The 72,089-nt window shown below is 40.3% G+C and overlaps 2 protein-coding genes, 2 long non-coding RNA genes and 1 pseudogene across 5 annotated transcripts; 1 reads left to right on the top strand and 4 right to left on the bottom strand.

Annotated features, from left to right (window-relative positions):
* Positions 1-15,984: 15,984 nt before the first annotated feature.
* LOC146890544 (beta-defensin 2-like) lies at positions 15,985-22,449 on the bottom strand. Its single transcript, XM_085680568.2, has 2 exons — positions 22,315-22,449; positions 15,985-16,174 (listed from the first exon to the last, which is right to left on the bottom strand). The coding sequence occupies exons 1-2, from the start codon at positions 22,373-22,375 to the stop codon at positions 16,020-16,022; spliced, it is 216 nt and encodes a 71-aa protein (XP_085536694.1). The 5' UTR covers positions 22,376-22,449; the 3' UTR covers positions 15,985-16,019.
* Positions 22,450-27,315: 4,866 nt separating this feature from the next.
* On the bottom strand, positions 27,316-34,045 carry LOC125414293 (beta-defensin 50-like). Its single transcript, XM_048456145.2, has 2 exons — positions 33,988-34,045; positions 27,316-27,493 (listed from the first exon to the last, which is right to left on the bottom strand). Exons 1-2 carry the CDS (start codon positions 34,043-34,045, stop codon positions 27,330-27,332), a joined length of 222 nt encoding a protein of 73 aa, XP_048312102.1. The 3' UTR covers positions 27,316-27,329.
* A 7,351-nt stretch (positions 34,046-41,396) lies between these two features.
* LOC146890546 (uncharacterized) lies at positions 41,397-54,758 on the top strand. Of its 2 annotated transcripts, XR_014998618.2 has the most exons (4): positions 41,439-41,508; positions 42,054-42,148; positions 50,326-50,395; positions 54,504-54,758. It is a non-coding gene; the product is annotated as an uncharacterized LOC146890546 (long non-coding RNA). The 2 variants fall into 2 exon arrangements; XR_014998617.2 differs by lacking the exon at positions 42,054-42,148 and having other exon boundaries at positions 41,397-41,508.
* LOC146890547 (small ribosomal subunit protein bS22, mitochondrial pseudogene) lies at positions 45,101-47,804 on the bottom strand (annotated as a pseudogene).
* Positions 54,759-63,266: 8,508 nt separating the features above from the next.
* LOC146890548 (uncharacterized) lies at positions 63,267-69,545 on the bottom strand. Its single transcript, XR_014998619.1, has 2 exons — positions 69,413-69,545; positions 63,267-63,516 (listed from the first exon to the last, which is right to left on the bottom strand). It is a non-coding gene; the product is annotated as an uncharacterized LOC146890548 (long non-coding RNA).
* Between the last annotated feature and the right edge of the window lie 2,544 nt (positions 69,546-72,089).

Here is a 72,089-nt window from a genome sequence, read left to right as displayed (position 1 = left end):
GGAGGTCTTTCCATTTTCTGGTGTCCTGCTCAATTTCTTTCTTCAAAGACTTAAAGTTCTTGTAAAATAGGTCTTTCACTTCCTTGGTTAGAGTTACTCAAAGATATTTTATGCTATTTGTGGCTATCGTGAAAGGTGATGTTTCTCTGATTTCCCTCTCTGCTTTTTTATCCTTTGTGTATAGGAGGGCAACCGATTTTTTGGAGTTGATCTTGTATCCTGCCACATTACTAAAGGTGTTTATCAGCTGTAGGAGTTCTTTGGTAGAGTTTTTGGGGTCGCTTATGTACACTATCATATCGTCTGCAAATAACGAAAGTTTAACTTCATCCTTTCCAATTTGAATCTGCTTGATCCCCTTATGTTGTCTTATTGCTATTGCTAGAACTTCAAGCACTATATTGAAGAGGTATGGAGAGAGTGGCCAGCCTTGTCGTGTTCCTGATTTTAGTGAAATGGCTTTGAGTTTCTCTCCATTCAATTTGATGTTATCTGTCGGCTTGCTGTATATTGCTTTTATTATATTTAGGTATGATCCTTGTATCCCCGGTCTCTCCAACACCTTTATCATAAATGGGTGTTGAATTTTGTCAAATGCTTTTTCAGCATCCAATGAAATGATCATGTGGTTTTTTTTCTTTCAGTTTATTTATATGATGGATTACATTGATTTGCGTATGTTGAACCAGCCCTGCATCTCTGGGATGAAGCCCACCTGATCATAATGGATGATTTTTCTAATGTGTTCTTGGATTCAGTTTGCCAGGATTTTGTTGAGAATTTTTGCATCGATGTTCAGGAGTGAGATTGGCCTGTAATTCTCTTTCTTGGTTTTTTCTTTGTATGATTTTGGTATTAGGGTAACTGTAGCTTCATAGAAAGAGTTTGGCAATGACTCTTCTGTTTCTATATCGTGAAATACATTGAGGAGTGTAGGTATTAGCTCTTCCTGGAAGTTCTGGTAGAATTCTGCATTGAAACCATCTGGTCCTGGGCTTTTTTTGGTAGGGAGTTTTTTGATAATAGCTTCTAATTCTTCACGACTGACAGGTCTATTTAGATTGTTCACCTGGTCTTGGTTCAACTTTGGTATATGGTACTTATCTAAAAAAAATGTCCATTTCTTTTATATTTTCCAATTTTGTGGCGTACAGGCTTTTGTAGTAAGATCTAATGATTCTCTGAATTTCCTCTGTGTCTGTGGCTATGTCCCCCTTTTCATTTCTGATCTTATTAATTTGCATGTTCTCTCTCTGCTGTTTGATTAGTTTGGATAGGGGTTTGTCAATCTTTTTCTTTTTGAAAGTAATTTTATTAAATTATAAAAGTTTCCATTTCCGCCCCTCCTCCCAACACCCTCCCACTCCCCCCACTCCCTCTCCTCCTCCCTCTTCGTCCCTAAGGGCAGTCACGGTTTCCTGCCCTGTGGGAAGTTCAAGTTCCTCCCCCTTCTCTCCAGGTCCAGGAAGGTGAGTATCCAAACAGACTGGATCCCAAAAATATGCAGAGGAAACAAGCCCCAGTGTCATTGTCAATGGCTTTTCAGAAAGACCTCTGTCCAGCCACATTCAGAGAATCCGGCCACATTCAGAGAATCTGGTTGGACACGTCCTCGTTCAGTCCCAGTCCAAATGGCCTTGGTAAGCTCTCATTAGATCCGTCCCCTTGTATCTGTGGGTGATAGCATCCTCGCAGTCCTTATTTCCTTTTTCATTTTCTTCGTCCTTCTGCTCCTCATATGGACCTTGGGGGGCTCAGTCCGGTGCTCCAATGTGGGTCTCCGTCTGTATAGCCATCCATCGCCAGATGAACGATCTATGGTGATAAGCAAAATATTCATCAGTATGGTTATGGGCCAAGGCCAGTTCAGGCACCCTCTCCTCTGTCCAGAGAACAGTCTGGGGATCTCTCCTTGGACCTGGGATCCCATATATAATCAAGTCTCCTGTAAACCCTAATATGACTCCCTTAGTTGAAATATATTCTTTTCTGATCCCATATTCGTCCTTCCTCCCTCCCCCCCATCCCGGTCCACCGAGCTTTCCCCATTCCTCCCCTACTCCCTTCTCTCTAACCGTCTCCCCTTCCAACAACCCTCCCCCCCCCCCCATGCACCCGAGGTTACCTGGGACTCTTGTCTATTTCCTACCTCCTGGCAGAAAGCTAAATAATCTTCATCAGGTTCATCTTCTTATTTAGCTTCTCTAGGATCTCGAATAATAGGCTCAAAGACCTTTAACTATGGTTAGAATCCACTTATGAGTGAATACATACCGTGTTCCTCTTTTTGGGTCTGGGTTACCTCACTCAGTAAAACGTTTTCTATTTCCATCCATGTGCATGCAAAATTCAAGATGTCATTGTTTTTTACCGCTGAGTAAAACTCTAATGTGTATATGTTCCACACCTTTTTTAACCATTCTTCTATTGAGGGGCACCTAGGCTGCTTCCAGTTTCTGGCTATTACAAATAGTGCTGCTATGAACATAGTTGAACAAATGCTTTTGTAGTATGTTAGGGAATCTCTAGGGTATATTCCCAAGAGTGGAATTGCTGGGTCCTGAGGGAGGTTGACTCCCAGTTTCCTGAGAAACTGCCACACTGATTTCCACAGTGGCTGCACAAGTTTGCATTCCCACCAACAATGGATGAGTGTTCCCCTCATTCCACATCCTCTCCAGCATAGGCTATCAGTGGTGTTTTTGAGTTTGGCTATTCTGACAGGTGTAAGATGATATCTCAAAGTTGTTTTGATTTGCATTTCCCTGATCGCTAAGGAGGTTGAGCATGACCTTAAGTGCCTTTTGGCCATTCGAAGTTCATCTGTTGTGAATTCTCTGTTCAGATCAGTACCCCATTTTTTAATTGGGTTAATTAGGGTTTTAGTGTCTAGTTTCTTGAGTTCTTTGTATATTTTGGAGATCAGACCTTTGTCTGATGAGGGGATTGTGAAGATCTTCTCCCAGTCCGAAGGTAGCCTTTTTGTCTTACTGACAGTGTCCTTTGCTTTACAGAAGCTTCTCAGTTTCAGTAGGTCCCATTTATTCATTGTTTCTCTTATTGTCTGCGCTCCTGGGGTTCTGCTTAGGAAGTGGTCTCCTGTGCCTATATCTTGTAGACTACTTCCCACTTTCCTCTTCTATCAGGTTCAAAGTGGTTGGATTAATGTTGATGTCTTTAATCCATTTGGACCTGAGTTTTGTGCATGGTGATAGATATGGATCTATTTTCATTCTTCTACAGGTTGACATCCAGTAATGCCAGCACCATTTGTTAAAGATGCTATCCTTCTTCCATTGTATACCTTTAGCTCCCTTGTCAAAAATCAGGTGTGCATAAGTTTGTGGGTTAATATCCGGGTCTTCTATTCGGTTCCATAGGTCGACTTCTCTGTTGTTATGCCAATACCAAGCTGTTTTCAACACTGTTGCTCTGTAATAGAGTTTGAAGTCAGGGATGGTCATGCCTCCAGAAGTTCCTTTATTGTATAAGATTGTTTTGGCTATCCTGGGTTTTTTGTTTTGCCATATAAACTTGATTATTGTTCTCTCAAGGTCTGTGAAGAAGTTTGGTGGAATTTTGATGGGAATTGCATTGAATCTATAGATTGCTTTTGTAGAATTGCCATTTTTACTATGTTGATTCTCCCAATCCAAGAGCAGGGGAGGTCTTTCCATTTTCTGGTATCCCTGCTCAATTTCTTTCTTCAAGGACTTAAAGTTCTTGTCAAATAGGTCTTTCACTTCCTTGGTTAGAGTAACCCCAAGATATTTTATGCTATTTGTGGCTATCATGAAAGGTGATGTTTCTCTGATTTCCCCTCTCTGCTTCTTTGTCCTTTGTGTATAGGAGGGCAACCGATTTTTTGGAGTTGATCTTGTATCCTGCCACATTACTAAAGGTGTTTATCAACTGTAGGAGTTCTTTGGTAGAGTTTTTGGGGTCGCTTATGTACACTATCATATCGTCTGCAAATAACGAAAGTTTAAACTTCATCCTTTCCAATTTGAATCTGCTTGATCCCCTTATGTTGTCTTATGCTATTGCTAGAACTTCAAGCACTATATTGAAGAGGTATGGAGAGAGTGAACAGCCTTGTCGTGTTCCTGATTTTAGTGGAATGACTTTGAGTTTCTCTCCATTCAATTTGATGTTAGCTGTCGGCTTGCTATATATTGCTTTTATTATATTCAGGTATGATCCTCGTAAACCCATCTCTCCAACACCCTTATCATAAAGGGGTGTTGAATTTTGTCAAATGCTTTTTCAGCATCCAATGAAATGATCATATGGTTTTTTTCTTTCAGTTTATTTATATGATGGATTACATTGATAGATTTGCGTATGTTGAACCAGCCCTGCATCTCTGGGATGAAGCCCACTTGATCATAATGGATGATTTTTCTAATGAATTTCTTGGATTTGGTTTGCCAGTATTTTATTGAGTATTTTTGCGTCAATGTTCTTGAGTGAGATTGGCCTGTAATTCTCTTTCTTGGTTGTGTCTTTGTGTGGTTTTGGTATCAGAGTAACCGTAGCTTCATAAAAAGAGTTTGGCAATGATTCTTCTGCTTCTATATTGTGAAATACATTAAGGAGTATAGGTATTAGCTCTTCCTGGAAGTTCTGGTAGAATTCTGCATTGAAACCATCTGGTCCAGGACTCTTTTTGGTAGGGAGATTTTTGATAACAGCTTCTAATTCTTCACGACTGACAGGTCTATTTAGATTGTTCACCTGGTCTTGGTTAAACTTTGGTATATGGTACTTATCTAAAAAAATGTCCATTTCTTTTACATTTTCCAACTTTGTGGCATATAAATTTTCGTAGTAAGATCTAATGATTCTCTGAATTTCCTCTGTGTCTGTGGTTATGTCCCCCTTTTCATTTCTGATCTTATTAATTTGCATGTTCTCTCTCTGCCGTTTGATTAATTTGGATAGGGTTTGTCAATCTTGTTGATTTTCTCCAAGAACCAGCTTTTTTGATTCATTGATTCTTTGGATTGTTTTCTGTGTTTCCATTTTGTTGATTTCAGCCCCTCAGTTTGATTATTTCCAATCTTCTACTCCTCCTGGGTGAATCAGCTTCTTTTTTTTTCTAGAGTTTTCAAGTGTGCTGTTAAGTCTCCAATATGTGCTTTCTCTGTTTTCTTTAATGGGTACTTAGTGCTATGAGCTTTCTCTTAGCACTGCTTTCATAGTGTCCCCATAGGTTTGAGTATGTTGTGTTTTTATTTTCATTAAATTCAAGGAAGACTTTAATTTCTTTCTTTCTTTCTTCCTTGACCCAGGGGTGATTTAATAGTTGACAGTTCAACTTCCATGTGTTTGTTGGCTTCCTGGGGGTAGCATTGTTGTTGAATTCTAACTTTAATCCATGGTGATCTGACAAGACACAGGTGGTTACTAATATTTTTTTTTGTATCTGTGAAAGTTTGCTTTGTTACCGAGTATGTGGTCAATATTTGAGAAGGTTCCATGGGCTGCAGAGAAGAAGATATATTCTTTCCTATTTGGGTGGAATGTTCTATAGATATATGTTAAGTCCATTTGATTCAATACCTCCAATAATTCTCTTATTTCTCTGTTAGGTTTCTGTCTGATTGACCTGTCCATTGGTGAGAGAGGTGTGTTGAAGTCTCCTACTATTAGTGTGTGGTTTGATGACTGCCTTGAGTTCTAGAAGTGTTTCTTTTACATACGTGGGTACCTTTATATTAGGGGAATAGATATTCAGGATTGAGACTTCCTCCTGATGAATTGTTCCTGTTATGAGTATGAAATGTCCATCTCCATCTCTTCTGATAGATTTTAGTTTGAAGTCAATTTTGTTAGATATTAGAATGGCCACACCCGCTTGTTTCTTAGGTCCGTTTGCTTGGAAAACCTTTTCCCAGCCCTTTACTCTGAGTAGATGTCTGTCTTTGTGGTTGAGGCGTGTTTCTTGTAAACAGCAGAATGTTGGATCCTGTTTTCGTATCCAATCTCTAAGTCTGTGCCTTTTTATAGGTGAATTGAGTCCATTGATATTAAGTGATATTAATGACCAGTGGTTGTTGACCTCCGGTTATTTATTTTATTTATTTTTTGGGTAGTAAAGAGTGTATGTGTTTCCCTTCTTTGAGTTGTGCTTGTGAAGGGTCGCTAGATGTCTGAGTTATTGTAGGCGGTGTTGGGAATGTTTAATTCCTTGGGTTGTGATTTTCCTTCTAATACTTTCTGTAAGGCTGGATTTGTAGCTACGTATTGTTTAAATTTGTTTTTATCCTGGAATATTTTGTTTTCTCCATTGATAGTGAATGATAGCTTGGCTGGGTATAGTAGTCTGGGCTTGCATCCATGGTCTCTTAGTTTCTGCAGTACCTCTATCCAGGACCTTCTTGCTTTCATGGTTTCCATAGAGAAGTCTGGTGTAAGTCTGATAGGTTTACCTTTATAAGTTATTTGATCTTTTTTGCAGCTCTTAATATTCTTTCTTTAATCTGAATGTTTTGTGTTTTGATTATTATATGGCGAGGGGATTTTTTTTTTGATCCAGTCTATTCGGTGTTCTGTATGCTTCTTGATCCTTCATAGGGACATCGTTTCTTTAGGTTGGGGGAAAATTTTCTTCTATAATTCTGTTGAATATATTTTCTGGACCTTTGATCTGCAATTCTTCTCCTTCTTCTACCCCTATTATTCTTAGATTTAGTTTTTTTTATTGTGTCCCACATTTCCTGAATGTTTTGTGATGAGAATTTGTTGGATTTGCTGTTTTCTTTGGTCAGAGCGTTTATTTTCTCTATGGTGTCTTCAGAGTCTGAGATTCTTTCTTCTATCTCTTGTATTCTGTTAGTTATGCTTGTTTCTGAAGTCTCTGTTCATTTACCTAGATTTTCCATAGCCAGCCGGCCCCTCAGTTTGTGTTTTCTTCATTGCCTACATTTCAGTTTTCAAATCTTGAACTATTTCCATTACCTGTTTGATTGTTTTTTCTTGGTTTCCCAGAATTTCATTTACGGATTTACTCATTTCTTCAAACTTTTTGTTATAATTCTCTTCTTTTTCTTTACTCATTTCCTCAATCTTTTTGTTATACTTAGCTTGCATTTCTTTACGGCAGATTTTCACGTCCTGTTTAAGTTCCTCTATTATTTTCATAAGATCCGCTTAGAGTTGATTTCTTCTATTTCTTCTGAGTAGGGTGTTCAATTCTAGTTTCGTGATCCCTGGATTCTGGTGATCTCATGTTGCCTTTCAGGTTGTTGGAGGAATTCTTGCATTGGCGCCTGCCCATCTCCTCCTCTCTGGATGAAACTCCTCAGCACTCTCTGGATACAACTCCTCAGCACTCTCTGGGTAGAACTCCTCAGCACTGCAGCAGGGCTAGCTGGTGTTTCCAGGACCCAGGAAACAAAAGGGTGGCAGCAGTGATGGCAGGGAGGCGGGACGCATCCCGTGGAACACCGAAGACCCTGCTGTAGAAGCTGAGTGGGGAGGGGCGGTGCTCTCTTCCAGGACAGACGGCTCTGGCAAGCACCCACTCACCTCTCTGGATAGAACTCCTTAGTACTGCAGCAGCGATAGCTGGTGTTTCCAAGGACCCAGGAGACCAAAGGGCGGCGGCAGTGGGGGCAGGGAGGAGTCCCGTGGAACACCGAAGACCCTGCCACAGAAGCTGAGGGGGGAGGGGCTGTGCTCATCATGCCATTTTCATGCAGACTTTTTGATTGATCTTTTCCCTCTTCCCTCCCTTCATGCCCTTTCACCATTAATGCATCCCTTTCCACTTTCATTGTTTAATTTTGATCAATCTTCCTTCTTTAAAGCTTTTTAACCCTCTCATCATCTTCTTTATAGTTCTCCAGCCTATATCGAAACATGTAGCTCTACATATATGGAAGAATACTTCTACAGCTGTAGGTTTCTACCTGAATTCTCTGAAAAATCTTTATCCTTCTCCATGCCTTTCCTCTACGCTGCCCTAACTAATTAAACCCTTCCTTTTCCATTATTCTCTTTTAATAATTTACAGATGAGTTTTCTATATTGTCTGAAAATTTTTGGAATTAGCCATATTTGATGAATTCATAGATGCCAATGACTCTAGAGTAGAATGTTGTAGCTCTAGAGGTATCAGAACTTTGACCAATGTTAATCCCTTAAGGAGGCAAGTCTGTGGTGACCAAATATCTCATTTTTTTAAAATATTTATTTATTTATTATGTATACAATACTCTGTGTGTATGTCTGTAGACCAGAAGAGGGCACCAGACCTCATTACAGATGGTTGTGAGCCACCATGTGGTTGCCGAGAATTGAACTCAGGACCTTTGGAAGAGCAGGCAATGCTCTTAACCACTGAGCCATCTCTCCAGCCCCCAAATATCTCATATTTGGAATGCTTTTCAAACTGATAAAAGTCGCAATACTGGAAGGTTACTACTAGTACCACTTGGCAAAATAGAGGCCTAAATGTAGGACTTCAGGAAACCCATTTTCCAGTTGATTGTCCGTGTTACTGAATGGAAACCTTCAACGATAGAGAGACTCACCTCCAGAAGCCTAAGGCTCAGACTCGGGGCATAAAGTTAGAAGGCGGGAGAGAAATGGGGGTAAATGTGATCATATTTCATTATACACATGTGTTCAATTCTAAAATATAAAGAAAAATTGAAAAAAATTTTCTAAAAAGAAAAGTGACAACCAGAATAGCGTATGCGATATTTTAATATAAATTCATGGTATAGGATTAGTAAGCCAGACTCATTGTCTCCACTGTCTTTGGTATGACAGGTGAGATTCACTATCCCAATTGTCTTTTATACTATCACTGGATATAATCATGCAGCTGCAACATATTCTGAGATATTCCTATATTCCTCCTGTTTAATTGAAAGTATACATTCTATGGCCACCATCCTCTTATTCCTACATGCTCCTTCACCATTAAGCCATTTTTAATTTTTAATTTAATTTATTGTTTCCTGAGTGTGACATTTTCACCCCTTCCTGTGGTTGTGTGTATTTTCTGGCAGATTTTGTTTAGGTTCATGTACTCCAGAACCATCATCAACTTGCTGCTGGCAGAAATCTATTCTTTCTAATGTTGGAATGCTATTCTGTTGTGTATATATTTCCCGTTTTCCTTGTTCCTTATCCAATCAAGCTACACTGATGCTGATAGCACAATTTGATTATTGTGAATAATGATCTAGTGAATGAGTGCAGATATAATTTGGGCAAATTTTCTCTCAATTCTTTGGGTACAAAGCTTGATCCGTCAGGTCAAGGCAACTACAGTTTTCTGCCCTGGAACTCATTCTGTAGAACAAACACATAATAGCTAATGTTTGTATAATAACAGTAGTGATGTCACCGCCTGTAGCAGCGGGGAGGTGGTCATCCACCTGTGCATCTTCATCCTCTCTCACTCTACTTTTCTGATGGTGCTCATTTTAATAAGAGTGAAGTGGCCAACTTTCTGTACCATGTTTTGTTCAAGCTCCTGGGAGGCCTGACCCTTTCTAAATGGAGATGGAGGAGTTGATGAGGAAGTGGTTAAATGTGAGTTTGGGGGGAAGGGCTGGGAGGAGAAGAGGGAGGGGTAACTGTGTTCAGTATGTGAAATAAATAAAAAGTTAAATAAAATTTTAAAAAAAGAAAATGAAAAATCTATGAGATTAGAGTAAGAATGAGGTGGTACCTCATTTGGGTTTTAATTTCTCTAGTGATTAGTGATGCTGAGCATTGTTTCACTGACATTGTCATTTTCATATCTGTCTATGAATAAATATGCTAAGGCTCTCAACAGTGTTTGAATTGATGTCAGTCCTGTGTTCCTATTGCCTTGTCTTATTTCCTACTATAATGTGGGATGGTGCACACTTATTGGATATTTGATTTTCTCACACCTCAACTATTTCACGGTGTTCTTCTTACATTGTTATTGCCATTTCTCATGCAAAACCTTATTTTAGTTTGATTTACCCTCATTTGCTTATTGATGCTCTAAACACTTCTCCTGTTTGGATCATAGTCACAGAACTGTCTTCCTGAGCAATGTTGTAGAGATTTCATACCATAGTTCATTCTAGTTTTATTGTCTGAGGTTTCACAATCTATTATTTGTTGATTTAATATAGCATATAAGGTAACAGACAGAAACCTGAAACCTAGGATTCCATCCCAGGAATATCTGAATTAAAGAGTAGAATTGATAGTGAGGGTATTGACCAGGAAACAAGGGCTTTTTGTTGTTATATTTGGGGTAGGTGGAGTTATTCTGTATCTACCTTACAAAGACCCTAGGTGAGTTTACAAAGGCTTGCTTAAGGTACCTTGCTTTGTGCCTTCAGAAAGACCTGCCTTTTACATGGCCCTTTCTGAACCTGGAAACTTTGATCACCTAAATTTATTCCCCAAGAATCACTCTCTAACCGCTTCTGAGGAAATCTACCTTTCTTTGGCTAAGGAAATGGCGATGGCTCCTTCTAGTTAAAGGCCTTGCTTGTATTAATTTTTTCTTAGTTTGTGCTTCTGCATATGTAGTGGGCCTCGATTTCCAAATAGTATGTCAAGATGGATCACACAGTGTTACTCATAAGGTTGCACATTGTTTTCCAAAATACTATTTTCATTTCCTGATTTATAGAAGTTAACTTGGATATAATGTGTGAGAACTCATATTAAGGGCAAAAGATGTTGCAAACTGTCCCCTCAAATTTGGATGAGGTTAAATTTAATAATATAGTTTTATCTAGCAGAGATTTTTACATCTATTGCTGTACCACAGTGATGTAGAAAGAACTCAAATTCTATGTGTAGTTGCTGGGATGATGCTGTAAGTCTAAAGTGCTCACTATTAAAAAAGTAGCAGCCTCTGTTTCTCTCTCCATTTTAGCACACAGAATTCTTCTTATTCTCTGCTCACCAACTCCTAAATACATAGCCTCTTCAGAGTCTTGTGAGAAATACGTTAGTATATTAAAGGTGCAACGCTATTCTTATCTTTGAAGACTGTCACAGTAGTCTTTCTGTTGACCATAACTTGGTGTGGGAATGGTGGCCACTGGACTCAGACACCTGGATGCAATGAATGTAATTGGATGTGATGGTGGCACGTGCCTGCGGCAACGTGGCAACCATCCAGATAACAGGGAGGTGGGAGGATGGTTTGGGTGGTTGGATGTGAACAAGTCCTGAAGACATAAAGTATTTTTAGGTAGAAGTGACTCCATGTCCCGGTTCCCTCTTCTTGACACCTGAGATGACTTTCTACTCGAAGAAAGGTGGTCTTCAATAGTACATTTCTTCAAAAATCAAGTGGAATCATCTATGCTTAAAAATGGCCGTATTTCCCCTTGAACAGTCATGAGTTTTAGATTTACCTGTCCTTCACTACAAGTGCCTTGATGTAACCCATATTTTCTTAACTCAATACAAATTTTCAGAAGGCTCATTTTGTTGTGAAGAAGATACACCTCAATGGATGTTTTCCTTTATTAAAGCAATGGTTACACATTGTTCATGTGACCCTTGGTCTTTTTAATCATTAATTTGCTTTTGCAGCAGTAGCCCCTTCCTTCAAAACAGGTGCCAACTTGAGTATAAAAATATGTTGGACAGTTTAGGATGAGACACCTTCCTTTGTTCTTGATACATTCTTCCGCGTCTACAAGAAAAGAACAGGAAAACCTTAGACTGGAGACGCAGCTTCAGTGGTTTTTAACTTGTTTGACAAAGGTCTGAGAGTTCTACACAAAGTGCACAGAGAATTTTATCAGTTAAAGAAAAACTTCCATAACTGATGTCCAGGACTTCTGATAAAATCAGACCCTTCTTGATATCATTTTCCAGGGAGAACCCCAGGGCTCAATAGCCACATAGCTTGTGGTTATTTCATTAGAATGAGAACTTGGAGAGAATTCCTTTCTGTTCATTTGGAGACAGGACCACAGTCTATAAGACTTACTAACCCTGGAGTTTATTATGCAACTCTGGCTGTCTTTGAATCACAGAAGCGCTCTTTCCCTACCTTCTTAGATGCTGGAATTAAGCAAGTACCATGATCGCTAGCTGTAGAGCATTTTTATCAGTGCTAACAACCCAGTGGGCCAGTGGTGCTATGGAGGTAGGAGAAAATGGGGTGGCATCTTGTTTTTGCCATCCCAGAAGATTCACAGCCTAAGTCACTCAGTTGCTCATACTAAATCTATTTTATTGAGTCGGGTCTCTATCCTTTCTCAACACTATATGGGTTCTGGCCTCTGTTGCTTCTGACCGTTTTAAGGGTAATGACATCAATCTACTTTCAACCACACATATGACCATACTCAGTCTGATTCTCAGTAGGTAAACAGCGCCAGATTTTGTATACTTTTATGGCTCTGTCTATGGAGGCATGATTCTAAGAAGATGCTTTGTGTATTCCAATTTCCCTGGTAAAATACTAGCATTTGATTGTTACTAGGAAGAGCATTAGAAACAAAGTGTTGAAAGCACGTTGATAGAGGTCCACACGGCTTTTTCTTGTTTATTTTTCTCAATGAGATCATCAATGCAATTATACATCTATATATTTCTTCTCTTTATTCTTGGTCAGTTTTGTGGCTGTTTTAAATTGTCAGCTTGGCAGAATGTGCAGTCACTTGGGAGATGGGCCTCTGGTATGCCTGTGAAAGTTGATCATGATTCATTCACTGATGTGGGAAGGGCCATTTAGCTGTGGAGGGGACTATTCCTTGGGCAGGCATCATTGGATTTATAAAATGGAGAACCTGAGGAAGGATATACTCATTCATCACTCTCTGATTTTGGACTGTAGATTGCAGTAGTTTCCTTTTCAATTGTTTTGACAAAATAGTCTGACAGAAACAGTTTATGGGAGAAAGGGTTTGGCTCATGATTACATGTTATAATCCATCATTGCAAGGAACTTTATAGCAGTTAGTAGTGACCTTCACAATCAGAAGTAGACACACACACACACACACACACACACACACACACACACCCAGAGAGAGACAGAGACAGAGAGAATACATTCATGGCAGTGCTCAGTTCACCTTCTGTACTATTTTACAATGTTTGTCCTAGACCCAGAAGAAAGTGACATTTTCAATGGAAGGAGTTTTCACCACAGTTTACTCAAAAAGGCAATCACCTCCAGACATGTGCACAGGAAAATGTCATCTAGACCCTCTCCCAGCACTCGGGAGGCAGAGGTAGGAGGATCTTTGTGAGTTTGAGGCCAGCCTGGTCTACCAGAGCTAGTAGTTCCAGGACAGGCTCTAAAGCTACATAGATACCCTGTCTTGAACAACAGAACAAAGCAAAAAAAAACCAACATATTCCCCACAAGGTAAGCATATTGAAATCATGTCTCATGAAAGGCAGTAAAGGAGTGGCTACCTGTCTCCAGGCAGGAATCTGTCCTCTCAGTGAGATAGACCTTCCTACAGGTAAGAAAGAAAGCTTTCTACAAAGACTATGTCCTAGATGACCATGACAAAAGGGGGTGAAAGATCTTGGGAAAATTCTATTACTAGCTCTTCATTCATACCTAGGGCACAGGGATGACCCTGATTACTGTTGGCTGTGGGCTGTTGACCCCAGGAATGTTCTTCTGTCGATTGTTTCTCAGACCCAGACACACTGACCACCTGTTCTTAGACCCCACGTTCCCAGGTCTGATGAGGGCGTTTGCAGGCCTTGGTACTTACCTATGTAGGTCTGGCAGAAGCACAGGCAGAACATCAGCAACAGAAGGCAGAAGATCTTCATGGTCGCTGCACACTGAGCTGCTTAAAGACAAGCCCAGAGCTGGAAAGCTGCGCTCAAAGACGAACCCAGAGTACAGAGTGCAGAGTGTATTAGTTGGGAGTCAGGTTTATATGACCTCGAAGATGAATCATGAGGAGGGGCAGCAAGCTAGAGATAAGCATCACATCATTATCCGGAGGCATCTCAAATCATAAGGTCATCTGTCTCTGTTTGCGTGGTCCTAGATTTTGCTCTTATCCTGGCGATGTTGTTTTCCTCTTGTCTAATCAGGGCTCATGAATTCTACATAGGAAACTTACACATCTAAAAAAAATATGTTTACTTCCAAGGTTCATTTAAAAAAACTTATACTAATTTCACATTGGTTAGTTTCATTCATAGTCTGTACCCATTTGTTTCATAGTACAGGGCATGTATAGAAGGTAGAGGGAGTTATTTTCCCTAGACTTTCATGTTATTGTAATTTAAATGGCACCATTTAAAAAATTACTGCGTATATAGAACAGACTTTTAGAATAAAGTAATGATGAAAATGTGTATCAAGAATTTGCCAAAAATAACAGTCAACTGGACCCTTATCAGAGCCAACTAAATGGAGCCTGGGTACCATCTGCCTTACTCTCTGCCCTTGTCTTATGGTCTCACTGACACACAGATGTCTACTCATTGAACTATTGTCTGTGGCTGTTCAGTCTTGGGGAACAGCACTGGGCAGTTGTCCCAGACATTTAAGTTACTAGCAAAATGAAAAGACTTAACTATTACATTACTTTGTTTTGATTCTTTTATAAATCACTTTTTATCACCTCAGGTGTCAAGTTGTTGATATTGACCAATGTCACCTGTGATTACATGTGACTTTAAGGCTTGTAATCCTATTGGTTCCTGAGTAGGAATGTCCTCAACAACCTCCTTCCTCACTGTGGATCCTAACATGACCAGCTACATTCTATTATTGGCTCCTTTCTGTCTTGTACTGTAAAATATTGTTATCTTCTCTCACCTTTGGCTTGTATGAAAAACAAGGTCATTTTTTTATGATAGAGTATTTCACATTCTGTATTGAACTGATTTGCTTAGGAACTGTTTCCTAGTCTCTCTCCCTTCTGTTATCTGTAGGTAAGCAGTAAGATCTGGAAATTAAACTATGTTCCATGCCATCTGTGCACAAGAGTGTTTTGTAACATGTCTCTGAGTCCTTCTTTGTCTCTCACAAGAGGAGATATGGAAGCATCTGTGCATCTCTCTCAGTAAGACCTGATGTGCAGTGTGCAGTTCCTCACTGTATGCTGTGCCCATCTCTTCTTTCTTTCTTTCTTTCTTTCTTTCTTTCTTTCTTTCTTTCTTTCTCTCTCTCTCTCTTTCTTTATTTCTTCATTTTATAAAGAAAATAAACTATCTTGTTTTCATTATACATACCAATCCAAGTTTCCACTCTCTCCTCGTTGTGAATATAATTCATTACCATTGCTTAGTAAAGAAGCTGCTTTGGCCTATGGCAAGACAGAATATAGGTAGATGGAGAAATCTAAACTTAGTGCAGGGAGAAAGAAGGCAGAGTCATGTAGCTGCTGAAGGAGAATGATGCCAGAACCTGACTGGTAGGCCATAGCCTCATGATGATATACAGATTAATAGAAATGGGTTAATTTAAGATGTAAGAGCTAGCTAGAAATATACCTGAGTGATCAGCCAGTGTTGTAATTAATAAAGTTTTCATGTGATTATTTGGGTCTGGGTAGCCAGGAAATGAAGATGCAGCTCTGATTACAAATAGCGCTCAAACTTTCTGCAACATACATCCACATAAAGCCTAAGAAAGCTTTAAAAAAAGCACTTTTACACCCACAAAGATGGGAGTCAATTCTAGGTTCTTGGTAGCCACACTTTTTCACACAGGCTCTGTTTGCTGGCAGTGAGCAGAGGCGTGACTTCTTTAAGAAACAATTTCCTGTTTTGTTCTAAAGAGATGCTGTTAAATAGATGGTATCGGGAGTTAATGGGAATGTTTGAGGACCAGGAAATGAAGCAGTATCACAGAAATCCAGTGTTTTTTTTTCATTTCTCATGGCTGTGCCAATATCCTAAGAAGTTAAGAGAGAAAGACATAAGGACAATGGACAAGCAGTGCAAATTATTAAGAGAAAGTCTCCAGGTTATGCTATGAAGTAGGTAGGCTTAAAAAGTGTTTCCTTTATTAAAACATCAATTATACATCTGTCACTTGACATCTGCCTTCTTCCTTCCAATCATTCTTTGTTCTTGCAACAGTAGGGTCTGTCTGGTGTACAGGCGCCCACGATGGAGGCAGAAGGAGCACACTTGGAACGGAGACAGTGTCCTCCTTTTTGGTGGCATAGGTAATCTTCTCTTCTTCCTTCCAAGCCTGTTAGAACTCCAACAGCTGCAAGGAGAAAGCCGGTATCTGTTAGATTCCTGGCCACAGTGACAAATTCTTGAGAACATTTGGCGAATGCAAGCTAGATGACTTGTCTGAGTTGGTTGATAATTTTCTCTTCCAAGCAATCGTCCTGAAATTGGTAATAAAATCACACCAATGCGGAGGTCACTTGCCAAGGATGAGCAGCAGGGTTCTGAGTGTAGCTTTTAATTTTGATGTTGAGACCCAAGTTTTCCCCCCAATACCATTATTATCCCATCTTACTGTTATCCCCCAGATGCAATACCTTCTACTTTCCAATGCTGCAAGCATTACTGATCCATGAACTTATCCTGAAATGTCCCATTTCTCTCTTTTTATTAGACTGATTGATTTTTCTGACTCCAGTCCAAGTTTCCAGATTCTTCCACCACCAATTCCACTGAAACCTATAATCCTTATTTTTATATTGATATCATGGTTACCCTGTGAAAATCTCACAAGTTTCTGAAATTGGTATTTATTCTGCCTTCTGTGGAATATTACAGAATACATGATAAGCATACTAGATTATTCTTTAGCAGTAGCTAGCTCAGGACAAAATTATTCTGTGGTACCCCTGGTAAGTAGCCATCAGGCCACAGCTTTACCCACATCTTCTGGTAATGTGTAGGCTGACTCAAGTTCTCTAAAAATCCATGCTCAGAAGCCACAATCCCCTGGTAGCCCAGAGTGTTATAGCTCTTTGGAGACATAAAATTTGCAATTAATTAACAGTAAATGAAGTATTTAGATTGGCATGACTTTGATTTGATTGACAGGAAACATACACAAATATTTTCAAAGTATTTTTTTGTGTGTATCACTAGCCAAAGGCAAAAGAGTCTTTGTTGCTTCAAGTCTGTTCTTTATGTATTTGCTGAGTTCAATATGGTAGCCCCAAACTTAATGCACCCTTTAAAAATATGAAATTTCACTAGTCGCAGTGCCAATGCTCAATATCTATATTTTTCTTGTGGATCACACATAGAACAAGACATGTGTAGAAACTCTCTGATATCACAGAAATTTAAGTACACTGTGCTGGCATGGAGATAGAAAGGGAAAGAAAGGAAATTGGCTTCCTATATCTCATCCATCATTTGGAGAAACATCTTGACAGATAACAGAAGCATTATTTTCTGATCTCTAGCTCACATCCTACCTCTATATCATCGTCATTCTTACTCATATCGTCCATAATTGTTGTAACTTGCAATAGTGTCAATGAAATGCTGATATCAGGTAGGTTCATAGTCAACCAGACTCTGCAAAAGTCCACTTCTACCTCTTATTTCCTGTCATGGAAGAAGTTCAGTGCTGAGAAGAATCTTACAGAATGCTTATTGCACCTCCAGCTTCATGATGGAATGATTCTAAATGCTTATCTTTAATTGGGAAGGTAACCTAAATACGAACAAGTATTTAGAATCCTTGGGTATCTACATAGCCTTTTACAAATATGTATGTTTTATGCAATATCTATTTTTTATCCCTTTTATTTCTTGGTACTGAGTAAGTAGAGGAGCTTCTACTATAGGCAAGGTAGAAATGTCTGCAACAGGTGATATTAATGAAATTTCAACCAAAGAAACAATGTGTCAACAAAAAGAATTGGATCTTAGGGAAGATAAGTGTAGTAGACAAATTTTTAGTCACATTAATTAAAAGAAATAGCAATGAGAAGCCAATCAAATTAGAGATAAAAGATGCAAAAGATGCCACCAGAGGTTGTTGCAGAATACTTGCCACAAATTATAAAATTTAGAAAAAAATGAATAAATTCATAAAATTTTGATTTGTCAAAACTGAATTGAAAGGATATAAGCAGCCTAAATAGATTGCTAATACAATAATCAATGATATTGAAGCAGTAGATTTCCAACAAAGAGAAGCCCAATAGTAGAGTGCCATTGAATCATTTCATGAGGTATTTAAAGAGCAGACACCAATAGCTCTCAAACTAGCTTATAAAATAGCTTATAAAATAGGAAAAGAATACTTCCAAGTTAATTCTCCATAATAATTTTCTTCTGATATAAAATCAAGTAGGAATGTATCTTAATTACTTTTCTATTGCTGTGATAAAATACCATAACCAAGACAACTTTTAGAAAGAAAGGGTTTTTGACTTATACTTCCAGATGGATGAGAGACCATTATTATCAGACAAGAAAGCGTGGCATCAAGTAGACTTGGCGGCAGAAGCACCTGGGAGCTCACATCTCAAGCCACAAGGAGGAAGCAGGGAGAGCCAACTAGGGTTAGGATTAGGATTTGAAACCTCAAAGCTTGCCTCTAGTAATACACTTCCTCTAGCAAGATCATACCTTCTAAACCTTCCCAAATGGTTACCAACTGGGGGACTAAGTATCCACATGCCCAAGAATATGGAGGGCATCTCATTCAAACCACCACAGGGCAGAACAACCACAGAAAAAAGCTATATGCAACTCCTTGGTGAGTATAAATTACAATTTCCTAAATGAATTAAACAAACATTAAAAAGTTCCTTTGTGATTATGAAGTTGTTTTCATTCTAGGACCCAAGAGTGGTTCAATATATGCAGAATAACAAAAACAATATAGCACATAAATATAACTGAGAGAAAAATTACATAACCATGTCAGTAGATGCAAGAAATGACTTTGATAAAATTTAACACACATTGATGATTAAAAAAAAAGCCCTGAGTGACTAGAAATAGAAGGGGTGTGTCATTATAGTATGGTTTATGTGTGGGAAGTCAGCAGCCAACATTATACTGAATGGAGAAGCATTGAAAGTAATATCTTTAGTATTAGTAAGGGGACAATTGTATTCGTTCACACCACTCTTAGTCAATAGAGTGCTTGGGCTCTTAGCAACAGGGAAGAGAGAGAAATAAGAAAGGAAAGAAATGATCCTTATTTGCAGATGACATGATCCCATACTTGAAAGACTTGAGTCGATTGGAAGACTCTTACATATAATACACATAGTCAGAGAAATAGTAGGCTATATAATCAACAGATTTTTTTCTTTTTACTTTCTTATACACCAATAAAGAGCTTGTCAAGAAAGAAATCAGGAAAGGAAGCTCACTCAGCCTCTAAAATATGTCTAAACTCATACACTTAATCCAAGATGTTACAGACCACTACAGTGAGAGTTCTAAAGCAATGAAAGAGACAGTTGAAGACACTGGAAGTTAGGATGATCTCCCATGTTTGGAGATCAGCAGATTTATTCATGTTTACATGGCCACAACACTGAGAATGATCTACAGAGTCAAGGCAGTCCCCATCAAAATTCTAATGACAGTCTTCATAGGAGGAGAAGAAACACAATCCTTACATTCATATGACAGCGGGGGAGCCCAGGTCATCAGATCTCCCCAGTTCTCATACCCCAAGGCTGCTCATTTTCCCTTCATGTTGACTAATAAATTTGAATTGTTCTAGCCATCCAAGGAATACATTGCTTTACCTAACTTGCTGACAGGGAAACTGAGGCATAGAGAGAGTGAATAAATTGCCCATTATTCCATCACAACCAAGTTAAATTCAGCCACATTCCAAAATTCATGTTTCTGCTGTATCATCTCCCAGAAAGATTATCTTTATCTTTGATGACTTTCATTCTATTTATAACCAATAGAGTTGGAAAATAAAACAGTTTCAGATTAAGGAGGCAATAGTCTCACAGACATTTCTAGGTATTGTTAAAGTTTATTAAAAATATTGAGAAAGTTTGACTCTTCCCCACCTGGATGCACACTGGCCAGGGGTATACTTGCTTAGTGATGTTGAGGTAGAATAGTTTCTGTTGGGCATGTCCTGGTTCTCTGGAGCAGAGGCAGTTAGATTGACAGCCAAAATGCTTGTCATGGCAACAAGAGAATCAAACAGATGGAGGTGTGTGCTAATGGAAATGGGGCTGTGACATACCATAGCAGAAGATCAGTAATATCATGGGACTCTCACATGTGATGTCACCCAATACTCCTCCTCCCTGCGCCCAGCTCCAGGAGCTGGTGAGGACATGCTAGACTATATATGATATAGAAGGCTAAGTGAATGTGGAACTCCATGAAAGAGCTTCTGTGAGGTGGTCACCCATGATTGGCTGGCACTCCCCCCACCCCATTGCAGGTAAGCAAAATAAACTTATTGTTTCTTCAATTTGGAGTTGTGTTGAATTCTTTCTTCAGATTGTCATTGGTTGCCTAGCTGGTGTGAAGAGATGTTTGTTGACTTTTCTCCAAGAAAAATAACAGAAAAGACCAAATCAATGAATTGTGGACATAAAAGAAGAATTCTAGGTCAAAGATAGACATTATTTCAATGAAATCAGAGTAGAAAATTTCTCATTTTCAGAGAAAGAGACATTCACCTGGGTACATGAGGCCCACAGAATACCAAGTAGTCGGGACTGGAAAAGAAACTCCCCATGACATATAGCTAAATCACTAAAAATGCAGACTAAGGCAAGTGTTTTAAAAGCTGCTGCAAAGAAAAACTAAGTCACAAAAGAAGTGTAATAGTGTCACAGGTAATGAAGGCCGTATGAAGTATGCTACGCACTGTGTCCCTGGTGGGCTGCAGTGTAGTCTCTGGTGTGAATCATGGCTTCTCATTTAACTGGGAGGTTTGATTGTACAGTCTACCTTATGTCTAATATGATGCCGGTTGTTCCTCTGAATAGGTAATTTATGTGCTTATATTTACACTTATTCCTTAGAAGAATGTTTTTCCCCTTTAAATTTAGAACAGGTGCCAGGGCTCAGAAATTCAACAAGTTTTCCTTATCCACCCACAATCAGCTCACATTCTGCTGAGTTTTTGAAATCTGTGGTTTTGCACATCAAGTTCTAGGAAGGTGTTTAAAGGCGTTGGCCTTTAAACAATGTATAAAAGGAGATCTTCAGATTAATGGGATCAATTTCTTTTTTACCAGCGACTTTAACTGAAGACAAATGGTTTCTTTTACTACTTAGCTGTAAGCTTTAGGGAGGCAGCTTATAGCTGTATTCAGAGAGACACGCTGTCCTCTCTCTTCTGTGCTGGCCTCCATTCCCAACCAATGACGCCGGCGAGGCTATGGAACTGATTATACAGCCAGAAATGTAGCAGGAAATACTGACTAAGGGCTCCAGTGGAGGAAAAGAAGAGTAGAGGGTGGACTGTGAGCACAGGCACAGGGCAGGGAGGAGCGTGCTTTTTTCATCAGAAAGAACACTGCACAAGGAAGAACTGACAAGGACGTTCAGGTCATGGAGGCCAAACATAACCTGGCACAGGATAAAGGAAAAAATGAATAAAAAGACCAGTGTAGAACTATGCTAAAATGTGGATGGTTTTAGCTTTCTTTATCAAATATCCGTGAAACTGAAATTTCCCGAGTAGCTTTGTGAGATGGAGGGGCTCAGAGGGAGAGATTCTGGGAGCGAATGCACGTACATGAGGCTGAGTCTTAAGTCAATGGCCACATCTCTCGGCTAAAGAGAGCGAGCCGTGAGGAAAGGGTACTGATCCTTCCCAGAGATTTACAGCTATGGTTTCTGGAACCTTCGTTGTGCAGATGAGGAAAAGCAGGGCCAGACACTTGTGACTTGATCTGGATCAACAGAAGTGACAGATTGGGAAACTACGTCTTTAATTTCTCTTGCTGGAACCCACTTTCTCCTGAGCCGGTGGCTTTGGCTCAGGGTGTGTGAAGATCTTCTGCAGCTGGCTGAGAAGCATCCGTGCAGGAATGGACACATTCCCCAGGGCATAATCTGGGTATGTGTTCCAGGAAACTGAGTACCACCTGTGGCTTCCTGACTGCTTGAACATTTGGGGGACTTTCCAGTCCCCGTTTTATCTGGCATAGTTGGTGGGGAGGTGGCAACTTGGCTGAGTCGGGGCACCTGGGGAACACCTTTCAGTGGCTTTGATGAGTGTCTAAATTCTTGTCTGTGGGTCAGAAGCTGCCTCTGTGTGGATGAGGTGGAATCTCTTCCTTACAGGGCACTTCCTCCACGTCCTGCCTAGGACTGGGGTCTGCCTATGACTTGGTCTGAATTCCTGCCAGGATCACTTCCCTGCGGTCAGGTTTTCTGCCTCCATGATGCTTGTCCTGGGCAGGTCGGCAGGCTTACCTGGGGTGGTATAGGAGAAGAGGAAGTAGCATGCCAGCAGCAGTAAGCAGAGAGTCTTCATGGTGGACAGAAAGTTCTCAGACTGCTGAGAGGACCCGCCACTCCTGGGAGGCTGAGAGTCTCAGGATCCTCAGGAGGGTGGATGGCAGCGGTATTTGTAAGGAGCCTACACTGTGCACAATCTCACAGATGAGCCCCGGTAAAGCTCCATTAACTAGACCTCCTGCTGTGTGTCCCCAGGCATTGCCAATGCTGTTCTTAAGTGTTCAGGTTTAGCTCTGCATGGATCTTGTTTTCTTTGTGGAAGGCCCCAATTGTGTCTCAGGCCTGGGTTTCTGAGCTTTTCGGGTTAGAGAATCTAAATGTTCTCTGGCAGCATAGCCCATGCTAGTCTGTCTCTGGCCAAAATGACTCCTAGAGCCTTTGAGAGGAGGCCTGGCAGCCTCCCGTTCCTACAGGGTAGTTTAGACATCACCCCTCCCTGGACAGGGGCTAAGATGGCTGAGGGATGAAAGTTCTCTCTGCTGCAGCTGTCTCCCCTCTTTAAAGAATTTTCTCCTTCACTGTTCCCCGACCCCTCAAACTGGGCAAGCGTTGCAAGGTATTCTCTATACTCTTAAAGAAACGCTGCTCCCCGAAGGCAGTCAGTGTGAGGGCTCAGTGAACATTCTGTAAGCTTATCTTTGGGGACTAAAGATGAAGTTGACTAAGTGCCTTCCGGGACCGCCCTGGGAGCTTCTACAGGTGACAGCTATAGGAGGTCAGCCAGCCTCCATGATTTGGCTAGCATCTGCTCTGCAGAGTGGGGACATGCTGGTTAGTTCATAGTGATGCTCATGGAGCGGGTAGGATGTAGGGGGAAGGCTTAGAGGTCTCGAAGACACACAATTCCTGTCAGAAGGCTGACGGCTGGTGGACTCGAAAGGAACTTTAGCCTCACATCTTCTTTCTCGTGTTCGTTGTCGATATCCTAAGGACAATTAGGGAGACAATTACATGGATCTTAGAGAATTAGGCTCTCTGGTTGATTATGCAAAATTTTCTATGTATTAGTTATGTAACTTTAAGTAATAATATTTAAGCTTTCTGTACTCTAGTGTTCTTTTCCTTTAAAATAGAGATAATGCTAAGTATTTACTCAATCGTTGTGAAATATAGATTCTGAAGTTTTAAAACCTCAGAATATCAGTAAAATATTTTTTACTGAAAATTTTCTTTCAGTTTAGAAAATATTTATTTCTTTATGTATAGTAACATTTTCATCAAGAATTCTTAGATATTGCAGTACTGGTCCCCCCCCCCCCACCTCCCCCATCTTTCTCTACTTTGTTTCATCAGAGAATTTCTTGAGTGTGTGAAGAATCTGTTTTATCTTCTTTTCCTTCACCTCTTACTTCTTAGACTTTATCCACTTACATTTTCTTCCACATTTATTTACTTATTCACCTCACTTGCCAGTAATTCTTAAACATCAGACATCTTTCTTGTTGCCGATGTTCACTGCAAACATCTCAGCCCTGGTTTCCAATGCATCGCTCTGTGGCAGAGTGCTCCACAGGGGCACGTTGTCCTTGACTTTCCGTAGCTTTTGCGTGCACGTTTGCGGTTAGTGATGGAGATCCAAGCTCTGTTCTGTGCAAGCAGAGTGTCCTTTCGGGTGGTTTCAGTGGAAGATGCTTCTCTGATAAGCTTTTCTTTAATGGCTAAAGCCAACTGGGTTTATTAAGGTGTGGAGGTCACAGGTGATAAATTGTCTTTTTAATGTGCTGTGAACAGGATGCCCAGGAGAATGTGTAACTGGCGATGTGGCAACCCAGATAGTTTGATATTTAAGGTTATTTATTAACTTGGCTGAGTGACAGTGTTAGGACTTGGCTCAAGGAAGATTCTGGATGCTTATGTTTTCTAGATGAAACTCCTTTTTTATTTGTTTGTGTAATGGTCAGTTGGGTGTGATTACGTGAAACACGTAGCAGAGCTACTTTGAGACTTCTTGGGAAACTGAGAGATAAGGGAGTGTCTTAGTTAGGGTTTTATTGCTGTGAAGAGACACCATGACCATTTCAACTCTTACAAAGAATACATTTAGCTGGGGTTGTTCATTTACAGTTTCAGAGATTCAGTTTATTAGCATTATGATGGGAAGCAGGCAGGCATGGTGCTGGCTATATCTTGATATGCAGGTCACAGGAAGCTGAGTGACGCACTTAGTGGAATCTGGAGCAGAAAAAAACCTCAAAGCCTGCCCCCACAAGGACACACTTCCACCAACAAGGCCATACCCTCTCCAACCAAGACACACCTCCTAATAGTGCCATTCCCTATGAGATTATGGGGGCCAAGTTCATTCAAATTACAACAGGGGGGTGTTAGGAATATTTCTTAATATTAGCTGACGACGCAAAAATTCCCAGTCAAGCCAAATCTAAACAAGCCAAATTAAGAAACATCCAGGTTTAATGGGAGTTCTGTGCTCTCGGGTGGCCCAGAGGGGGAAATCCGGAAGCTGCAGAAACGTGACACCCGGAAGAAGAAAGGGAGACCACGTGTTCTTCTTTTGGGGGATCACTTAAGTACCCTGGGGAGGGGTCAGGACTTGGCCTGCTGGGATTTGAAGTCCAGACCAGGCCTGGGGGCTGGGACCTGCGCTCCCAACCTAACAGGGGGCGTGGGCTTTAGTTTAAATGGGTTGGTTTAGATAAATTCTGGGCTTTTATTTTTGTCTCGAGTAAGCCCCTAGTTGCTTGACAACTGTCCTTGCGATGACCAAGGAGGAAGAGCATTGTTTGTTGAAGTGTGCAAACTCAAAAGAGGAGGAAACTTGGGGCTATCTAGTTTGCACACCACGCTGTAGTTTGCACACCACGCTATCGTTTGCACACCATGCCACAGGGATTCTTCTAGGGGACTCTGCAGTGACTGACTGTGGATGGAGTCATAGACTTTCATCCCCCTGTATATATTTTCCTGTTTTACTTTGAAGAGTGTCCAAACATCATAACACACAGCAAACAAAGCACATGTAGTTGAATCTATAAGTTGACAGACACTGAACAAAGCAGAATGCTTTCCGTATTAGTGTGGGTAATAGTCAGGTGAAGGAGTCGATAGAATAAAAGCCAACTTCTTTAAAGAGAAAGTGTTAGTCTTCTGCCGCCACTTTAAGAACTAACCACGCCCACCCAACCACTTCTGACCTCCCCCTTCGTCATCTTTCTCTCTCTCTTGTGTGGTTCTCTCCTGTCGTGTGCACACGTTTTTCTCTGTCTCTCTGTCTTTATATTTGTCTATCTCTGTCTCTCTGTTTTTCTATTTCTTTTTAAGTAATAAATGTTTACCCTTATGTTTATTTACTATGTCTTGTGAGCCTTTTATCCGCCGTAACCGCCCGCCTGACTCCCCAGGCCGTTGCAGGGACTCCACGAGCCGTCTGGGACATCCTATCATCATATTCTTTTTAAAAGAACAAAAGAAAGGATTTGGTAATAGCTTGTCTCAAAAGTACACTTTGTGACTCACAGTACACGTTTCCTGACTTCCACTCAGGTGTCCTCCATCCGAGTCAATGTCACCCTTACTATTGCCCCATGACACTATTTATTATTATTATTATTATTATTATTATTATTATTATTATTATTATTTGGTTTTTCGAGTCAGAGTTTCTCTGTGTAGTTTTGAAGCCCGTCTTGGCACTTGCTCTGTAAGCAGGCTGGCCTCAAACTCAGAGAGATCCTCCTGCCTCTGCCTCCCAAGTGCTAGGATTAAAGGTGAGTGCCCTGCTGACACTATTGTTTTATAATAATAAATTTATAATTTTTATAATTGTTTATTGATTATTGGGAGTTTCACATCATACACCCTAATCCTACTCCCCAGTCCAATCATATCCACCCCTCAATCCTGTAGTATCTCCCCAAAAGAAACCCCTCAAAATAATTAAAAACAAAGCAAAACAAACAAAAAACCTCACTTCGCTCCTCCATCTCTCCTGCCTCTTCAACATCTCTTCATTTGTCCTAGTGGCATTAGGAGCTGCAGTGTGTCACATAGTCCCTTTTGTCCAATCAGCCCCACCCACAAATGTCCATTGCAATGAATCATTGATCTATCTGGTTCAAGACCTCTGGCCTCTGGCACACATCATCCCCGGACCTTTTCTGAAACTCCTGTCAGGTATCCTGCTGTTGTCCTGAGTCATGGAGATCTTGCGGCTTTCATTCTGCAGGACTAGTTCCTTCATGAGCTCCAGCAGGTCATAGATGGGGTAGATGTTAGGGTAGGCCAACCCAAGGCCCGGATTTGGGCTTGGATGGTGACAGAATTGGACGCTGAGACTAGTCCCTTCAGGTGAGGGACAGAGCCAGCTCTTCTACGGGAGTGTTGAGGGGTGGGACCATCTCTTCAGAGTTGGGGCAGCTCTCCCATGAGGTGTGGAGCCAGCTATCCTGCCATAGTGTACAGCGAGGGGCAGGGTCAGCTATCTCATGGCCAGGGAAGGGCTGGGCAGGCTCAGCGCGGATCCTCACCAAGGATTTCAACATGTATGATTTCCATGACCTTCCCTATACCACCACCTGGTGGCAACACAGGCCATGGACATCAGCACAGACTCCAGCTGCAGCAGAACTATGTAATCAGACGTGGTTACACTCAGGTGACTGACCAGTCTCTGGGTAACCTCACAGTCCTCACTGGTAACAGGAACGATGAACATCAACTCAGACACTGGCTGCTGGAGGTCCACAGACCCAGCCTTGCCCTAGGCAGCAGCTTGGGCTGGATGTCAAAGGTAACACTATTTAAGGCCTGGCCATCTTTCCTCTGTCTGAGAAGGTTGAATGCACTGGCTCTTGTTTGTTCCCAAGACTCATACTCCATCCCCACATTTATTACTCTATTTCAAATGAAGACACAGGACTCGCTTTAATTTCAAAAAAGCACATTTTTTTCCCCAAAGGGAGTTTCACTTTATTGAAATAATGGCAAAATATCCTTCACATGGCTTCAGTGTTCTATATATTAGTCTGATTTACAGGTATCATGCAGCATGCAGATCCTTCATTATTACAGATGCCATCCACTTTGCCATAGAATGGGCATTTCTCACCGAAAACGGCTGCTAACTTTGGTATACACTTGAACCTGATATGGATTGTATCAGAGTGACTGCCAACACCTGCAAGAAGAGAACACAGAGACTAGGACACTTTATCTCTAGCTGCACTGACTTCAGTACTTTAGTTGAAGATGGGAGACACTGCTCTGCAAAGCACGTGGGAGAGAATTTTCCCTCCCAAGATAACCAATCTTGGAGGCAACTACGGAAAGCAGACGTGTGAACAGCTCACATATCAGGCAGGGCCCCAAAGTTCATAGCATGTTTTTTTTTTTTTTTTTTTTTTTTTTTCCTACTGAGAGTCCTTGAGATCTGCAGGGAGCTCAGATGATGCCCCCCCCTCCCCGATCCCATTAAACTTTCTCTACCACACTGTAGAGTGATAGTCTTCAGTTTGGAAATGCTGTAGCAGAATCCAGGTCTGTGAGCACGTCTTGACCAATCTCCTGATGTCTCTCTTTAGTGATACTGGCCCACATCACTTGAACATCAGCTTACCAACATCTCTAGCCCTACTTCTACTGGAACTTGACATCCCTTCCTGTCATGATGAAATTATGGTTACCCTACGATGGCATTATGTTTGGCTACAGTTGTAATTTATTATGGCTTCTGCTCTGTGCCATGGAGTCTTGCAGCGGAAAGCTATGCTAATGATTTTCTATGTTCTTGGTGAGTGACCACCACGTCCTTGCTTCATGACTCATGGCTATTTGAATATGAGAGAGATGCCCCTCACCCATGGTCTCCTGCATGTGAAAGCTTGGTCCTTATGATAGCTCTGTTTGGGGAGTTTTATGTGCCACCTACTTGCTAGAGAAAGTGTGTCACTGGTGGCGGACTTTGAGATGTTAAGGATTCACCATTCACCCAGTTCTTCATGATTTTGGTAAATCATATGACTTCTTAGCATCCTACTGTCTCCTCCATATCTGCTGCTTGTGGTGATGGCTCCCTGACAGGACAGACTCTTATCTGGAACCATAAGCTAAAAGGAACTCCTTCTATAGATGTCTTGGTCATTAGGAAAGTAACTAACGCACTAGATTTATAGCTTATGTACCCGAAGAGTCTTGTGTTGAAGCCCAGTGCCTCAGAATGTGGCAGTAATTAAGAGTTTATTACAGTTTAATATGTCATCGTGGGAAGAAATGTAGGCTGGCTGGTGCCCTTAATGAAATAGGGAGACACAGCTGCAACGTAGAAAGTTGAGTGTGGATACAGGGAGAGGCCTCATCCTCAAAGCCAATCAGCAGTTAACATTGTAACTCCAATCCTCAAACTTTCCACTTTCTAGGACTATGAAAAAAGTGAGTATCTACCATTGAAGACCCTTAGTCTGTGACATTTTGTGATAGGAACCTGAACAGACAAAGATGACTGACCATCTCTACACTGGGAGGCAGTGCGTCTTAACACTGTGTGGTTGTGTTTCGGAAGATGTTTTCATATGAATTAAAATTGCTCACCCTGCAACTTCTACACTAGGTCTCATTTTTAGTTCTTTCCAGTGATTCTTGTCATTATCTAAGAAAGCAACATGATTTTTTAATAATTTAACCCTAAAATATCTATTTATTTTATGTCTTTATTTCTAGGGCCTTCTTTCCTGTGTGTAATAAGTCATGATCAGGATTAATTGTTGGATTCCAAAGTTGACTCCTAGGAACAAATTCAGAGCACCTTTCTGGTATCTCAGTATCCAAGAATAAAAGATGCTTCAGTTGTCTTCTTTGTACTCTTGGTCTGTTCTTCCCAGTACGGGAGCCATTTGATGAATATAACTATTTGAGTTTAGATTAATTTAAATTATACCAGCAATACTGTCAGTTCTCAATGTCCAAATGTTTGGACTTGTGGTTGCTAGGTGACATTGAGCATATATAGAATACACCCATAATAGCCAAGAAGCTTGCCTTGGACTGTACCTCCGTAGAGATGGAAGAGGATGAACAGATGTTCTGATAACCCCAACCCAGCCTCTGCTTAGAGAAACACCTTAGGTGAAGCCACTTGGCTGCAAATACAACACCCATTTAACTGATTGCCAGCTCATAACCATTGTCTATATCACTCTGATTCCTGCTCATGCTGTCCATGAGGCCCTAATATTGGCAATAGACTCAATATGATGTCAAATCTACCTTCAAGGTTCTGTTCTTGCTCTCCTCCTAGTTATAGGAATTTCTCAGTACTATAAATTCTGGATCTTATAATGCTAATGTGTCATTGGCATATCAGTTTGACTTCTCTTGCAAGCAAAGTACTGGGATTGCTATCCATGTGTTTGGATTGCATTGTAATTTTTAGAGGAAATCCCAAGTAATTAACAGTTTTCTGTAATAGTCGCATGAATTTGTACATCCAATGGCTCATCACGTTTTCAATTTTCACATCTTAGCAACATTGCCCCCTTTCATTCTGTTAAAAGGCATTCTCATGAGCATGAAGGGATACCTCATTGTGTTTCCAATGAACAATTCCCTAATAATAATTGATGGTGGGCATTTTTTCTATAGATATTTTGTCCATCTGCGTGCATTCATTTAAGAGCTTCTGTCAGGCCCCTAGCTCATTTTCATTGAAGTTCGTTGTGTCCTTGCATTGAGTTATTTCAGATCCTTGAAGACTGCATTTTAAATTCACTATTAGGAGAATGATCTCCAGCCATTTTCTCCCAAAGAGTGGGTTGTCTTTTTACCTTGTTGATTTGTTTGCTGTATAGACATTTTATTGTTTTGTAATCCTGTTTGCCTGTTCTTGTTTGTAATTTGGATCTGGCGTAAGTGAAGCTGCTATGTTGAACTACTTTAGTAAGGATGAAAAATGCCCATCTGAAAATGCACACATTATCACTTAAAGATGGAACTTAAAGTGTAAGATGGAAGAGAGGTAATACCACATAGAATGCAGATTAATTTAAATGAGTTAATTTAAGTTATAAGAACTAATTGAGTTAAGTCTAAGCTAAAGGCCAAGCTTTCACAACGACAGATTCTTGGATATTCCATTGGTAGACAGTCATTGTTGGACTAGCTGGACCACAGCCTATAAGGCTTTCTAATAAATATACAAATATACTATAAGATATGTTCCTCTGGAGAACCCTGACTAATACAATGACAGTAGTGCATTCCTCTCTGTGGTCTATGACCTTTCTGTTCATCGACTCTAAACTAGGTTTACAAGATGAAGCTTGAATTCTAGCCTAATGAATGGGCCTTAGGTTTAATTAGGCAACTATTGTTTACTCCAAAGATTTTAGTACTATTGGGAATATCTTTCTAGGGATGTCATTATTGTGGTTCATTAAATTTAAAGCTAAGTATGACTATTTTTATCCCTTGGAAGCATGGATAGCACCTTCTGGGTCTATTACAGATAGTAATCGGAGGCTATTCACTCAGCAATTTGGGAACGTTGATGTGATTAATTTTGCCTGGGTTTAGAAGGGCAATGGGTACAATGACCTGGGGTAACACATCTGGCAGGTTTACATACATGTGCAATTATGACTGGTCCTAGGCTTAAGGTGGTGTTGTGGGTAAGTCTTTGATGATTCACCCAGGTTTCACAGTCATAAAAGTATGTGTGTGTGTGTGTGTGTGTGTGTGTGTGTGTGTGTGTGTGTGACTCTAGCTGGGCCTGACCATGGAGAAATGGCCTAAACTGATATTTCAGTAGTAAGAATGAAGAAGCTTAATATACATATGTACCTCTGAATTGCTTAAGTGACTATGGAGGCATAGAATATCACCATCAACACAGAAGTTTCAAGTGGGCAATGCTGTTATGTAGACAAAAGAAAAAGAAGAGAAAATTTGCTTTTGTCATCCTACCCCCTATGAAGAAAGCAACCTAGGCCAAGGTCACTCACTTGCTCATACAAGGCAGTCTTTCAATGTCCATTTCCCATTCTTGCTCTAGGTCATAGTCATTCCTATCAAGCTGTCCCTGACCACCCTCATAAGTATTATATGTTAATAGCCTCAATATAATATTGATCTCAGATAGCACCATAGTCAACTAGACTACCAAGACATTTCAGTACCAGTTTTTGTGTCCATCATCAGCATCTCTGATCTTTGCAAGGATGTTGGGAAAATGATAGGTGAAAACTGAAAAGCTTCTGTAAAGCAAAGGACACTTTCAATAAGACAAAATGGCCAACGGAATGGAAAAAGAGCTTCACCAGCCCCACTAGCAAACACACACTGATGAAAATGAAAAATTGAAGGTCAAAATATTAAGCAAATGGACGTTGGATCAACCATTCTAATAGCTGACAAAGTTGACTTCAAGCCAGAAATTAATGTATTAACAAGAAATAATAGTTCTAAGTATATATTTATTGTCCACCAGAGATTCTGATTTAACAAAGCAAACATTACTGGACATAGAAGGATATGAAGGTCTAAATAAAATAGCAGCAGGTAACTTCCACCACTCCTCTCAGAGTAAAGTCAACAAAAAGCCTTCAGAGTTTAGCTGCATCATAGACAGGCAGTAGACATCTACAGAAAATTACCTCTAGTGCTGCAGGATTCTCATGCTTCTCATTGAGTTTTCTTGAAAAGCTATTTTCATACTATAACAGCAAGTCTATGAATTAGACTACTCTAAATGGTAGCAAGAAAACCTGTAAAACCTATATGAACACGCTAAAATAGAATAATATATTCTTAGTGACATCTGAACAAATAGAGGATGAAATTTAAAAATTTTTGAATCAGTTGATTACATAAACAAAACATAACAGAATCTTTGGAATAGAGCTAAGACAGTCCTGAGCAGATTTCATATGAGTAGTTGCATTAAGAAGAAGACAAATATAAAACAAACAATTGAATGATGCACTTTAACATCTTAGAAAAATGAGAATGAGCCAAACAGGAAGTCAGCAGAAAATTATGAGCATTGAAGCAAATTTAAGATTTACTGAGTAAAAGACTAAAGAGAAATACAGAAAAAGGGATAAAACATAATTTTTATTCTTCTTAAAGATAATCAATGTTTACGTATTCTCAGGCAATAGAATCAAAAGAGTGAATTTTATCTCCCAATCTAATAAAATTAGAGATAGAAAAGGCGATATTACAATAGATTAGTGAATATGTTGTAAACTTTCTTTTCCAAAAAAAGTAAATGGAATCTTGCAAGAAATGGATACACACACACACACACACACACACAGACACACAGACACACAGACACACACACACACACACACACACACACACACATGTCTACCAAAAGTTAAATTATGATAATATAAATTTTAAGGATCAATTTATAGATGCAACAAGTTGAAATTATGTTAAACAGTCTTCCACTGGGGCAGTGTGTATTCTCATCTAAGTCCTACCAGACCTTTAAAGGAGAGCTAATATAGTATATAGTGCTCCTCAAATTATTTCATAAAATAAAAGGGCAAAGAACACTATCAAATTCCTTATTTGAAATCAGCATTATCCTGATATTAAAATCCAATCAGAACAGAGCAAAAGAGAAAACTAGAGCCCAATTCATTTGACGAATGTAGCTATCTTGATACCCGTGTACCTGGATACCAGCCACATCTTTAGGAGTGATAAGAACACGTGGCTATTCCTGCCCCCACTGTTATCGTGACTTCGTAACATATGAAAGAAATGAAACACTGATATTTACTCGTTTCTAAACATTTCAATTCATTAAGCTGATCACCTCTTCAATGAGCCACAATCAGGACTCTGAAAATCCTCGTTGAGAATTATCTTTGGTCCTGGCTTCAGAAAGGAAAAACTTTAACATAAATATAACATAAATCTCTAAGATAAAGTGATACATGGCAGACAAAAATAATAAGAGTTTTTATAGATTTTGCCAGCTCTGGTTCCTCCTAAAGGACCCCTGTTTTGGAGATGAAGTAACAAAGGAAAGAAACCTGACTTTTCCCAAGATACAGTGTGCAACAGTGCAGAAACTCAACTGTGTTCTTGTTCCTGTTATAAGATCTTCGCTTCTCCCCTGTCAGGGACAGTTTTGGCTCACAACAGTGACATCCTGTGTTGTGAGAGGAGTCCAGGGTGCCTGTACATGGGAAGATCTTCTCATTGGGAAATGGGTTTGGATGTCACAATAAAATCTCCTGGCTGCAGTTCAGTTGGTTAGTCCTAAGACAGGCTGACAAGGCCTTGTGGGAGGAGTGGTGGCATTTCACTTGAACCAGACATGATGGATGCCTCTCTCTGGACAGGGATCTAGTTTGTCAGTGTGCAGAGCATTAAGGCGGTGAAGCAGAATTCCTTCCTCACATGTTAGTCCCTGCACACATGACATGGACAGGTGATGAGCTGCTGGAGCTGCCTGTGACTAGCCCTGAATCTGTGCCATGCTCAGACCTGTGCTGCCCGTGGCATAGTTTGTAGACTTTGAGGTCATCAATGCAGGCCACTGCACCCAGGGAAGCTGTCCTGCTTCTCCCTCAGGCTTACAGGACAGCATTCGCCAGGACTCTTTAGTCCGCGTTTCCGTAGCCATGGGGAGTTGCTCTAACAGGTGATGGTGTTTACCTTTGGTCATCAGAGAGAGAAGGCTGAGTATCAGCAACAGAAGGCAGAACATCTTCATGGCCGATGCAGCCTGGGAACAGAGAACAGAGAACTAGAAACTCCTAGGAGGCTGAGGAGAAAGCAGAATCCCAAAGACTGAGTGCAGCTAGGTTTATAGAGAGGTGTGACTGCAAAACCTAATAAACGCGGGAAAGGGAGGAGCTGACATCCAGCAAGAAGATCTAACGGCTGGTCCGCACCCTGACTCTTTGTCCTGAGAGAGCTCCAATCCTGTGGGCATGTGTCCCATTGGCATGTGTCCCATTGGCATGTGCCAGGAGTTTGTTCTCCTGGAAACCCTGAATTCTTGTGTCCTATCAGTCTGTTGCATTTTCTAGGTAGGGAGCTCTGAAGGTTTCCTGGCAAGGTAGCCCCATCTAGGTTCTCTCTGTCTATACTTACTCAGAAATCCTAGGAGAGGAGGCCTAGCCCTCCAAACTGTTAGCTGCCTGATCCTAGAAGGCGTCTTTCCTCCGTGTTTATCTGCATTCCTACTGTGGGCCTCATACCTTGTCCTCTTGTTTTTATAAAACATGCTGGTTGCAGGGATGGAATTTATTCCTTTGGGAGAGAACTCTGTACTCTCTCTTCTTGGCTTCATCTTTCTCCTAGTAGTGTGAAGACAGGATTTGTTCTTCCTACAGGGCATGGGATTTTCCATCGCGGGTCTTCAACAGCATTAAATCTTTCACTCTCTAATTCAAGGGCACTTACTTAATTCCCAGTTGTACCAGGGAGTCTTTGGAAGCTTGGAGTATGGAGAGAGAAAACTTTAGTTTGCCTTCTCTCAAAACCTTCACTTGGGAGTCAGATGAGCAGAGGGGATTTCAACAAAACCCTGGATTCTGGGGATTCTGAGCAGTGTTCTGATCATTCCTCCAAAATATTCAACAGTATAAAAGTTCAGTTGGCTTCTGATGCAACACAGTGTTTGCCCTTTTTACCTTTCCTGTCAGTTTGGTAAAAGGACGTTATCAAATACTTCCATACTAATGATATACAAGAGTAAAAACTTCTAGCCCTTCCGTGTTTAGAAATCTTCCGATTTCCCCTTTGGGGCTGATATATTGGTTCTTATGGAAATGCATGTACCTCAAGAGAAAACCAAGCCTTTTCCTTCAAAGGCTTCCTGAGAATTTGATGGTCTCTTTATATGTAGATATTAGATATTTATTTTGGAGAAAACTGCTTCTTTATGTCTGTAATAATTTTCTTGATTTTTTTCACCCTCTTAAAAATAACTTCCTTTATGGGGTTAGGTCTACTGGTTGGACGCTTAAGACCAAGAGGCTGTCACGGAGCTTGGAGATGAGGGGTTGCTGAATACTGTGATTTATTTGAACACCTGGGGTCCAGTCATCAACTCAACATGCCTGACTTCACAGCTGGTCAGGGTTATTCCCTGGGCAGGTTTCAGTCATTCCTGGCTTTATTCCATGGATGATCTGTAGCGTAGCCTTGTTTTTGGATCCCCTTTACAGTTTGCAGTCTGCAAGATGGAGTCAAACTGCCTCCCTCTCTGGTAAGGGGGCCCAGTTGGAGTTTGAGGAGTTTCTGGTCCTCAGGAAGGTGGCCATCAGTCCACTGGAGAGGAGTGCTCCATCCATCAAGTCCACTGCTTGACGCCTATTCCACAGACTGGATGTAGGGGTCCCAGTGACTGTGGCTCCCTCCCAATTTTATGTCATAAAGTCTGGGAAGGATGTCTGAAAAGGAAGCAGGTCACTTTTGATAAAGGTTTGAAGCCCACCTGGCTGAAGGCAGGGCTGAAGGACGCCCTAAGGCTGGTGGACCTCAAAGATCTGCATGAAGACCAAATAAGTTCTATCCCTCTGGCCCTCGTGTTGTTGCCGACCCATTGTAATTAACGATGGAAGGGCTTAGTTAAAAAACCTCCTTTAATCAGAGGTTGGCTTCAGTGTAGTGTGGCTACTGTCTTTTTTTAAATAATATATTCTACATTCTAGCCTTCAGAGAGATAATTTCATGTTTTAGATTTGACTGTATGATCTCTATCTTTCCAATAAATTTTAACTGGAAGATATTTTATTTGCACTCTCTGTTCTTTCATTGTGCACTTTCTGCATCTAATCAGATGATTCTGTGGTTTCTATCCTTGAGTCTATATATGGTGTGTCACATAGAAAAGGCGTCGGATGAAATCCAGTGTCACTCTGTGATAATAGTGTGATAATAGGGAATCTAGGGATGGAGCACACTCCTCAGCTTATTAAAGACAATGATCAACAATACCTCACACAGCATCATGCTAAATAGTAAAAACTCTGAATCATTTCTACTAAAATTGAAACAAGAGTGTTCACTCTTTCCACTCTGTTCAATATGATATCTGTGATTATGGCTTGAGAATTAATAGGACAAATGAAGAGGATGAAGTAAAATACAAAAAGGAAAGCAAGAAGTCAAAGTATCTTTTTTTACAGGTGACATGATTCTACATATAAAAGACCTTACCAGAAGCTATAGCTGATAAACACATTGATCAAAGTAATAGGGTGTTGTATTAAAACATATATACATTAAAAATGTATACATTAAAACTGTAACCTCCTTATATGCTAATAATAAAACAAAAAACCCAGAGAAACTATCTTATCTCTAAAGCCTCAAAAGAAAGCAAAACGCAAAACCCAAGGCACAAATCAGTCTAAAGCAGTGAAAGATTACACAGCAGAAACAGACACCAGAGAAAGGAATCACAGGCCACACCAGGAGATGGACAACCCCCCCCCCCCCCCCCCGTGCTCATGAATTGGGAGAATTAGTGTTGTGAAAATGGCTAAGTACCAAAGACAATCTACAGAGTCAACACAATCCACCTTAAAATTCTAGCACAATTCCTCTTGGAAACTGAAAAAAAATTTCTCAAAATACTTATAGAAATACAACAGCACCTGGGGTATCTAAAACAATACTAAACAATAAAAATACTTCTAAAAGTATTGACACCTCTGATTTAGAAATGAAAAAAATGTCCACTGGCGTAAAAGCAGACACACTGATGGATGGTATAGAACTGTACCAGATAGAATTCCGCATTCCTGCAGCTGCCTAAAATTTGACAAATAAATGAGTAATATACATTGGAAAAAAGACCTGTGATAAAAGGTTCTGGACAAGTTCGATAAACACATGCAGAAAAACAAAATTAATCTTTATCTCTCACCCTGCACAAAACTTAGAGGAGAAAACAGGAAATATGGCTCAACTTATGGGGGCAGGAAATGAATTTCTGGATAGCACTCTAGTCAACCCAGACATTACGACCAACAGTTGAAAAATGGGATCTAATTAACGTATAAAAATGTGTGTGCACCATATGAGTGAAGAAGCAGCCTACAGAACGATGAAAAATCCTTGAGAGTTCCGTGTGTGACAGAGTGTTTAGAATATACATAGAAGACAAAAATCGAATATCAAGAAAACAAAAATATACCTAAAGCAGTGGAATCCTTGATCAGAGCAAGAATAGAGCACAGATAAACATGTAACTTACCCAAACTCTGAGCCTGGAATTACCTCATTTGCTTTATCACTAGGTGGAGCTCTGAACCCAAGTTTCCATCAATTCTGCTGTAGCCTTACTACCATCAGTAATATGATCTGACTGAGTTGTTAATATGACTCAGTGGCTAAGGACACTGGTTAATTTTGCTGCAGAGGACCCAGGTTTGATACAAGTACCCACAGACCCCTCTCATGACATAGCTAACTTTTCTTCCCAGTCAGCAATAACATCACACTCCAGGCTTAGACCAGGACACACATTCTGCAACCATCCCTTTGTGTACTTGACTTCATTCCACCCAAACCCTCTCAAATTTTAGGCCCAACCCACCCACACATCCTTTCTTCTGCCTCAATCTTTTCTGCCCATTTCAGATACAGATCTAACAAAAGACGTCCACATGTCCCGGTATTACTGCAAAAAATCAACAGCATGATCAAGGCACTGGCTTCTCTCTGAAACTTATCAGTCCTCTACAAATGTTCGCCAATGAGAATTACCAAGATGGACTCCAGGGCATGGAATTTAAAAGAACAATCATAAATGTCATCAAGAATTCATTGAGTTTAAAGAAGATACACACACATACATATGCTCACACACACACACACACACACACACACACAGAAGTCATCTCAATAAAATTAAGGTGAAAAAATCTTAAAAAGAATAAATGCCTGAGTAATGTCCAAGAAAACACAAACATAAGATTGATAAAAATGACAGAGACAATCCAGGACTTGAGAATGGAATTAAGTAAGGAGATGGAGACATTAAAGACTTTTTTTTTTAAAAAAAAGGAAGATAGAATTGAAAAATTCAATAACTCAATATGAAATGCAAAGAAAACTTCTAAGAAGAAAACAAATCAAGCAGAAGACAGAATATGAGGATGCAAAGATAAAGTAGAGAATTTGGGCAAAGTAAGCAAGAACTGTGAAAATTAAAAAAAAAAACACCACAGGAAGGACCATACAGGAAATAGAAGACAACAATGAAAAAAGTCAAATCTTCAATTTACAGACATAGATGAAGGAAATTAATCCCAAGTCAGCGGCATAGATCAGATATTCAACAATCTCTTCAAATGCCCCAAACTAAGAAAGACACAGCCACACTGACACGTCTAAGTAGCACACAGAACACAAAACACACAAGTCCAGAAAATAAAATCTTCACAGCATATCACAGTTAAAACACTACATATACAGAAAAAAAGTGAGTGTATTGAAACCTGCAAGAGAGAAAACACAAGCTACATGTGAAGAAAAACCCACAGAAAGAATAACAACTGATTTTTCATTGTAAATTTTGAAAGTCAGAAGAGCCTGGAGCAATGCATTCTAAGTCCTAAAAGACTATGATGGCTGGCCTAGACTAATATAGACACAAAGCTATCTGTCATAAATGAAGGAGAAAGTAAAACTTTCCATGATATAAACACCTAAAACATTTATATCCGACAAACAACCCTAAAGAAAATACAGTAAGCAATGTTTTAGGCTGTAGAGAGGAGTGAACATAGCAGACACCGTGGAAAGAAATATGAAGCCATAATGATAAAAACACAAAATACCACTGAGAATAGGAACATCACCACCAAAAATAAAAACACAATGACCACACATTTTAATAATAATTTTTAATATTAATAACCTCAGTTCTCCAACCAAAAGACACAGAGCGGCTGTTTATTGATGAGCAAAACCAATCTACGTGTTGTCTACAAGAAACACATCTTCGTTGTAAAGACACTCACCATAAAAAGATGAACGGAAGTACTCTCATCAGATGAAACCAGGAAGCAAACAGGCACCACTATCTTCATATCTGATAAAAGAAACTTCAGCGTAAAGGTAAAAAGCCTTTCCTAAAGGAGAGTTTATTTTGAGTATTTTTGCAGAAGACCCCATCTAATTTAAGATTTTCCTGACATAGTTCATGTGCTGGAATTTTGTGATGTGTCTATATGATAGATTTTTTCATTAAAATGTTTATTGAGCATTAGATGGGCTCTTTATATGTAGAAATTATTTATTTTAAAATATTCCTTTTTATTTTTTGATAATTTATTATATTTTTAATAGTCTCTCTCTCTCCCCCATTTTTTTTTCCAAGACAGAGTTTCTCTGTGTAGCCCTTGACTGCCCTGGAACTCACTCTGTAGACTAGACTGGCCTCAAACTCAGAGATTCACTTACCTCTGCCTCCTGAGTGCTTGGATTAAAGGTGTGCACCACTACCATCTGGCTCTCTAATCTTTTCCCCCTATAATATCTTGATTACACCATGAAATTTATTTTATACTTCTGTTCTTGCGGCCTCTACTTTTTGGCTTTCAAGCACTCACTCAAATTTATCTTTCAGGTTTTAGTATAAAATGTTTTATTTTTTCAAGACTGGAGAGATGGCTCAGTGGCTAAAAGTGCTTGCTGTTTTTGTAGAGACCTGGGTACAATTCCAAGCACCCTCTGAGTTGCTCAGTCTTCTGTAACCCCAGTTTGAGGGGCTCCAATGACCTCTTCTGGCTCCATGGGCACGGTGTGTGCATGATGCGCAGACATACATGTAGACAGAATACCCATGCATGTGCAACAACAAACTTTAAAAAACTAGATAACCTTAACCCGAGAATCACACACTTCCATTCCCTGTCCTTTTCCTGGCATTTACTTACTGCCACTTAGATAAAACATCACAGAGGCCATTTGTTGTCTCTTCTCCACCCTGTTTTGATTGTCCCTCAATTTGCTATTCTTGGTAGTAGATTAACATTTAAAGGGAAAGATTGGCTTAAGATCTAGAGAGTCAGCATGTCCTTCTTAACCTAATCTACAGGAACATCTCTTTCCCTGCTGAGCTTTTCATTGACAGAGAAAGTCATTTGGAAAATTTTCATGGGGGGAGAACATGCTGATAAGATCTTGTCATATAAAGGTAGAGCCTGAGAGCTTGGCACCGGGGTGAGCGAGAAGCCAGTAAGTTCCCGAGTCTGACAGTATCTGTAGGCTTTCCTGGGCCACAGAGTGCAGATACCTACTCACACATTGTTCTAATGTTCCTTGGGAAGTGTTTTTGATTTGCGTTAGTTGTTTTTGTGCCTCTTTTGTGCCTCAATGACTCAGGCTTTTTAAGAACAAGACCCAGAAAAGTCTTATGACAGCTTTAGAAAAACTTGATATCCCTCTAAGTTTTCTTATCTTCTCAGGCCCCAGAGACAGAAAGTATGGCACAACAGTGGGCAAAACAGGGCCAGTTATGTGAGCAGGAAGCAGAAACTGGATGATGGGACCAGGGAGAAGAAAGCCAGAATCTTGGGAGCATGGCTGGGCACCATGTGCAATTTGGAATCAACTTTGCATGATTTCTGTAGACTTTAGACTAGAGATGGTCATTTGTTGTTTGGTAACTCACCATGGGATGGGCAGAACAGGGCTGCCTTCTGTGATACTTAAAGCAGAGGAAGGATAGTGGTCCTGAATTTTATGTTACAGGAAGGCTAAAAAGCCTTTGAACTGACTCTAAGAACTGATTAATTTACCCAGAACACTTCCCTTATTTAATTTTTACGTCAAGAACAAAGTATTACTAAAATGTAAATTAAGATACTTTTAATATAGTATTTATATTTGTGGAGTTTGCTCTTTAATTCCATATGTTCTTGGGAGTCCCTAGATCTGTAGAAACATGTATTAGAAGAAAAACTAACCCATTTTTCCCAGAAACGGAAATTTCCAGGAATGTGTTCCGGCTTTGAAAATGAAATTCTGTCCTCAGTTTCCAATGTGTCAGGTCTCCCCTTAGAGTTTTGGCTCACCAAGACTCTAAAGCATTGTGACACAAATCCTTGTCACAAAAATCTTTCTGGGAAAAAACTGTTGCACCAATAGGTGTATCTTCCCACTTCTCCTGTGTGTGGAGCACCTTCCCACAGTGTGACAACTAACCTGTAGGTCTGTAATTTCGAGGGTACCAGCTTGGTTTCTCCCTGCCCTATGACTCTAGTATATAATATCATGCTTCATTCAACAATATGGCCTTACCATCAAGTTCCAGAGAGTAACCAAGAGTAATTGTAATGTCTGGGGGGAGGTCTATGAGACCCCAACAACTTGAAAAGAGGCAATTCATGCTAGGCACTGTGTTTTCATTTGATAGCCTACAATTCCTAAGAGAGGCATTGTTCCCACATAACAGGGTAACTACATTTAAACTCACTTTATATATGTGTTTGCATGTATAGGAGGCATATTAGGAAGCCCCTGATAGTGGTTTTCCATCACCCCCTTGTATCCTGACTTCCCATTCCCACACCATTTAACACTTTCTGCTCCATTATAGCCCTTCAATTAACTGCATTTTCCCTCCCCTCCCATGAAAATCCTTCTAAGGATACTCATGGTTCTATTAGTATGATGGTATTGTCCAACACCTTTTGGAAGAACTTGCGTGTACTAAATAGTTTCACAGTTTTTGTTTATGACATTCCTGACATCAGTGCACAAAGGTTCCGGTGTTCTCACACCGGCACGGGCACTTCCTATCATTTTCAGCTGAGAAGAACAATTCGAAGAACACTGAAGTGATTTCTGGGTATGGCTTTAATTTGAATTTCTGTGTGCCTTACGTTGAACATCGTTTTCTTTTTGTAACAGTGACTCAAAAGTCTTGAGGATGCCTACTTTGTAGAATTGTGAGAAACGGAGAGCAGATTCCCAGCTCATTAAAATAGTGTTGGGAGTCTTTTCTATACAACAGTGCTTACAATGGGAACTGGACCCACTGATTTTGGAAACCTAAATGTGATAAGATTTGTGAATATATTGCATGGCTTTTTCCCTACAATGTTTGTTCACATACTTTCTCCACTTTTTAAAATTTGATTTGTGGTTTTCTTGCTATTAAGATCTTATTAACATCTTAAATAGTTTGGTCAGGGGCCATGAGAACTACAACAGGTGACAACTGGTGTTCAGATGTCAACCCACGAGAGAGGAATGGATCTCTGATGGAGGCTAATACTGTTCAGACAAAGTCTGACCGACCATTGACTCTGACAGCTGCTGCTCACTTTTGCTAAAGCAGCTTGGTTTCTCCCCAATTCCTGTGCTGTAGCGTGTAATCTCACGTGATGTGTATATGTAATCTCATGATTACATCTCAGTCTTATGGGCACTTGTGGGTGATCAGGAAGGTGGCTTTTCGTTGGGCTGTATAATTTTGATGTATAGAATATATACTGAGATATGCTTCATAACTGGATCTATTTGTCCCACAAGGACTGTGGACACATAAAAACTGCCTTGTTCTTTGCTTATTAGGTGACTTCTCCCCACTCTGTGGGATACCCAGTGAGAAAATTTATCCATGCAGTCCCTTGTCTTGGTTCCCATTGCCAATTCTCCACTCCATTCTCTGAGATAGAAATGCTTCAGGGCTTTTACCATTTAGCACGATGCTCTGTGAGGTATTGTTGATAATTTTCTTTAAAATGATGAGAAGTACATTCCTATCCCTAGACCCCCAGCATTATTCTCACAGAGTGAAATTAGATTTCACCAAAAGCTTTTTCTATTTACCATGTAAATAGACTCAAGGATAGAAGCTACATAATCATCTGATTAGATGCAGAAAGTGCACAAGGAAAAAACAGAGAATGCAGATAAAATATCCCCCAGTTATGAATTATTGGAAAGGTGATGTTTCTCTGATGTTTTTTCTCAACTGTTTATCATCTGTGTAAAGGAGGACTGATGATTTTTTTTTTTTAGTTAATCTGGTATCCTGCTACATTACTGAAAGTGTTTATTAGTTATAGAGATTCCTTTGTAGAATTTTTTGGGGTCGCTGATGTAAACTATCATATCATCAGCAAATAGTGAGAGTTTGCCTTTTTCTTTTCCGATTTGTATCCCTTGGATCTCTCTCTCTCTCTCTCTCTCTCTCTCTCTCTCTCCCCCCCCCCTCTCTCCCTCCCTCTCTCCCTCCCTCCCCCCTCTTTCTCTCTCTATTTTGTCGTGTTGCTCAAGCCAGTACCTCAAGAACTATATTGAATACATATGGAGATATTGGACAACCTTGTCTTGTTCTTGATTTCAGTGGGATTGCTATGAGTTTCTCTCGATTTAGTTTGATGTTGGCTGTTGGCTTGCTGTATATTGCCTTTATTATGTTTAGGTATGTTCCTTGTATCCCTGTTCTCTCATGACCTTTATCATGAAGGGATGTTGTATTTTGTCAAAGGTTTTTTCAGCATCTAATGAGATGATCATGTGGTTTTTATTTTTTAGTTTGTTTATATGGTGAATTACATTGACAGATTTTTGTATGTTGAACCATCCTAGCATCTCTGGAATAAAGCCAACTTGTTTATGGTGGATGGTTTTTCTGATGTGTTCATGGATTCAATTTGCCAATATTTTATTGAGTATTTTTGCAACAATGTTCATGAGTGAGATTGGTCTGCAATTTTCTTTCTTAGTAACGTCTTTATGTGGTTTGGGTATCAGGGCAACTATAGCCCCATAAAAAGAGTTTGGCAATGTTCCTTCTGTTTCAATCGTGTGGAACAATTTGAGGAGTATTGCTATTAATTCTTTTTTGAAAATCTTGTAGAATTCTGAACTGAAACCATCTGATCCTGGACTCTTTTTTTTTGGAAAGACTTTTGATGACTGTTTCTATTTCCTTAGCAGTTATAGGTCTATTTAATTTGCGTATCTGGTCTTGATTTAATTTTGGTAAGTGATATTTATCCAGAAAGCTGTCCATTTCTTTTAAGTTTTCCAATTGTGTGAAGTACAGGTTTTTGAAATATGACTTAATAATTCTCTGGATTTCCTCCATATTTGTTGTTATGTCCCCATTTTAATTTCTGATTTTGTTAATTTGGATATTCTCTTTCTGCCTTTGGTTAGTTTGGATAAAGGTTTGTCTATTTTGTTTATTTTCTCAAAGAACCAGCTCTCTGTCTTATTGATTCTTTGTATTGTTTCCTTTGCTTCTATTTTGTCAATTTCAGCTCTCAATTTGATTATTTCCTGTCGTCTAGTTCTCCTGGGTGAGTTTGCTTCTTTTTGTTCTAGAGTTTTCAAATGTTCTGTTAACCCACGGATGTAGGGATTTTTCAGCTTTTTATGTAGGCATTTAGTGCTGTGACCTTTCCTCTTAACACTGCTTTCATTGTGTTCCATCAATTTGGTTACATTGTGTGGTCATTTTCATTGAATTTTAAGAAGTCTTTAATTTCTTTCTTTATTTCTCCCTTGACCCCCTGATGATTCAGGTGAGCATTGTTTAATTTCCATGTGTTTGTGGGCTTTCTAGAATAAAAAGATTATTGGAAAGATAGAAATCATAAAGTAAAACCTGAAACGTGAAATGGTGTGTCTGAAAGTCAAACGGAGAATTTAGGGGAAAAAAGAACAATAGTCACAGTACACTGAAGACATGCTCTGATTAAAGGATTTGTTTTTCAACTTAGCCCTTCCAATGTTTACTACAATGGGTCAGCAAGAAGAGGGCCAGAGGGATAGAACCCCACACTTATTTGTTCTCCATGCAGAGCTTTGGGGTTCACCAGCCCTGGGGCGTCCTTCAGCCCTGCCTTCAGCCATGTGGGCTTCAAATCTTTATCAAACGTGACCTGCTTCCTTTTCATTTATCCTTCCCAGACTTTATGACATAAAATTAGCAGGGAGCCACAGTCACTGGGACCCCCTACATCCAGTCTGTGGAATAGGCGTCAAGCAGACAGCCAGCTCTCTAGTGGACTGATGGCCACCTTCCTGGGAGCATAAACTCCTCAAACTCCAACTGGGCCCCCTTACCAGAGAGGGAAACAGCCTGACCTGGGCTTGCAGACTGCAAACTGTAAAGGGATCAAAAAGCAAAACTGCAGATGACCCTGGGAGCCTGGCCAGGAATGACTGAAACCTGCCCAGGGAACAGCCCTGACTGGCTGTGAAACCAGGCATATTGGGTGTTCAAATCAGACACAGAAGCAGGCCAACAGCACTCAGCAACCCCTCATCTCCAAGCTCCCCAACTGCCTCCTGCTCTCAAGCGTCCACTCAGCAGACCTAACCCCATAATGGAGTCGTTTTTAAGAGGGTGAAAAAAAGAAAAACATCACAGAAATAAAGGAGTAGTTTTCTCTAGAATAAACAGCTAACATTTACATATAAAGAGACCATCAAATTCTCAGGAAGCCTTTGAAGGAAAAGGTTTGTTTTTCTCTTGAGGTACGTGCGTCTCCATAAGAACCAATATATAGCCACGAAAGGGGAAATCTGGTTTCTAAACACAGAAGGGCTAGAGCTCTTTGCCCTTTTATATCATTAGTATGGAAGTATTTGATGACGTCCTTTTACCAACCTGACAGGAAAGGTAAAAAGGGCAAACACTGTGTTGCATCAGAAGCCAACTGAACTTTTATACTGTTAAATATTTTGGAGGGACGATCAGAACGCTGCTCAGAATCCCCAGAATCCAGGATTTTGTTGAAATCCCCTCTGCTCATCTGCCTCCCAGGTGAAGGTTTTGAGAGAAAGCAAACTAAAGTTTTCTCTCTCCGCACTCCAAGCTTCCAAAGATTCCCTGGTACAACTGGGAATTAAGTAAATGCCTTTGAATTGGAGAGTGAAAGATTTAATGCTGTTGAGTATAATACATGCTTATCATTCCTTACTATCCACCCAACATCTTATATCCTTTGAGTTTCAAAAGTTTATTATAAAGCTTTGTAGTAGGAAAAAAAAAGGCTTGAAAGTCAGGAATGAGTCACCATGTTCCTTCTCCTCCAGGTCCCTTGCAGCTTATCTTAGACTCTACCATGGAGACGACAGTCTACATTTCAAACAGACCTAGAGATCAGGGGAAAGACCAGGGGTTGAAGAAAAATTATTCTCCATTTCTCTCATTCTCTGCCTCTCTCTTTCAATTATTCTCCCCACCATATATCTCATTACAGAATTCTGGGTAGTGACCGTGATGACAAGGGCTGCTGCTGAGACTGCTGTGCTGTCTCCTGTACACTAGGGTCCTTCCGCTGCTGTGGGACAATGGTCTTGTCCTCTGTAAAGTTTTATCACTTGTACTTGTTTAATAAATGCTGATTGTCCAGTAGTCAGTCAGGACACCTGAGCAGGAGAATTCTGGGAGTGTTTGATGGCTGAGGAAGAAGCAACAGCTGCTAAAAGGCATTTAATTATAAATATTGCTGTATTAGTACAACATTTATATTTTGAAAATGCTTTTCCTTTAAAATTTAAGTCAAAAGATATATTACTTTGGAGAAGAGGTTTTCCTTTGTTTCCACAGGAAATGAGAGGCTGTGGATTCATTCTGAGTCAAGAAAATTCAGGTTTGACCAAGGAAGAATCCCAGAAAAATCTCTGACAGGAGCAGATGGCCTAGATGATCCAACATTTCAGAGGACCTCTGTTGAAGTTTTCTCTGAGTTCTACATCTAGAACAGCCTCAAAACTGTTGGCTGAGATGATAAAGCCTCACAGAATATTCCAGACAGGACTTGACCATAATACTAAATTTTCTTTATGTCCCCATAAGATTATCAGCACCCCCAATCAGCAGGAAGTAGCCTAGAAAACTATGCCTACATCCCCCCCCAAAAGGATTATGGATGTTTGTCTTTTTTTGAGTGTTGGTTACAAGTTGTTATAGATAATGGTCAAGAAAAAAAGCTAAACAAAGGAGATTAGATTCAGAGTTCTTGTTTTGAAAAAAGTGTGTGTGTGGGGGAAGTACTGTGGGACAATAGTCTTATGCTCTGTAAATATTTGTCACTTGTACTGGTTTAATAAAATGCTAATTAGCCAGTAGCCAGGCAGGAAGTACAGGCAGGGTAACCAAAACAGGAGATTTCTGGGATAAGGAAAGGCTCAGTCTGCAGTTGTCATCCAGACATAGAGGAAGTAGGATGAGAATGCCTGCCTATAAAAGGTACCAAGCTATGTGCTAACACAGACAAGAATTATGAGATAATGTAAGATGTAAGAGTTTATTAAAAAGAAAGCCTGAGCTAATAGGCCAACCAGATTATAATTGATGTAGGTCTCTGTGTGTTTCTTTGGAACTCAATGGGTTGTGGGATCTGGTGGGACAGAAACCTCTGTCAACACTCCTCAGACAGGCTTACTACCCTGTAGTAGCTGAGAGACTATTTGTCTTTCCAAACCCTGTCAGTGATTCTGTGAGCTTCAAATAGCTTCTTAATAAGATCCCCCATGTTCAACACTCTTAGGTGGAATGAATAATATTGTCAGCTGCAGAAGATTTAGAATTGTATATAAAGGCACCCCTTTATATATTTATATATTTCACAACACAGGAGGGCTAGAACTGTTTACTCTTGTTTATTATTAATATGGAAAGATTTGATGATATCCTTTTACCAAATTGACAGGAAAGCTAAAAAGGGCAAAAATTGTGTTGCATTATAAGCCAACTGAAGTTTTATATTGCTGAATATTTTAATTAATTAACTAGTCAATTAATTAATGACTTAATTATAGGGTTCTTACCTAACATGCACAAGGTCCTCTGTTCAGCACCCCCAACACACACACACACACACAGAAGCACAGACAAATAGAACGTGAAGGAGATGAGCCTCTTTCCCACCCTCTGAGGGGATTTTCAGATTAGGCAAGCATTTGGACTTGTCTGTGAAGATTCCTGGATTGCCTTACTTGAGGTAGAAAGACCCAAACTAAAGGCCAGAGTGAATAAGATGGAGGTTAATAGCTGAGTACTAGAATGAATTGCTCTCTGCTTCCTGAGGCAGATGCATTGTGAACAGCTGCCTAAAGTGCTGCCTCTGTGAACTCCCTGCCATGTCGGGCTTCCACAGTGGATCTGTGAGGTCAAATGAACTCTTCCTTAAATGCTTTATCAAGGTATGTTATGACAGCCACAGAAAAAATAACGTAGAACATTAGTCATTGTATAAATACAAATAAAATCTACATTGATATTCTATCTCGCTGTAATCAATATTATGATAGACACAGCTATATCACTTCTAGGAATAAACCAAAGGAATCCAAGACAATAGATTACAGAATTATATGTGCTTCAGTGTTTATTGTGATACTAATTCCAATAGGTAAGATCTAGAATCAGCAAAGATGCTCATCAATAGATAATGAATACTGAAGTATTGCATATTTACAATGACATTAATTAAGCTGCAAAGAAATACCTTTAAGATGTCTGTGGGTAATTATATAGAACTGAATTCTGTCATTTGTAGTGAAGTACAAAAAGATTTGTAGCTTGGTACAAAAAGATAAATAACACGTGTTCTCTCATATTTGGAAACTATTTTTTATATGACACAAAGGTAGAAGAAGAGGTGTGTGATGCCTAAACTTGATTATACGTCTCAAAACAGGAACCTCTGTTAAAAAACTGCCCCCATCAGACTGTCCTGTGGACATGTCTGTAGAAGAATTTTCTTGATTGCTAATTGATATAGGAGGGCCTAGCCCACTATGGGCAGTATCATCACTAGGCATGTGAGTATAAATTATATAAAAACTATTGGTGAATATACACTTGGTATCAAACAATGTTCCTTCATGGTTTTTTGCTTCTACCTTCTCCTTGAGTTACGATATTGATTTCCCTGGAGATGATACAGGACATGCAGGAAGAAATAAACCCTTCCTCTCCGAGTGCTTTTGGTCACAGTGTTCATCATAGCAACAAAAACCAAACTGGAGTGGTTCTATGTGGGGAAAGGACAAGGATGAACAGAAAAGGGAGAGAGATAGAAAACTTAAATGGGAAGTCATAACACTTCCTGCATGTGATTATATTACTAGAGGATATCATGACACACATCCCTATAACCATATACATTTAAAAAGACCAAAAAAAAAAAAAGAGAGAGAGAAACCAGTGAAACGATTTTATATATACCAAATGAAGCAGGTAATTTGACTTGAAGACATGAAGAAAGCATAGCACAAAAGTCAAATAAATATATTGCTAAAGAATTAGAATCAGTGGACACATGATGTATGCAAGACCCTAGGAAGACTGGAAAGACTGGGTAGAATGGCCAGAGCTCCTGAGACTCTATCCAGTGGTTCCTATAGCCCCATAGGGGCACACTTTTGAAGATCCGCAATGGAAAATCCCAAGAACCCATGCCCTGTAGGAAGAAGAAATCTTGTCTTCACACTAAAAGGAGAAAGATAGAACCAGGAAGAGAGAGTACAGCATTTTCTACCAAAGAAAAAAATCTGTTCCTGCAACCAGCATGTTTTATAAAAACAAGAGGACAAGGTATGAGGCCCACAGTAGGAACACAGATAAACATGAGGGACAAACAGCTGCTGGGATCAGGAGCTAACTGTTTGGAGGGCTAGGCCTCCTCTCCTAGGATTTCTGAGTAAGTATAGACAGAGATCCTAGATGGGGCTACCTTGCCAGGAAACCTTCAGAGCTTCCTACCTAGAAGACATAACAGGATAGGATGCAAGAATTCAGGGTTTCCAGGAGAACAAACTCCAGGCACAGGCCAATAGCGACATATGTCCCCAGGACTGGAGATCTCTCAGGAAAAACAGAGTGCGGGGCAATCGTTAGATCTTCTTTCTGGATTTCAGCTCCCGCTTTCCCGCATGTATGAGGTTTTGCAGCCATACCTCTCTATAAACCTAGCTGCACTCTGTCTTTGGGATTCTGTTTTCTCCTCAGCCTCCTAGGAGTTTCCAGTTCTCTCTCTTCTCTGTTCCCAGGCTGCAGCTACCATGAAGATGTTCTGCCTTCTGTTGCTGACATTCGGCCTTGTCTCCCCGATGGCCAGAGGTAAACACCATCACCTGTTAGAGCAACTCCCCATGGCTACGGAAACGCAGACTAAAGAGAGTTGGAGAATGCTGTTCTGTAGGCCTGAGGGAGAAGCAGGACAGCTTCCCTGGGTGCAGTGGCCTGCATTGATGATCTTAAAGTCTACAAACTATGCCACGGGCAGCACAGGTCTGAGCATAGCACAGATTCAGGGTTAGTCACAGGCAGCTCCAGCAGTTCATCACCTGTCTATGTCTTGTGTGGAGGGACCATCCTGTGAGGAAGGAATTCGGCTTCACTGCCTTAATGCTCTGCACACTGAAAACTCAGATCCTTGTCCAGAGAGAGGCATCCATCATGTCTTGTTCAAGTGAAATGTCACCACTCCTCCCCCAAGGCTTTGTCAGCCTGTCTTGGGACTAACCAACTGAACTGCAGTCAGGAGAAGATTTTATTGTGACATCCAAACCCATTTCCCAATGAGGAGATCTTCCCATATACAGGAATCCTGGACTCCTCTCACAACACAGGATGTAGCTGCTATGAATCAAAACTGTCCCTGAAGCAGAGATCTTATAATAGGGATCAAACACAGTTGAGTTTACGCACTGTCGCACACTGTGTCTTGGACAAGCCATGTTTCTTGACCTTGTTACCTCATTTCCAAAACAGGGGTCATTTATGAGGAACCAGAGCTGGCAAAAATCTATGAAAACTTTTATTATTGTGTGCTATTTATCACTTTACTTTAGAGATGTATGTTATATTTATGCCCAAGTTTTCCGTTCTGAAGGCAGGATCAAAATAATTGTCAAGAAAACTTTTTGGGGTTGGTTGTGGCTCATTGGAGAAGTGATTGTCTTACTAAACTGAAATGTTAGAAACTAGTAAACATCGTGTGCTGTGGAGTGCAGTACACGCTGCTCAGTTTATCTGGATGTGTGTATGTGTGTGTGTGTGTGTGTGTGTGTGTGTGTGTGTGTGTGTGTTGGTTTCACTGAGGTAAGAGTTGTCATTTCTTTCTAATGTTATGAAGTCAAGATAACAGTCTGGGCAGGAAAAGCCACTTGCTCTTATCCAACATAAGGATATGGCTGATATCCAGGTACATGGGTATCAAGATTCCTTTTATTCTTCAGATAAAAGAGATAGTTTTCTCTTTTCTCCTGTTCTGATTGGATTTTAATATCAGGTCAATGCTGCTAACTCATAAGGAATTTGGCAGTGTTCTTTGTCGTTATATTTTATGGGATAATTTGAAGAAAACTATCTGTGTATTGTTTTAGCACTTCATGTCTCTCATCTTCCACCCTTTTTCATATTGTTGTTTTTTAAATAACACATTAAGTCCCCTTATTGCTGTCCATAATCCCATCTATGTAAGGTTGTCCATTAAATCACGCAAAGCCTACAAAAGTCTACCTGCCTTCCCAGGGAAAAGTGACATTCCCTCTTTTATCTTTCATTAACTGCCATTAACTCCTCATTTAGGTGTGGAACATATGGGGACCCTCCCTCTTATTTGCCAGAATTATTAACGCTCGAGATCTTACTGAAGCATTGTACAGATAACCCCAGATTGTTTGAGTCCATGTGTGTAATAGTCATGTCCTGTCCAGGGCCCTCCTTTCACGTGCTCTACTGTACATCCTCTGGGTCTTGCTTTGGGTCCCCTCCATCTTTCATGACATGCCCCGTGTGGGAGTGGCTGTTGGTAGGTGTTCTTTCCATTTACAGCTGAGTACTCCTGATTGCATTTTGAATAGTTATGAGTATGCATTAGCCACTAATCTCATTAATTGGGTGCTTCTTTGAACACAGTTAAGGGTACCTCAAATCTGCAGATATAAATATTTATAAAGGATATAATAGCATGACCACTTAGCAAAACAGCAACCAAGGCCCTGTACTAGATGGTCATTTTGTTATCAATTTTTATACCGACTGCAGAGAAGCAAGCAAAGGCTCTGTCTGACAGTTTCTAAGAGGAACTCCTTAGTAAATGTGAAAACTGTCCTTCTAACATGCAGACACATGACACCAGGAGGTGCTGTCTCTCAGGGTGAGGATGGCCTACAGTAGGGTCTGCTCTGACCTTCACAACAAATGCCACATCCTGGAGACCTTCTACAACAAACAGTTATTTAGTTTAGTTTTTCTTTTGTTTCGTTTTGTTTGATATTTGTTTGTTTGGAAACTCTTACTTCATTTTTATTTTTCAAATTTGCACAGGTAAGAATAGGATCTAAAATTATATAGTTCATTTAGCCCGTGTAAACCATTGAGCAACAAGAAAGGAACAGATACCAATTAAAGTACAGGTTGTGAATCTGTAAATTTGACATAGGATTAAACAAAAACAGCCAACTTATTCCTCAACCCAGTGCTTACAAAAGTGATTTTGAGAACAGTTCAAACCAACAAACAAACAGGTATCTTGCCTTGTCTACATGGATAACATGGATCTCTGGATCAGTGATCTCTGGATCAGTGATTCTCAACCTTTCTAATGATGCAACCTTTTAATACAGATGCTCAAATTGTGGTGGCTAACCCACCATAAAATTATTCCCTTTTCTACTTCATAACCGTAATTTTGCTACTGTTATGAATTGTGATGTGAATACCTGTGTTTCCCAGTGGTCTCAGGTGACCCCTGTGGGTGACCTCAGGCTGAGAACTGCTGCTTCACATGGAACCTGGGGCCAGGCGGCAGCCATGCTGTTGCCCTAACTTATAGCTTCGATTCTCGGGTGACAGCACACAGTTGATTTCTCCTGTGTCTGCACTGCATTTTAATTCTTCCTATGGGGTCCTCCAGCCTCTATGCATTACGACATACAATAACAATTCTATTCAAATTTGATAACCTCTTTAAATGCCTTATCTCCAAACCTGATCACATTCTGAGGGCTCAGTAAGGATTTTAGAAATGAAAACAGTGATCGTGTTTATGAGCCAGCAAGGAAAGGTTTATTGTTTTGCTCAGAGTGTCAGGGATTTGGGTCCAAGTTGATCTGGCTTCATCTCTTTGGGCCTTATCAGTGATAGCACACCCTGCCAGCGAGTGTGATGGATGAGGCTGCTCAAGTCAGAATGGATACAAAGCAGAAGAGACTAAATTAAATTAGGAGGGGCGTGTGGCTGAGGTGTACCCACCAAAGACGCTCTTCTACTAAGTTTTTGTCAGCTCAGTGTATTTAAATTTGAAGCCCTGCCCCTGAACATCAATCAGTAGAGTCCAGATCCAAACCATAGCAACCGTGTATTATGCAGTTAAGGCTGGGGAAATAGTGGTGTGAAGGTCACTTACCATGAAGTCATGTAAAGGCTGTCTTCCTCATTGGACTCAGGATGGGAGAGATTTAGTTACTTTCTAACTGTGAGGTTCTGTCAAATGGGGTCAGAAGACAAAATAAATTGCAACTGGAGAAGCCTGTAGCATTTATCCAGGGTAGCCACAATGTGTGCCTGGCATTTCTGCAGAGAAGATTCTGCAGAAATTGCAGTTGAGGATATGTGGAACATATGTTCAAGCAAGAGGGATCTTTTTAATGGAAAGGAAGGAGGCAGGGCATTTTTTAAAGATATATTTATTTATTATGTATACAACATTCTCCCTCCATGTATGCCCACACACCAGAGCAGGGCGCCAGATCTCATTACAGATGGTTGTGAGCCGCCATGTGGTTGCTGGGAATTGAACTCAGGACCTCTGGAAGAACAGTCAGTGCTCTTAACCACTGAGCCATCTCTCCAGCCCTGAGGCAGGGCATTTCACAGAATGCTTGCAATAGGGTGCCCACTATGGAATTCTGAGCATATGGGCTATGCATTGAGGGGTTTTGAGACAAAGTACTAAACTTATTTGGGAAAAACCCAAGTTCCCTTTGCAACTGGATGTATAGCAACACAAGAAAACTCTATATAGTGCCCTCCCATTCATTCTTGGAGATGGAACTGTGTGTCTATTTTCCTAAGGGGCCCCTCCAACGGTATAGACAGATTCCTCTGAAGACTCTCTTGTGAGCTTACAGAATGTAGATAGGGCTTTGCCTCTGAAAACATGCCAGCATCATTATGGTCACATGTCAAGAGTCTTGGGATATCTGTTTTTTCCTTGCAGGTGGAAATAAAGAAATGGCCTCCAAACCTGAAAATGCTGACTTTTGTTACGCTCAAGGAGGCAAGTGTGTCCCCCATCAGTGCGAAGCACCTCAGTATCTGTTGGGCTTCTGTTATGACACACTGATCTTTTGCTGCAAAACAAGTGAGAATAAATGACAGACTCTAGAAGCCAACTGAAGAATCTAGAACCACTGCCTAATAAAGTGCTTTTTGAAAGATAACTTCCTTCAGCTAAATAAATCTTTGGTTCAATTCAAAAGAGGATAAAAATGTGACGTTCAAATGTGAACATGGCCAAAAGCAATGGTGCAAACACTTGAGCAATGTCACAACCACTGGATTTTTACAGACGGCCCCAAATGAGAGTGACGAGAGCCTGAGTGGCAACCAGGGGAGCTGATCTACCCACTGCAGCAAAACTCCAGAGCCTCTTGGGGCCTGGCAGAGAATGTCCCCACTTAATGTGGTCTCAGTAGTAAGCTTATAGGGATCATCTGAACAGCCATGACTACCATCTCTTCTGGTACTTAAGAAGGCAGTGTGCTTAGTTTTGCCTGGGTCCCTCGTTTATACACATTAAAGTGAGGCTGCTTGATTCTCATTCTCTAGCAGTGATGCCTGGGTTTGTAGATCAACATTTTCACTGTCATAACTCAATAAGCTTGGTATGTATCATAAATCCCTGTAAGCATAGAGACACGTCAAGTATCAGTCCTTTCTCACTATTAGACCAGCAGACTCCCATGACGGTGAAAATGAAAATGGATCACGTCTCCTCTCTCCCGGATGATTTTTCTGCAGCTCTTGATGATGCACACAACACTGCTGCCTCCTGAATCTGCCACAGCTACCTTAAGCTTCACCTCTACCCATTATAAAGACTAAGTAAAAGTCCCTCTTATAGAAGAAGTTTTTTCAAGGTTCTGGTGATAGACTTTACTGCAAATTCACCCCCTGCAGAAAAGGGCTGAGAAGAGGGAGGGACTAGTTCCAAGGGAAACTGGAACCAGGCATTCTGAGTAACCTACACACAGTGGTTTGAACTACGTGCATCTAAGGTCTTGTCTCACTTATCTAGGTTCATTGTACCCTGAGGAGAAATCACAAGTGGCAGGAGAGAGGACCCATGACATTGAGAACTCGTGTGCTGTAAGATACCCTGCTGAGGCCTGAGCATCCTTCTGCTGCTGATGGTCTGCTTTATGTACAGCTAGCTTAATGGCCTGATTGTTTTGATAACAGCCAGCTCATAAAAGCAGCTCATGGAATATGATAGTGTGGTAGTATGTAATGAAGGGAGAAAGATAAACGGTGAAATCGTTCAGTATATGGGGTTCTTCCTCTGGAAGACTTGATTTCCTCTTTTATCAAGAGATTTTTCAAGCACTATATAAGTTGTTTTGTCTGAAATTCACTGGGAGTCCAGTACACTGTTCTATAATTCATATAAAATGCTATTCATTAAGCTTCTACATTTTCTCCTTAAACACATATCAATATAAATACTTTTTATCTTTTATTGATTTTGAAATAACAGGCCACCAAATAGGAAGCGTCCTTGTTACAGTATGAACTGGTATGTTCAGAGGTAAGTGAGGCAAGGGGATGTTCTATAAATAAAACAGAGGACAGTTACCCCTAATATATGAAAACAATAATTCTTATTCAGAGTGATTAATTAAAGCCTGTACTCCATAAGGCTGGAGTGTCTAAAAGAAATGAATGCATTTCTAGACTTAACCAAACGACTGAAATTAAACTAAGAAGAGATAAACAAAATAAACAAACTCATGACAAAAGGAGAGATTAAATAGGGTCCTGTCTGAGGTTTCTATTGCTCTGATAAAACACCATGACTAGAAGTAACTTGGTGAGAAAAGGGATTGTTTACTCTTATGGCTCATAGCCCATCATCCAGAGAAGTCAGGGTAAGAACTCAAGAAGAGCAGAAACCAGGAGGCAGAAACTAATACAGATGCCATGGAAAATGTCATTTATTAGCTCGTTCCCCATGAATTGTTCTTCCTGCTTCCTAATAGCACCCAGAAACACGAGTCTGGGGATGGCATCACCCAGAGTGATCTGGGTCTTCTACACCAACCATCAATCAAGAAAATTTATGCACTACAGGCTTGCCCAAGGGCCAATATGTTGAAGGCACTTCCCCCCCCCCATGAGGTTCCCTCATCCAAAACAACTCTAGCTTGTGTTGAGTTGAGGTAAAACTATAGGCAAATTTTCAATGAAAATTTAGACTTCCAACTAAAATAAAAGTCTAGGGCAAAATGGATTCACAGCAGAATCATATAAGTCTTTTAAAAAGAATCTACAGTCAATCTATCTTTTTCTTTATTGATTTTTATTGAGCTCTACATTTTTCTTTGCTCCCCTCAATGCCTCTCCCCTCCCCCTTCAACCCTTCACCAAGGTCCCCATGCTCCTAATTTACTCAGGAGATCTTGTCTTTTTCTACTTCCCATGTAGTTAGTTCCCATGTTAGTTCTATGTAAGTCTCATTTTGTGTCCTTGTTGTCTAAGTTCTCTGGGATTGTGGTTTCTAGGCTGGATTTCTTTGCTTTATGATTAAAAACCACCTATGAGTAAGTACATGTGAAAATTGTCTTTCTGTGTCTGGGTTACCTCACTCAAAATAATGTTTTCTAGCTCCATCCATTTTTTCCTACAAAATTCAACTTGTCATTATTTTTTTCTGCTGTGTAGTACTCCATTGTGTAAATGTACATTTTCCTCATCCATTCTTCAGTCAAGGGACATTTAGGTTGTTTCCAGGTTCTGGCTATGACAAACAAAGCTGCTATGAACATAGTTGAGTACATGTCCTTGTGGCACGATTGAGTATCCTTTGGATACCAAAAGTGGTATTACTGGGTCTTGAGGAAGGTCGTTTCCTAATTTTCTGAGAAATCACCACACTGACATCCAAAGGGGCTGTACCAGTTTGATTTCCACCAGCAATGAAGAAGTGTTTCCTTTTCCCTACAACTTCTCCAGCATAAGTTGTCATTAGTGTTTTTGATCTTGGCCATTCTTACAGGTGTAAGATGGAATCTCAGAGTTGTTTTGATTTGCATTTCTCTGATGACTAAGGATGTTGAAAAGGAACTTCTGGAGGCATCACAATCCCTGTCTTCAATCTCTACTACAGAGCTACAATACTGAAAGCAGCCTGGTATTGGCATAAGAACAGACAGGAGGACCAATGGAACCGAATAGAAGACCCGGATATTAATCCACACTCCTTCGAACACCTGATTTTTGACGAAGAAGCAAAAAACATCAAATGGAAAAAATGAAAGCATATTTGACAAATAGTGCTGACATAACAGGATATCAACATGTAGAAGAATGAAAATAGACCCATATCTATCACCATGCACAAAACTCAAGTCCAAATGAATCAAAGACCTCAACATAAGGAGTTCAGCCACACTGAACCTTATAGAAAAGAAAGTGGGAAGTGCACTTGAACTCATTGGCACAGGATACCACTTCCTAAATATAACCCTAGCAGCACAGACACTGAGAGAAACAATTAATGAATGAACCTCCTGAAACTGAAAATCTTCTGTAAAGTAAAGGATGTGGTCAACAAGACAATAGCCTACAGAATGGGAAAAGATCTTCACTAACCCCACATCAGACAGAGATCTCATCTCCAAAATACACAAAGAACTCAAGAAATTGGTCATCAAAAGAACACATAATCCAATAAAAAAAATGGAGTACAGACCTAAACAGAAAACTCTCAACAGAGGAATCTAAAATGGCTGAAAGACACTTAAGCAAATGTTCAGCCAATTTATCTTAAACTACTAAAAAATGAAGAAAGAAAATCAAAATAGAAGGAGCACTCCCAAACTCCTTCTAAGAAGCCAGTGTCATTCTAATATTCAAAATACTCACAGAAACACACACAGACACATACACACACACCGAAAGGAAGGAAGGAAGGAAGGAAGGAAGGAAGGAAGGAAGGAAGGAAAGAAAGAAAGGAAGGAGAAAAGAGAGAAGAAAAGGGAAGAGAAGTACAAGCCAATATTCCAGATGAACATAAACCAAAGTGTTTAATAAAAAAACTTGCAAGTGGAATACAGATCTACATCAAAAAAGCTATTCATCATGATCAAACAGGCTTTATCCCTGAGATGCAGGAATAATTCACCATATAAAGTCAATAAGTGTTATAAATCACACAAACGGACTTAAAGACAAAAATCACATGATCATCTCAACAGATGCAGAAAATGTTTTTGAAAAACACCTAGCATATCTTCGTGATAAAAGTCCTGGATATAACAGGACTAGAGAGAACACACCTCAACATAATAAAAGCTGTCTATAAGAAACTCACAGACAACATCACCAAGAATGGAGAAAGCTGGAAGCCGTCTTACTGAAGTCACGAATGAGACAGAGATGTGCACTGTCCCTACTCTATTTAAATAATGTGCTTGAAGCACTGTCTGGAGCAATAAGGCAAGAGAAGAAAATTTAAAAATACAAATAAATAAAGAAGTCAAATGATCTCAATTTGTTGATTACGTGAAGCTACATATTAAAGATCACAAGAACTATGCCATAAAGTTTCTATACATTAAGTAAGCTCAGTAACTTGGAAAGATACAAAATGAAATAGCACAAATCAGTAGGTTTTCTATACACCACCAACAAATACGCCGAGGAGATTATGAATGCACTCCCAGTCACAAGAGCTTCAAAGGAAACAAAACATCGAGAAATAAACCTAACCAAAAGGTAGAGTCCCGCAGTCTGGGGGAGCAGCCTCCAGGCTTCATGGGACTAGAAGGGAAAATCCACAGCATCGGCCAGAACTGAGACTTTTCTCCCTGAGGAATCCGGGGAAAGAGACATTCACACACTCTCTTGATGGTTCTTTTCTTTATTCTTCACCGTTCTTTTGAATACTCTTTTTCCTTTTCCCATTCTTAATGTTTTCTTTCTAACACTCTTTCTACCTTTCTTTCTAACTCGATGTTTTCCTTCTAACTCTCTCATTCTTGATGTTTTCCTTCTAGCCCGTGTTAGCTCCTTCTCTTGCTGACTCTCTACTTTCCCTTACAGCTTTTATACCCCATCAAAATATTTCAGGCAATGCAGGAGCCCCCAAAAGGTTACCTTCCACTTCTCAAGTGAATGATTATAGTTAAAAGCATGTTAGCCACTTCAACCTTTTGCCCTACATCTCCCAGGAAGGGGAAAGGCAATTTAAACAAACCCATGACTACATCAACATTTTGAACTAACATTGTGTAATCAGGAGTGGTAAATTCTTGCTTTTCTTTGAATCCTAGAGGTGTCCAGAGGGTGCCAAGTCTCAAGTTAGACAGATTAGAGACACCTGAGATGTTGTAAATCATCTAATTCAGGCTCAATCGACATTCCTAATGTACCGTAAATCTCTTAGCTGTAGGTCTCTAATTTAGGCTCAAATCTACATTCCTGATATATCGCAAATCTTAGCTATAGGTCAGTTGGCACACCCCGAAGGTATTGTGGCACTATAACTCTTTAATTCTTAAGATGTACCTTTTGCCCTGTCTGTGATTCCTGATTATGAAAAGAAACCTATAGCCCTGCTTTTGGAGCTAAAAGTCAGACTGTTCTCTGCAGCCCTGACTCGTCAGAAACAGTCAGTGGGCTGAATTTGAATCTTCACGGAACACACCCACAGCAGCAATTGAGGTCAGGTATGGATAGAGGAATTAATCAACCTCCACCTAGCAATGACTGGGCTGTTTTGTGTTTACACCCCTAGCTAACACATCGGACCGCTCAGCTCTGCATCCTTGGGAACTGTAAATTGTGTCTCTGGGTATATGTTAAAAGCTGTTAGGAAGGTGCCACTCTAACCTGAAGCTACTTTGAAGCTTTATTTCAACTAGTGGTGAATACATTTCTCAGCGACAAAATTAAAGGAGTTTGAGCCCGTCTGCCTCATGTTTAATCATTAATTTGAACTGTGATCTAAAACAACAGCTTAGGGGAACTTTGCAGGCCCTGACTGTGTGGTCGTTCCCTGTATTTCTTTTATTTATCAAAATTCTGTATAAAGTATCACTATTATTGTGAATTAGACAACACAGTTTAGGGAGTAATAATCTTGACAATCAACAGATAAGAATGCCCAGTGAATTGGGATGTTTCCGTGAGATTAAACACAGCACATTACATGCAGTGGGGGTCTCCCCACATCCACTCACACTATGCCAGATGCCGGGGAAAGATTGCAGCTGCAATGTGTAAAGATGTCACAGAAGCAAAAGACATTCCAGAGACTGTAGCCTTGTAGCCTTGTTTAACAAGGTTCACCCATCAGAGAGTTTTCCTCCTGGCAGACTGACACCTTCTGTCTCCCTTGCCGTCTGCTGCTCCTGTGACATGGCCACCAAGAGGAAGGTTCTCTGTTTCCTGTGACTTCTCTTTGGTTCTTTTTCTTCTGTTTGTTCTGTCCAAGTTCAATGTGTTAGTTCTTGTTTTATAATATAGTATTATATTTATTACTACCATTATTATTATTATTATATTTTATTGTCCCTTAGGAACCTGTTTGTTTTCTGAGAGACAGAAAGGAAGTGGATACTGATGGGAGGCAAGTGGGACGAAGGAGAAGTAGAGGGAGGGGGCAACATTATCTGTATATATTTCGTGAGGAAAAAAATCTATTCTCAATAAAATGAAAAAATTGTTAAGAAGCTAAAGGACCTCTACAGTGAAACCACTGTACATCTCAAGAGGCAAAGAAAAATACTAGAAAATAGAAGGACAACGCATGCACATGGATTAGTAGAATTATATTATGATAATGACCATTTTACCAAAAGATATTTAAATATTCAAGGCAGTCCCAATAAAAATCCACCCATCATTCTTCACAGAGATAGGAAAAACTTTTCTAAAGGGTTTGGGGGTTTGTTTGTTTAGTTGTGGTTCACTGAACCACAAATTGATGTGGAATTCCCCTCTGTATGCTGTGAATACCATTGATTAATAATGAAACTGCTTTGGGCCTATAGCAGGACAGATCAGAGGTAGGCAGGAAAAACTAAACTGAATCCTTGGAGAAAGAAGGCAGAGTCTGAGACGCCACGGAGCTGCCAGAGGAAAAAAATGCAAACCGCCAGCCAAAACCTTGCTGGTAGGCACAGGCCTCTTGGTAAAATATAAAAGAATAAAAATGGCTTATTTTAAGAGATAAGAGTGAGCAATAAATAAGCATAAGCTATTATGCCAAGCAGTGCTGTAATTAATACAGTTTCCTGTGTGGTTATTTCGGGATTCTGGGTGGCTGAGAAAAGAATAAGCGGCCTCCTACAGCAACAAATGAGTCAAAATAGCCAGATAGTCTGAACAAAAAGAACAATGCTGGAGGGATTTCCATTTCAGATCTAGTATAGAGCCACAATATACCCCTGATCACAAACAGACATTTAGACCATTGGACCAAAATCAAAGACCCAAAATGGATACACATAATTATAGCCACTTAACTTGACAAAAAATGCCTCCTAATCCCCATCTCCTCTCAATTGCACATGAATTTCTGAATCCCTCGATGAATTAGTGTACTTTGAGGTTGAAATACTCTTGATCCAATCAGCTATAAGAAGTCACACCTTGAGCATCACTTCATTAAGGATCAAGTCTTCAGTACATGATTTCAGGATGTATTCCAGACACAAACCACAGCTACTGTCATGCAATGCAGCGGAGACTAGCAAAATATGGTATGGTCACTTACTATGAACTACAAAATGGGAGATAATAATGACATTTAAGTTTTTAAAAGGCAAAAGTCCAAAAAGCAGGAGAAGGGACTTCCCCCACCCAAAAAAATTTTTTTTAATTAAAAAAATAGTTTTTTTTTTTTTTTTTTTTTGCTTTGAGGTTTGGGATAATTCCTCTAACGACCCACTGCTTTGATGAGCTCTGATATGCCACAGCAATTCTAAGGGTGGCAGAGGCAGCTGGAATCCAAGGCGGGCCAGCAGTGAGAGCTCTGGTGCCAGGGGAGGGGTGCTGGCAGTGTGGTCCTCCCATCAGCTTGTTGTGAGGAGACTCAACTTAGTCAATCACTGCAACATCAGGCAACATGCCTCCATCAATTCCACCCATATCCCTAACCATTCTTTAAAAACAAAAACAAACAAACCAAAAAGAGACCCAACTGAGTCATCTATTCTATAGTTACTTAAAAATTAAAGATTCTTTCCTTTTTGTCTGTTTTGGCTGACCAGGCATGAGAGCTAATGAACAGTATTAAACAAGATCCACAAAAACAAAACCGAATAACCCTCCCACCCACAACTGCATGTAACATGCTAGTTAAACATCACTAAATCAGCCACCCTCACCAGCATGGATGTGAAGAGAAAAGACATTTACCATCCTAAAAACAAGAGTCTCATATCATGAAGAGTCTCCCTCTAGAGGAGGCCAACTGCACAGACTGGTAGAACACGAAGAACCATTGCAAAGCTGGTTGCAGAGAAAGTAAATGCAACGCTGCCACAAGCGCCAACATTCAGCCAGTGTGCTCCAAGATAGCCTTAAGATACGACCTGAGCTCGTCAGTTAATACAATCATTAAAAGAAGGTCTAAGACCATGCGGATACACAAAAACATTTAGAACCATTGCTGGTTAAGTGACGACGGAAAACAGCCCATGAGGCTGGATCTGTTAACCCATAGGACCAGTTTTAAAAATAGACATCATTGAGGTATTTCTTCATGCTGACATTTATTCCTAAACTCATAACCCATCTTGATGGCTTTATTATGGGGAAACCAGAACAGGTGCCTACTCTAACGCGGAACTGTTTGTGTCAGGGAGCAGATGTGGAACCACAGCAGTATTTGTACCCACTCTTGCATTGTCCTGGTAGGATGAGGAGGCATCCAGGCATTAACAGATTTGTGCAAGTGCCACCATGTAAATGACAAGTAATCGAATTCGAATCGTCCTTGCTCCCTGTAAGAAAAGGGAAAGACGTGGTAAAGAAACAAATAAAACTTCATGAGAACAAAGACACTATCGTTTATTGGCTCTAGCAAGAGTGGGGGGAACAGTCCAGAAGACCCACACTAACTTCCTGATGGCTCAGGTGTGACCTGAGCTGGTAACCATTCAATCACTGACAGACTATTACAAAGAACATTAGACGAGGCAGCTCGTTTGACCATGTGTGAAGTCCACATTTCAGTGTTGTTGAACACGACAACGAGAAGATAAACACACTTACTCTCTCTCTTTCTGTGTCTGCTTTTATGAGAAAGACAAAGGTGACTTGTGGAGGCTGAGGCCATGTAGTCCCCGGAGCCTGACTTTGTTTGTTTGTTCATTTTTTTCCCTGGTCCATCAGAAAGCCTATGATGCCTGTAACTTCGATTCATTTTCATGTGATGATGCTTGAATCAGAGAAAACACCTCACGTGACTATGTTCTGAGAATGTGAGTGTAATTCACTTCCTTGCACAACCTTCCTGAAATGCCCCTTCTAGACAGTCAAAGCTTTCCTACTGTGTAACAAGTATGAGGGGGTACACAATGAGTGACAGAAGTGGTGTGCTGCTGACAGCCGAGCGCTGTGCCTTCCCTGTGTGGTGTGCTGTGTGTGACCTCATACACAGGCACATAACGAGTGTCAACTGTCCTATGCCCCAGTGCGTTAGGCTAGGAAGATAGGAAGCCATGGAGAGAGTAGGGTGAGAATAGAGAGAGCCTGAATCCTGTGCAAAAATCAAGAAAGCCAAAGAACGACAGCCATGAGTAAATGCTGAATAATATTTCTATCAAAGCTTGTGTCTTTTTAGGTGCTGTGTTGTGGTGGAGTGTGCAGCGACCAGTATAATAGACTTTAGTTCTAAATATAGCTACATTGCCACTGTAGGAAGTAAACAAAGTTAAATATGCAGATACAGACATATGCTTCTGTCTTTACTCATATCCACAACCATATCTATCAGCATCATACACCTCCATCTCCCAGTTATCATCTCTTTGCTATCAATCATTGTACTTTCCTCTTCTCTCTGTCTCTCTTCTATTAGGCTGTTCAAAAATTGGTCTGGCTCGTTGTTGTCTTGACAAAAAATATGATGGTCTTATCTTTTGCCTGAATACATAGAGCTATGATCCTAGCCAGTGTGTTTTAATGGAAATGATACACTCTTCTTGAGACTCAAGCTCCTAACGGCTGTTGTGAAACTCCTTGGTGCTCTTCCTTTTGCACTGGGCAGCAGCACCCGTGGTGGTGGCTATTTCATGAGCCTGGACTGATGGACTGCAGTGAGCAGAGCACCCCTGTGGCCTCGGTGGTTTTGCACTTCAGCAAAATTGAATCTATTTTCTCTAGCAATACGCCAAAACTGGGGATATATATTTCTCTATACCGGATCAAAAGGCAACAATGAGACCACTTCATTGAATCTGAATTTTCACATAGGTAAGAATTAAACTTTTAGAAAAAGCACATTCTCAAACATTGCATGGACTACATTAACACCAAAAATCAAACCTTGTATAGCTATAGAATAATAAATAAACTTAGTATCTAGGATTGTTGGGTATTTAATAGTATTTTCTGCAGAACCGAACTATTTTTACTTGTGGATTTCACCATGTATAGTCTCTGTCTGGAAGTCAGCTATGTCATTTCTAAATCACAACTATAAAATACCCACTCTGTACCTATTCCTGCATAGAGTAAATTAAGCTTTTGTATGTTAGAAGCCTGTGTTGTGGCATGGTGGTGTAAAATTTCAATCCTAGCATTTGGGAGGCAGAGCAATCTGGGTTTGAGACCAGCATGCCCCATATAGCAAGATCCTGGTCATCCATAACTTAACAATATCTGAAAAAAATTGTCTAAACAAAGAAGGTCTTTGGGGCTAGAGAGATGGCTTGGCAATAAAATATCATTCTTCAGAACACACAAGAAGACATACAATGTGAAGCATTTATCCAGGGTAGCCACAATGCATGCCTGGAAGAAGAGCATCGAAGGAGTCTGCAGAAATAACAGTTGAGGATATGTGGAGCTTAAGTTCAAACAAGAAGAATCTGTTTAATGGAAGGGAAGGAGGCAGGACATTTCACAGTATGCTTGTGACGGAGTGCCCACTGTGGCAATCTGAGCATGTGGGTTATTCACCGAGGGATTTTGACACCAAGCACTAAACTTATTTCAGAAACGTCACAACTCAGTGAGCTCTATATAGTTAGAATAGGCGTTCAGAACTGAAGTCGTGGAGCTTCACATTAAATCTTATGCTTTCAGTATTGAATACATTTCCTGTGCATGGCCATTATGAAGCCAAAAAACACAGGACAGGATGAGAAAAAGAATAAGTTGTATGTCTTCTTCCATGACTCAGGAGAGGAGAGATTTGGTTATTTTTCTAACAGAGAGTTTCTGCCAAAGGGGGCAGAAGGCAAAATAAATTCCAACTGAGTCCAATGTGGAGGACAGCCTTTGCAAGACTTCATGGTAAGTGACCTTCACACCACCACTTCCCCAGCCTTAACTGCGTAGTAGCTCAGTTGCTGTGGTTTGGAACTGGACTCTACCCCAGTGTCATGTACTGAGGCTTAACTGATTGATGTTTAGGGGCAGGGCTTCAAATTTTAATACACTGAGATGACAAAAACTTAGTGGAAGGGAGCAAATCCATGTTGGTGTGTCTTTGGTGGGTACACCTCAGCCACATCCCCCTCCTAGTTTAATCTCTTCGGCATCGTATTCATTCTGACTTAACAGCCCCATTCATCACACTCTACAGCCAGGGTGTACTGCCTCTGTTGAGGGCCAATGAAATGGAGCCAGATCAGCTTGGATCCAAATCCTTGATACTCTGAGCAAAAATAAATCTTTCCTTTTTAATTTTATATCGTGTGTTTCTTCAGAAATCACTATGCTCACTGTTCTTATCTCTAAATTCCCGAGTGAGCCCTAGCCCAGATTTCCTCAGAATGTGACCAGGTTTGGAGATAAGGCCTTTATAGAGGTTGTTACAGTTGAATAGAGTTGTTATTGTATGTCCTAATCCATGGAGACAGGGGACCCAATGGGAAGAATTAGAATGCAGTGCAGACACAGGAGAAATCAACTGTGTGCTGTCACCCGAGAACTGAAGCTGTAAGTTAGGGCAACATCATGACTGCCACCTGGCCCCAGGTTCCATGTGGAGCAGCGGTTCTCAGTCTGAGGTCACCCACAGGGGTCACCTTAGACCACTGGGAAACACAGATATTCACATTACAATTCATAGCAGTAACAAAATTACAGTTATGGTGTAGCAATGAAAATAATTTTATGGGGGGCACCACAACTTGAGGAAATGTATTTTAAAGGTTTGAAGCATTGGAAAGGCTGAGAACCACTGGTCTACAGAGATTTAGAGTCATCCATGTGGATAAGGTCACATACCCAGTTGTTGTTCTGTTTCAACTGTTCTCAAAATCATATTTGAAAGCATGGAGTTGCGGAATAAATTGGATATGTTCTTTTAATCCAATATCATATTTACAGAGTTATAACCTGTACTTTAATTGGTTATCTGTCCCATTCCTGTTGATCAATGATTTACATGGGCTAAATGAACTATATAATTTTAGATTCTATTCTTACCTTACAAATTTGAAAATTAAAAGTAAAGAGTTTAAAACGAACGAACAAATGAAAAACAAATAAAAAACAAACAAGAGAAAAACTAAACTAAATAACTGTTTGTTGTAGAAGGTCTCTAGGACGTGGTATTTGTTATGGAGGCCAGAACAGGCCCTGCTATGGGCCGTCCTCACTCTGGGAGACAACGTCTCCTGTAGTAACGGGTCTGACTGATAGAAGGACAGTTTTCACAATTACTGAAGAGTTCCTCTTAGAACCTGGCAGTCAGAGCCCTTGCTTGCTTCTCTGTAGTAGGCATAACCATCAATAACAAGACGGTCATTTAGTATAGGGCCCTAGGTGAGAATTCACTGTTGCTGTTTTGATCATGTTGTTATTCCATTACAAGTATTTATATCTGCAGATTTGAGTTGCTCTTAACTGTGCTCAAAGATGCATCTCATTGATGAGATTAGCAATTAACGCAGACTCATAACTATTCAAAATACAATCGTGAGTACTCAGTTACAGATGGAATGGACACCTACCAACTGCCACTCCCACATGGGGCATGACATGAAAGATGGAGAGGACCCAAAGCAAGACCTAGAGGATGTAGAGTAGAGCATGTGGAAGGAGGGCCCTGGACAGGACAGGACTATTACACACACGAACTCACACAGTCTGGGGTTAACTGTACAATGCTTCAGTAAGATCATGAGAGCTAATAATTCTAGCAAATAAGAGGGAGGGTCCCCATATGCTCCACACTAAATGAGGAGTTAATGGCAGTTAATAGGAGCTATAAAAGGGAATGTCACATTTCCCTGGGGAGGCAGGTAGACTTTTGTAGGCATTTTGCCTTAGTTGATGACCTTACATAGATGGGATTACGGACAGCACTAAGTGGACTTAATGTGTTATTTTTTTAAAAAAAAGCACAAGAACAACATGAAAATTGAACAGGGACGGAAGACATGAAGTGCTAAAATCATACACAAATAGTGTTCCTCAAATTATTCCATAAAACAGAATGACAAAGATCACTGCCAAATTCCTTTTGAGTTTGCAGCATTACACTATCATTAAAATCCAATTAGAACAGAACAAAAGAGAAAACCAGAGCCCCATTTATCTGACGAATGTAGCAATTCTGACACCCATGTCCCTGGATATAGATAAGAGAATGTGGCTATTCCTACCCATACTGTTAGCTTGACTTCATAACATTAGAAAGAAATTACAACACTTACCTCAGTGAAACCAACACACACCACACCACACACACACACACACACTACACATCCAGATAAATTGAACAGCATGTACTGTTCTCCACAGCACACACGGATGTTTACTAGTTTCTAACCATTTCAATTCAGTAAGATGATCACCTCTCCAATGAGCCACAACCAGCACCCCAAAAAGTTTTCTTGATAATTAGTTTTGATCCTGGCTTCAGACAGAAAAACTTAAACATAAATATAACGTAAATCTCTAAGGTAATAAATAAATAAATAAATGATCTCTAAGTGATAAATAGCAGAAAAGAAAAATGAAATTTTTCATAGATTTTTGTCAGCTCTAGTTCCTCCTAAATGACCCCTGTTTTGGTAATGAGGTAACAAGGTCAAGAAACATGACTTGTCCAAGACACAGTGTGCGACAGTGCAGAAACTGAACTGTGTTTGATCCCTGTTATAAAATCTCTGCTTCAGGGACAGTTTTGATTCATAGCAATTACAACTTGTGTTGTGAGAGGAGTCCAGGGTTCCTGTATATGGGAAGATCTCCTCATTGGGAAATGGGTTTGGATGTCCCAATAAAATCTTCTCCTGACTACAGTTCAGTTGGTTAGTCCCAAGATAGGCTGACAGGGCCTTGGGGGAGGAGTGGTGGCATTTCACTTAAACAAGACATGATGGATGCCTCTCTCTGGACAGGGATCTGGGTTTTCAGTGTGCAGAGCATTAAGGCAGTGAAGCCGAATTCCTTCCTCACAGGATTGTCCCTGCACACATGACATAGACAAGTGATGAGCTGCTGGAGCTATCTTTGACTAACCCTGAATCTGTGCCATGCTCAGACCTGTGCTGCCCGTGGCATAGTTTGTAGACTTTGAGATCATCAATGCAGGCCCCTGCACCCAGGGAAGCTGTCCTGCTTCTCCCTCGGACCTACAGAGCAGCATTCTCCAACTCTCTTTAGTCTGCGTTTCTGTAGCCATGGGGAGTTGCTCTAACAGGTGATGGTGTTTACCTCTGGCCATTGGGGAGAAAAGGCCGAATGTCAGCAACAGAAGGCAGAACATCTTCATGGTAGCTGCAGCCTGGGAACAGAGAAGAGAGAGAACTGGAAACTCCTAGGAGGCTGAGGAGAAAGCAGAATCCCAAAGACTGAGTGCAGCTAGGTTTATAGAGAGGTATGACTGCTAAACCTAATAAACGCGGGAAAGGGAGGAGCTGACATCCAGAAAGAAGATCTAACGGCTGGCCCACATTCTATTTGTCTTGAGAGATCTCCAGACCTGTGGACATGTGTTCCCGTTGTTCTTTGATTGAAGTTTGTTGTTCTGGGAATCCTCAGATCTTGCTTCCTATTAGCCTGTTGTGTGTCCTAGGTAGGAAGCTCTGAAAGTTTCCTGGAAAGATAGCCCTATCTAGGATCTCTGTCTAGATTTACTCAGAAATTCTCTGAGAAGAGGCCTAGCACTCCAAACAGTTACCTCCTGATCCAGGCAGGTGTTTGTCCTTTGAGTTTATCTCTGTTCTTTCATTGTGCACACTCTGCACCTAATCAGATGATTCTGTGGTTTTTATCCTTGGGTCTATACAGGGTGTATCACATAGAAAAGGCATTGGATGAAATCCAGTGTCACTCTGTGATGATAGTGTGATAATAGGGAATCTAGGGATGGGGCACACCCCTCAGCATATTAAAGACAATGATCAGCAATACCTCACACAGCATCATGCTAAATGGTACAAACTCTGAATCATCTCCACTAAAATTGGAGCAAGGCAAGAGTGTTCACTCTTTCCACTCTGTTCAATATGGTATCTATGATTATGGCTTGAGAAATAGGACAAATGAAGGGGATGAAATAAATACAAAGAGGAAAGCAAGAAGTCAAAGTATCTTTCTTTACAGGTGACGTGATTCTATGTATAAAAGACCTTACCAGAAACTATACTGATAAACGTATTGATCAAAGTAATAGAGTGCTGTATTAAAACATATATACATTAACAATGTATACAGTAAAACTGTAGTCTCCTTATATACAATAATAAAACCAAGAAAAAACAGAGAAACAACCTTATCTCAATAGCCTCAAAGGAAAACAAGACACAAAACCCAAGGCACAAATCAGTCTAAAGCAGTGAAAGATTACACAGCAGATACCAGAGAAAGGAATCACAGGCCACACCAGGAGATGGACAAACCTCCTGTGCTCATGGACTGGGAGAACATGTGTTGTTAAAATGGTTAATTACCAAAGGCAATCCACAGAGACAGCGTAATCCACAACAAAATTCTAGCACCATTCCTCCAAGGAACTGAAAAGGACATTTCTCAACATTCATATTGAAATACAACAGAGCCAGGAGTAACTAAAGCAACACTAAGCAATAAAAATACTTCTAAAAGTATTGACACTCCTGATTTAGAGGTCTATAGAAATGAAAACCGCATCTACTGGCATAAAACAGACAAACTGATTGATGGTACAGAAATGTTCCAGATCTAATTCCACATTCCTACAACTGCCTAAAATTTGACAAATAAATGAGCAATATACTTTGGGAAAAAGACCTGTGATGAATGGTTCTGGGTAAATTGGATACGTCCGTGCAGAGAAACAAAACAAAATTTGACCTTTATCCCTCACCCTGCAAAAAACTTAGTGGAGAACCAGGAAATGTAGTACAACTTTCAGGGACAGAAAATGAAGACCAACAGCTAACAAATGGAACTAATTAAAGTAAAAGAAAATGTGTGTACACTGTGTGGGTGAAGAAGCAGCCTACAGAAAGATGAAAAGTCTTTGCCTGCTGTCTGTGTGACAGAGTGTTTAGAATATACAAAGAACACAAAAATGAAATATCCAGAACACCAAACTACATCCAAAACAGTGCAATCCTTGATCAGGGCAAGAATATAGTACAGATAAACATGTAACTTGCTCAGACTCTGAGCCTGGAATTACCTCGTCTGCTTTATCACTAGGTGAACTCTGAACCCAGGTTTCCATCATTTCTGCTGTAGACTTTCATCCATCAGAAATATGTCTTTTGGTTGCTTTTGCTGCAGAGGACCCGGGTTTGATACTTAGCACCCACAGACCCTTCCCTTGACATAGCTAACTTCTCCATTCAGTTAGATCTAACCCCATGCTCCAGGCTTAGAACAGGACACACATTCTGCACACCAATCCTCTCCTCTTTGTCTACTTGACTGAATTCCACCCAAATCATTTTAAACTTTAGGCCCAACCCTCCTACACATCCGCACTTCTGCCTCAACCTTCTCTGTTCATTTCAGACACAGATCTAACAAAAGAAGCCCACATGCCTAGATCTTATTGCAAAAAAACGTCAACAGCATGAATGAACAAGGCACAAAGGCATGAAGGATGGAGACATATCCTGTGACACAAAACAAAAATTGACAAATTAAAACAGATCCTGAGCCTTTTCTGAGTTCAATACTATAAAAGTTGAAATTGACAGCAAAGAAATCTCTCTGATGCTTATCAGTGCTATAGAAATTTTTGCCAATTAGAATCACCAAGTTGGACTCCAGGGCATGGAATTTAAAAGAACAATAATAAATGTCATCAAGAATTCAAGGAAGACACACACACACACACACACACACACACACACACACACACACACGAAACATCTCAATGAAATTAAGGAGAAAACTCTTA

Source organism: Myodes glareolus, chromosome 23 (assembly GCF_982192425.1).
Source record: "Myodes glareolus chromosome 23, mMyoGla1.1, whole genome shotgun sequence".
Classification (NCBI taxonomy): Eukaryota; Metazoa; Chordata; class Mammalia; order Rodentia; family Cricetidae; genus Myodes; species Myodes glareolus.
This window is presented reverse-complemented; position numbering and strand designations above follow the sequence as displayed.

What these genes read in the sequence shown, in the direction of transcription:
- LOC146890544 (XM_085680568.2), bottom strand. Translation starts at nt 22,375, where the DNA reads ATGAAGACTCTCTGCTTACTGCTGCTGGCATGCTACTTCCTCTTCTCC. An exon ending in CTTCTCCTATACCACCCCAG is followed by an intron (nt 16,175 to 22,314) that starts GTAAGCCTGCCG and finishes TTCTCCTTGCAG; the next exon opens with CTGTTGGAGTTCTAACAGGC.
- LOC125414293 (XM_048456145.2), bottom strand. Translation starts at nt 34,045, where the DNA reads ATGAAGATGTTCTGCCTTCTGTTGCTGATACTCAGCCTTCTCTCTCTG. An exon ending in TCTCTCTCTGATGACCAAAG is followed by an intron (nt 27,494 to 33,987) that starts GTAAACACCATC and finishes CTCTTCTTGCAG; the next exon opens with GTGTTGGCAGTCACTCTGAT.